Below are 72,089 nucleotides of genomic sequence, written 5' to 3'. Positions count from 1 at the left end.
AAATAAAAGTTTTCTCTCAATTTCTGAGGGCTTATATAACTTTTTCCCTTGTTTCTTTCTATAGGAAGGTTGTAGTCAAGTTAGGTAAATTACCTAAAACATGTTCTTATTAATCAACGCAGTAATGAGAAGTCCAGATATGTCAATGAGTACCTGAGATACTGTTACGTCAACCAAAAATGTCACGGGAGTTCTCAGATGGGTTCAACGTGGTAAAATTATGCAAAATCCAAAGGAAAAGAGAAGTTGTTTTCAGCTTTTGTGGCTGGAGAGGAAGCTGGAGCTTTTGTTACTTTAATTTTTCACATGAGTATTGGAATACCCCTCATTTACTTGAAGGTTCTATCACGTGTTGCAAAATGCAACAGAAATCACTCCTGTTGAAGGAATTAATTCATCACTTCAGCTCACCAATAAGGGGTGTGGCAAGGTGTGGCCCCACTCACGCTGGATCTTCTTCTCTTGGGGACAGGCAGCTGACCCTTTGTGGCAACACTGCCCAGTCCCTCTGGGTTTTCCATTCAGGAAGGCAGCTCCGGGAAGGGGAAAGGGCCTGTGCGTTGAAGTCAGAATGACTTTGAAGCTCAGCCTTATGATCTTGGCAGTTTGCTTAACCTTTCAGAGCCGTAGTTTGCTTAACAAAGCCACTTGTCCAAGGTGACCTTGTTAGTAGACGAAGGAGCTGGCATTTGAATTTAAGGCTGTCTGACCTTAGGCTTGTGCTAATTTGAACTTTATTTTCTTGGTGAAGATGCCTATCTCACAATGTACTCAGTATACAGACAGGTTTAAGCATATATGGGTTTCATTAGAAGGCTCTACTTCCTTCCTGAATGCTTTCTGGAATTCTGGCTGCTGCTCAAATCACAGCAAACGGCCACACCTCTGCGCTCTGATTGAGTGCTCTGTGGCTGTGCTCTCGTCTGACACCCCCACCCCTCACCTGCCCCGTGACCCACCTTCTGCTGTGTGCTGTGCCCTGGAGGAACAGTGTCGAGGTGGAGAACTTCCACATTTTAACGTGCATGCACATGTCAGAGTCAAGGCCAAGGTCTCTTAATTCCTGAAAAACAAGGCTACATTCTGTCAGTTCCTTTTACCTCCTTCTCTTGTTTTATTTAAATTATATCTTAATGATTGAAATTGCTTCTAAAAAATTGGATGCTTTCTTCTCCCTTTCCTCCCCGAGGTAAAATATTTGGGACTCAGAAAATATTTGGGCTGGACTTTGGCTCTCTTGGCTGTACACTGCTACTGTTGGAGCCAGGAGTAACCTCAGTGGGTATCTGCCTCAACTTGGTTGTCAAAAAGAATAGCTGAGTGTTGGCTAGACCGCATTTTCTGGGAAGGCAGTGATGGTATCTGGTTTTTCCCTATGATATACCAAATACCTAGCACGGTGCCTGGTCCATAGACAGCACTCCATAAATATTTGCTGAATGAATGAATGAGAAAAAAAAAATAACAGCAACAAAACACCAATAAGTTTAGTTTTACATTGGTTTGTATATTCATTTATTCATTCAGCAAATATTCAGTAACCTGAATGCAGGGGACACATCCATTTAGGAACTTAGGGATATAGGCACACCCAGAATATTCTGGTGGATTCACTAGGAAACTATATTTTTCAATACTTGAGCATGCTGGAATCATTTCTAAGGTTTTTCTAAGGTCACGAGACAATATGTACTTCTTTTAATACATTCAACTTTTTAGAATAATTTTAGATTTACTGAAAAATTGTGAAGATAGCACAGAGGATTCCTCTATACCCTACATCCAATTGTATTATCATTAACATCATATATTACTATAACACATTTGTTACAATTAATGAACCAATATTGATGCATGATTATTAACTAAAGCCCATACTTCACTGATATTTCCTTCATTTTTCTTGATGTCTGTAGGATCCTCTTAGCTGTGACCACTTCTCAGATTTTTCTTGTTTTTGGTGATCTTGACAGTTTTGAGGAGTACTGGGCAAGGTTTTTGCAGAATGTCCCTCAGTCAGAATTTCTCTGATTTATTTTCTCATGATTAGGTTGGGGTTATGGGTTTTGGGGGTCTAGGAAGACTATGGAAAATCATGTCAGGGTACTTGCTACCAAGATCAGTATCACTGTTGGTGTTGACCGTAATAACTTGAACCTAAAATTCATATACTGAAAACCTAATACTTAAGCTGATGGTATTAGGGGGTGGGGCCTTTGGGAGGTGACTAGCTCTTGGGGGCAGAGTCCACATGAATGCAATTAATGTCCTTATAAAAGAGCCATAATGCTAGCTCATCTCTTCTACCGTGTAAGGACACATTGAGAAGTTGGCCTCCACAACCCTTCATGGGGCCTTCACCAGAACCTGACCATCATGGCACCAGATCTTGTGCTTATAGCCTTCAGAACTGTAAGAATGAAATTTCTGTCATTTGTAAGTTACTCAGAATGGTGTTTTATTATAGTAGTCCAAATAGACTAAGACAGAATCCAAGATCTGGGTGTTAGCTCTGCTTATTGCTACTAGGGTATCATTGGTTCTAGGCCCTCTCAGCTGACAAAACATGGAAATATATGTGTGTATTGTCATCTCTGTGTGTGTGTGTGTGTGTGTGTGTATTTTTTCCCTCATGTAAATATCTGTATCTATCTTAATTTAAACATGAGTTTATAATGGCATCTCCAACTCTACCATTACCACATGGATCACCCTAGCCTCCTCGTCTCCTTGCTTATTGGTAAACTACCATTCCAACTCCCAGTCTTTCCATCTGCCATACATTTTATCTAAAGTACAATTCCAGTATACATGCAGAGCACTTAGCCCAGTGGGAAACAACTTTGTCAGCTGAACTACAGTGCTCATGTAGTTTCTTTTGCTCTTAATCTTACATTTTCAAAGTAACTTAGGTCAGCACTTCCCCCCCCTCCCAATTCCCTACAGTGGGACTGTTTCATACATTTGGAATACAATTAGATTCTCTGGTCAAAATCTGTGTTCCATTCTGGATTTCCTGACCTCTTAAATGATTTCTTAAAATTCACATGCGTTAATAAGGTATACTGGTGGAATACAACAAAGTAAAGATGAATAAGCAAAGTGATCAACTCACGTGCTTTAAAAAACAGAATAAAAGGAAAGAAAGAAGAAGGAAGCAAGAAATAGAGTTAACATTCGAAATTAAAATAAAACCCAGAGAAGGTGTTCCAAGATGGTGAGGTAGGAAGATACTGATCTCACCTGTCCCACAAACACACCTAGTCAACAGTTACATAGGAAATAATTCCCAGAAAAAGACTTGAAAACTAGCTGAATACTCCTTCACAACAAATGATAAAAGAGCCACATCAAGATGGTAAGAGAGGCAGAGAAGCTGTCTCACAAAAAAAAACCACCCCTCTGGGAAACAAACAAACAGCCCACCCCAGCGCTGTGACCTACAATCAGGAGGTATCTCACACATGTGGAACTTCCTGAGGAGTAAGGGGTTTGTGCCTTACCTGAGGCCCCCTTACCTTTGGGTCCTGCAAAGAAGAGACGAGAGCACCCAAAATGTCTGGCTCTGAGAACTAATAGGGCTCACATCCAGTAGACCCAAAGAGAACCAACGCGGTTGGGAACCAAAATCCTTCTCAGAGCCCGGAGAAGGGTGCTGGAGGGATGGCCAAAATGTGTAAAGAGTGTCAAGAGTTACAGACTTCCAGTTATAAAATAAATAAATTACAGGGATGTATATACCCAAAAGAATAATAATAAAGAAACATTTTAGAAAATTAGGATGATTAAAACATTTAGAAGTTTCTGCTTTCTTTGAGAAAAATTAAACAATAGATAAGTTCATGAGAAGATTTTAATAAGACACAAGTAATTTGAAAAATAATAAGATAAACTATAGAGAAAGAGAATATTTAACAACTACAACATAATACTGTGAACAACTTCAGAACAGGGCAGTTGAAAATTTAGTGACAAATTCTAAAGGAAAATATGAGTTAAAATTTTGATTGAAGAGGGAATAGGAAAGCTGAGTAGAATCGATTAGTAAATAAATAGAACAAGTAGTCATAAGGCTCCAAAGGATAACAGAACCAGATGGTTCCCAGGTGTGTTTTATCAAATATTCAAGAAACCAATAACTCCTAATATTATACAAATTGTTTCTGAGGATAAAGAGAAAAAGAAAGCTCCCCAATTAATTTTGTGAGGCAAAGATAACTTTTGTAAGAAAACCAGACAAAGGCAATAGGAGAAAGAAAAATTAGAATGCATTCTCATTCTGGGACATGAGAGTATAAATCCAAGACAAATATTTTATGGTTATTATATTCTATACATGCTTTTTGTAAATAACTTCATATCCTCTGTGTATTTACATAAAATACATGTAATTTTTTTGTAAATACATATAAATCAGATGTACAACAAACCAGATGTTGGCATAAACTGTATATTTTATCTTACCCAAAATGCAGATGTAGTAATAATTTTTATTATGCACTCTTTAAAAATACTTCTCAATTTTTAGTTTAGTCCAGTATAGATCCCTTGAGAGTAGTTTCCTTTTACTTTTTTATGGTTGCTTTGTTTAATCAGAATTTGGAATGAGCATGAAAAAGTAATATTAAAGCTATTTGCTCAAGCTCTTGTTAGAGAAGAGTGTGTTACCCTAAATAAGGAGGCAACTGAGGTAAGCTCGAATGACCAAAACTTGAGCTTACTTGGGAGCAGCCGAGGAACTGCAAATCAGGAAATGCAAAGTGCAGTAACCTGTAAGGAGGCTGTTGAAGATCTTGGGGTGGGTTGTACTTACTGGCAAGGAGTGCGGAGAGCCGGCAGTCCAGACAAGTTCCACTCAGTAAGTTCATTGGCTTGAGAATGGGAGAGACTCTTGTCAGGTGTTTGATGGTCAGGAGACAAGTTTTGGTTTTCTATGGGAAATCAGTCTCTCGGTTCTTGAGTTTTCTGAGGGTAGTGTGCGAGGTTCTCCATTTCGCATTCTCTGGTTCTGTTTTAGACTGAAATCCTTTCACAGGTGGCTTTACATTTAACTCCCTGGTGACAGAGATGCTGTTGGCTCTCTTTTGTGCCTGCCCTATCAGCCCTTCCCTGAATGCTCCAAGGGCAGCATACAGAGGAGAAAGCCTTAAGGTGACTGGATTACTGTTGTCATTTTCACTCAAGGCAGACTTGTTTGGGAGTATCTGCGGAAAGATAAGATACTTTCCTTCCTCGCTATTACTTCTCCAACTAGGAAATTGATTATAGCTCAAGACACCTGCAGAGTGAAGAATTCTTTGAAAGGACCCCTTCCCTTGCTCTTATTGGATTAAATGGTTGGGGGGTAGAGGTTTGTGAGGGCAATAGCCAAAGAGAAGCCAGGGGGTGACCTGTTTTTAAGCCAACATCTATGTTAATGGATTCAGGGACAATGTAGATCGTCAGCGGTACTTGCCAAATGTCAACCTGATTAGTGAGGAACAGAAACGTGGATCACCCCAAACAATGTTTCATAAAAGTGTTAACATAAAAATCCCTTCAACTGGGCTTCAGAAACGTTTCCTTAGAACTCAAACATTTGAGTATATTTCTCTGTTTCTTAGAATTGTGTGCATTACCCTAAGCAAAATTCCATATCGTGAGGGTGAATACTCCCACAAAGATGCTGACAAGGTGTAAGATGAAGACATGATCTGAAAGTGTTTTACTTATGTTAAAGAAAGTTATTCTGACATCTGTGAAAAGGGTAAGACAGACTTTATTCAAGACTGTTACGATAGGTCTAGAGACCGCTGCGATGGGATTTTGCAATAGAGGAGAGAGAGATCAAGCTGGAGTCCAGATACAACAAAGGGAAGTAGGGACTCACAGCCGAGTGGCAGGGTGAGGAAAGGGTCTGTGGATGGGAAAGGACTAGGAACGGCTGGTCATTCTGGCTGAACTGACCAAACAGGATTCTTGCTGCAGACAAGCCAGGACAGTAAGATATTATCTGGGGTGGTGAGGAATGAGGGGTTTGGTCAGATATCAAGAGTTATCAGATATCCTAACAAGAGTTATCAGATATCCTAACAAGAGTTATCAGATATCCGGGGGTGGGAGATTCTGGCAGGATTCCTGCTAAAACTGGCCTATGCGGGATCTACCAGGATGGACGCTGAAAGTCCAGGCCTTGAAGCTTAGATGATAAGCTTCCAGAGAGTCAGGTGAAAGAGAGTCATTGTCACTTGTTGGGAGAGGAAGCTCTCTCATTGGACGCAGAAGTGTTCGGTGCTGGTTCAGAGCACTGAGGATGGTTTTGTATGTAACTGAGGTAGGTCACCACCATGTGTTTATGCTGACACACACTTCACACATTTGAGGGCAACGTCTAGGAAGAAGCAATGTTTTGTGGCTCAGTCGTTAAACGTCTGCCTTCAGCTCAGGTCATGATCCCAGACTCCTGGGAGCGAGCCCCACATTGGGCTCCTTGCTCAGTGGGAGGCTTGCTTCTCTCTCTCCCACTCCCCCTGCTTGTGTTCCCTTTCTTGCTGTCTCTGTCTCTGTCAAATAAATAAATAAAATATTTTTTAAAAAGAATGAGATCAAGCTGACATGGAATGAAGGCCAAAGTATCAAGTTCAATGACAAAAGCTGGGTTACAAAACTGTGTATTTAGTATAATTCCATATTTGAGAAAAATGAATAATAATAAATATTAGTTTATGTACAGGGAAGGGAAAAAGCATTGGTATGTGAACAGAATTGTTAAAAGTAGTTTTCTTTGGGGAGTAAAATTAGAGTGACGATTCAAGTTCACCAGCTTTCTGTCTGGGACACAGGCAACAGCTATGTGAGCTTCTTAAATGTGAAATACATAGGAAGAATTTGTATGTAAGATAGCGTATCAGAAGAAGATTAATAGCAAGTACCCAATGCACCGACAAAGCAAATCCTTAGTAGAATGAACACAAGTCCAACACAGTTTAAAAGTAAATTTGTGCCAGTGGATTCCATAGAAACCAAAAGCAAGGAACAAAAGTCATCCCTTCCAGCACTGACTTTATCTATAACCTGGATTTGACACTGGGCTGTTCTCCTTCTTAGCCCTGTGATGTTGGGGAATCACCTTAACTTCTCTGACCTTTGGTTTGTTTCTTCATCAGTAAAATGGGGAAGATAATAGTATCCACCTCATAAGGCTGTCATGTGGATTACTGCCATATGCCTCAGTTCAGGGCTTCACATAGAATGAAGGCCCAGGAAGTTTCTGCTATTAAGAAAACTGTAATAAATGAAGGCAAATATGCATAAAGGCAAAATTGAAACAAATCTAAAAACAACCACAGACACTTGTTTATATGCTAAAACACAGAAGCATTAAATAAGGGTTTATTGGCATCGTGTTACTGACACACATTATATCACATGTAAGCATTACAGCAAATTCTGCATAATAAGGTCTATATGCAAGTACTGAGCCAGGTTGTTGTGGTATACTATAAGACATCATAAAAACGGAAAAATTCTGCTCAGTAAGAGGAATTTAGCAATATTTTGTGAATTATAATCCTCTGTCCTAGCTTTCAGTATTTATCTATGTCAAAGATAATTTGTTTCCAAATGTTCTGGTCAAGCTTTACATGTATTTTAACTTTTTCCCATTTTTATCAATCTACTCCTCATATATTCTAGTCTGATGAATTTCTGGTTCACTAATGAGCTCTAGAGCTGGCAACCACACAAGTGGAAGGAGAAAGATGCACCACTTTGGAGCCAGATGTATCCACTTTTGTCCACTTTGTGGCCTTGAGCATTAGGTTCCTTTGTTCTTTCGGTTACTTGTCTGTTTGGTGAGACTACAATGATGTCTTCATCTTAGAATTGTTAGGATTAAGTACTCTATTTCCCATGCCTGGCACTCCGTATGTGCTTAAACGTTGTTCGTTTCCCTGCTTTTCCAAAAGGAATCTTAGAGATCGTCAGTCTTATTTTACAAATAAGAAAGTGCAAGTCCACAAAAGTTTAAAAAAAACCCCAAAAACCCAATAACAATAACAACAACAACAAAAAACCCCCCACAGACCCACACACCCAAAATCCCATTTCTACTGCATTCCACTGCATCCTTTCTTCTAGAAGCTTGTTTAACTTCAGTCGAGAAAACTTAGTGGAATTAAAAAGTATTCTTTTCCTCTTTTTAATATAGGTAAGCCACCAAGAGATTTTTAAAGTAAGAGTATGTTTTATGAAAGGTAATAAGTAGTCCAAGAACTGTCTTAAATCCACAGAGACATTAAAAACAGAAGTTCTGTGCTTCCAAGATTTCCATAGCAGACCATAAGTATTCTGTATGCTTTGGCACCAGAACCCCGGGAACTGAGTATTTATCTGCACATTTCAACTCAGGCCTCCCGGAATGCTTGCCCATGGAATTGGCAAAGGGTGGGCATTCAGAATTCAGGGCAGTCAAGTTTGCTCAGCACACAGCTGTATTTGAAGCCCGGCTCTCTGCCATTAGTCCACGGAACTTGCACAAAACACAAGCAATTTAAATGTCAATGTTGTGATCTTACCCTGCTGGGTATCTTTGTATCTTTTCCCATACCTGAAGAGATCACCCCTGCGGATAACCCAAGGTAGCCCATTATCATGCACGTGGTGGAAAAAAGCAAAAATTCAGCAACCTCTCTTTTAGATCTTAGACTCTTTGAGAAAGAACAGCTCGCTTTCTTCAGCAGGATGAAGATACTCAATACCGCCATTTAAAAACAGCCAGCCAGAAGAGTCGTTATTTCTTTAAAAACTGTTCTGAAAGTGACATTTTACCATAATAAAACTGGTTACATTTTTATTTGGTTCTTTAAAAAGTATATGTGTAGGGACGCCTGGGTGGCTCAGTTCGTTAAGCAGCGGCCTTCCGCTCAGGTCATGATCCCGGCGTCCTGGGATCGAGTCCCACATTGGGCTCCTTGCTTGGCGGGGAGCCTGCTTCTCCCTCTGCCTCTGCGTACCACTCTGTCTGCCTGTGCTCACGCTCTCTCTCTCTAACAAATAAAATACATAAAATCTTTAAAAAAAAAAAAAAAGTATACGTGTACTTGTTTGTCTCTCTCACTTGTCTCATGTGCCTCTTGTCCCAGGTGTAAGTTCCTGCTCCATCCAGAAAGAGCAGGACACATGAAATGCTGCTGAGGCTACTTGGGGCTGCTACGATACACGGAAACTCAGCTGTTGGAAACGGGCCGTATTTGTCACTATACCAGTTGCTCTTAGCAAATTGCTCATATAGCGGACTAGATCTGTTGTTATAACCATTACATGGTTACGCCACAAGCTAGTTACTTTGCCATATGGAACCGCAGATGAGCATGAAACGGGTCAGACAAACACAGAGGACTATGTGATTTTTCTGTGGCTCTTGAGGGTAACATGCTGCTTCTAAAAACGGCTCTTGTTCTGGCTGTGTGGAACATTTCCAGCCTCAATGGTAAAAGCAGCTATTACATTAATCTTATTTAATAGGTCTGAGTTCACTTAACAGGAAGGGATGAGACTGAACAGCCTAACTCCTAACCCCACTGTGTATTAATGCACTTGGTTCTGTTTGTTACATAAACAGTTTTTCTCAGAAACAAAAACCTTTCAGAGTTATCACTAAGGATGGACATTTGGGGTTTTGTCAAGTAGATCCTAAAACAGTTGCATAGGGGGGCATCTGGGTGTCTCAGTTGGTTAAGCGTCTGACTCGTGGTTTTGGCTTAGGTCTATGATCTCAGGTTTGTGGGATCGAGCCCCGCACTGGGCTCTGAGCTCAGTGAAGTCTGCTTGAGGATTCTCTCTCTCCCTCTACCCCTCCCCCCACTTGCATGCTGTCTCTCTCTCTCTAAAATAACTAAAAATCTTTAAAAAATTGATTTAAAAACTTTTGTATATTATGCTGTGCTGCCTTATTTACACAGGTTGGAAGGATTATACCAAGAGCTAACTATAGACAAGAAATAGAGAGATTTGCTTATTTCCAAATTATGGCAACATTAATATTGGCAGGTATTTATACAAGAAGAGAGAGAACCGAAACGTTTAGAAATTGCTAATTAAAACTCAGTTTCTGACAATAATTTCGGACTCAAAAACAAATCAACACATTCATCACCTTTTTTATTATAAGATGATTATTTCTTTCCAGACTCTTCTGTCTGGATCTCATCACCCATACTGAAAACTGATGTGTTCCCACTTCTTGGTATTACACCTTTGTCTCAATTCAAATATTATTTCAAATTCTAAAGTCTTAGGACACATCTGTATCCTGGGAGGGTACTTGATGTGTCCTCAGATTGAAGTCTCTAAACTCTACATTTCTGACAGGTTTCAAGAAAACCTTATACTTACCTGAAAGTTCTCCCTTGTAGCCCAATGGGATGATGAGTTTCATTCATCCTGGTTTCTCTTTTTTAATGTTCCTCCTTGAACTACTTTCCTCCCCCTCTAACACTCATGGGGTAGCTGATGCCATATCTTCAGTAGTATCTGAATAATGACAAAATGGCAATATAACTGCGCCTAAGGCCATGCACTCAATCCTGGAGCCAATTATTTGCCTGTGATGGCAATCAATAGCCTTCTATTTATTTTACTTTGAAAACATATTTAAAAATATCTTTGAAAGAGCTTTAAGGGTGGATATGAAAAGCCATTCTAAGTAACTTTATCTCTAAATTTTGATTACTAAATTTGTTTCTCAAAGATTGAGAAGGAGGAATGTGAATGAACCGAACTGAAAATCTTATCCAAATAACATGATCGATCCTCCCTAGGAAATGAGAATATCAAGCAGCGGATATAATTTTAATAGAGTGGATGGTGATTAGGTCAGATTTTCCAGGGTAATTTTGCATATAAAAAACAGAATCTAAAATCTTAATAAAGTTAAGCTATAGGAGATCTCTCACTGCCCTTGTTCTCTCAGGCCCCTTAGAGAAAGAAATCAGAAAAAAACCCTACTTTTCTCCATGCTCCATTTCATCTCCCTGCCCTCCTCTCTCCCACTTTCCACCTTCAAAGTGACAACAAAGGTCTAAATCCCAAACCACTGTCTATTTTTCTGGCTAAAATGCTCTGGGAAAAAACACAATGATGAGTGTGCCCTGATGCCTCCCAGGTCCTGTGGACAGCTACAAACAGAAGACAGCTGAAGTCTAGCCTTGGTCACTTCTCCTGGTGCTGGTGAGAAAATCTGAAGTCAAGTTCCCAGAAAATTTTATCTCTATCACACCATATCAGAGTGGGGAAGGAAGTGGTTGTAGATGCTCCAAATGACCTTGTTTTTCAAGTTAGATGCTAACTTGTTTTTTTTGCTTTGAAACCAGCCACAGAAGAAAGACATAGAAGGATACTCTGGGTGAGTCACTGCATGCTTTCTGGAGTAAAGAAATACTTAAAATGAAGTTCAGGGTGAACGTTAAAATGGGAGTATAGGAATCTGGTTTCTAGTCTTGTTGGGCCTCAATTTCTTCATCTGTAAAATGAAGTAGTAGAAATAGATGATCTCTAAGAGGGGTTGGTAAAGTATTGGAAGAGATCCTGAATGGTTTCAGGTCCACCAAACCATTAAATCATATACAAAACCAAGTGTGTGTGTGTGTGTGTGTGTGTGTATGTGTGTGTGTGTTCGTTGAATGCACCTGGACCTCCCAATCTATTAAAAACCATTAAGCTGATTTCAAACTGTAAAGTTCACCTAAGTGATTTTTTTTTAAAATTTTTTATTTCTTTTCACCATAACAGTATTCATTGTTTTTGCACCACACCCAGTGCTCCATGCAATCCGTGCCCTCTCTAGTACCCACCACCTGGTTAAGTGATTTTTTTTTAATTGAAGTTACCTCATTTGGCTTTCTGAGATAATAAAATCTTAACTTTCTCAATGGTACTCTAACGAAAATAAGAAATAGATATATCCTTTCCAGCACATACTCTTTAATGCCTGCACATTTAAAAAATTAATCTAGACATTGACTGTGAAGTAATTTAACCAATAAAATAATCTGCTATAATTTTTTTTTATAGATTCTGGATAGTTTTAGATTTAAAAACTACAGGGCTTATCATTACAATTGATTAATGATCTTAAAGCCCTAGTTGTGTGTGTGCATGAAAACCTAAAGCCTCTGTGTTTTTGAAAATAACTAAACATAATTTTTTTTTCTTACAAGTTTGAAGTTCTCAGTTATAGGTTATGCATCCATTCTTAAGAAAATCTGAAATGGCCTTTAAGAGTAAGTTTGTTTGCAATAATAAATAAGACAAAAAAATTTATTTCCTTTAGGAAAGTGACCCACAAGTGACTCCGCCCCCCTGCCAAGAATTACTGATTTATATCCTGGTAAGTATTTTGGAATCTGGGCAATTCTACTCCTTATCTGTTTCCACTATGAGAACTTTATTTTTATTTCTCTGGTCTTCAGTTTCTTTTGCACCTGAAAAATAAAGATTGTGACCTTGAACTAAATGTCCTCAAAGATTTTCTTTCCTCCATGATACTGTGGCTATCCTTGGGATACTAAACGCTCTGTTCTCAAAACAGCTGTCCTAGGATTTTAACAAACACAAGGTGGTGCTTCCATATTAGCAACTTTCTGTTTCTTTGTTAAGAACAAGTTTCTCTTTCTTGTCTCCAGTTCACCTGAGTGCTCCTAAAAATCTAACACATTTGTAAATGAGATCTTTATTTTTAATAGGTTTTTTTCCTTTCTTTACTAGTGACAGAAGTTTCACAGTGTGTATTTAATTTTCCTGTAAGTTCTAAAAGGCAAATTTCACTGGGGCCATGAAAGAATTCTCAAATTTATCCAGACTACATAGAAACCACCATCACAGCGGGCTGAAAGGTAAGAGCTTGGTTAAATTGACTTGGCTGGGTTCCCAGGGGTCCATAGGCATTAAGCAATATCTGAGAGTAAGTCCATCCTCTTCAGAAGCTGCAATAACTCTTTGATCCTCTGTCGTTCCATTTAGCACACTGCTCTATAAAAACATATTTGCGAGTAACAGGAGAAAGTCAGTTCTCCTTTCAAATGCACCCCGTTTATAGCTTAGGATGTAGCATCTCTGGAATGTTGTCAATTTTAAGTTCTCCTTCCAGGTTGATTGGCTACATGGCCACTAGGCACGTGTCTTTTTTTTTTTTTTTTCCTTTTTTAACATTCTTTCGGGTACCGTTACTGTTTTATATGGATGTGATCAATTTTCTTTTGATATCATAACCCAGAGGAGTTGGATGATGGATTTTTAGGGGACATGTTTTATCCTCAGATTATCAGAGGACCTTTCAAAATGACCGCCATGTACACTACCTCAGCCATAGCGATCCTCCCTGCCAGAGGAATGCTATTGACACATGCCTGCCACATGGAGGCTGGTGCCAGTACGTGGGGGACAGTGGAGAGGTCAAGAGGTTGCATCTGTCCCTACCTGTAGTTACAGGAGCACTTTATAATTTCAGAATCATAGGATTCTACAAAAGACAATGTCTTATAATAATAGCAAGTATCTTCTAATGTCATCTTACCCAAATCTGTCACCACCCAATTTATAGATGGGCAAGAGGGACACTGGGAGTTAACAGATCTGCTAAAGTTATATAGCTCACGTGACCACAAATTCTACACTCTTCTGAATCCTGATCTAATGTTCTCATGACAGCTCATGTATAGAACTGTGGAGAATGAAATGATCTAAAGGTGCTCTTGGCACCATCTTTGCTAAATGGTTTCCATTATTATTTGCCTAAATTTTAATTATGCTGAAATTACTTTCTAAAAATTCGTGAAAAATCAAAGTATCGGACTGTTAATGTTATCAAAACAGTAGCTTCTGTTGTCTCTTCATTACCAAATAAAGTCCTAACTGGTGGTTGCTAGATTGCTTCAGATAGACATTAAAATCATTATCTTGCTAATATTCAAGCAGATGGAAAATACTTGGGATATCCCAATTTTGTACTTAAAATAGATGCTTATTTTTAAAATAAATGTAATATATTTTAGGCTGTTGAGAATGATCTGTTGAATCCTTGTTGAGCTACAGTGTTTGACTTTGTCTATTCTTTTTTTTTTTTTTTTTTTTGCTTATTCTTTTAAAACAAGTCTGTTGGAACTCTCTCAGCAATCATGACACCTGGCTCCAAATCAGTGTCCGAAAGCAAACTGTATCTCTAATGCCACAGTAACTTTGGAGAGATGCAGCATGCTATCTTAACTGTTACAACGAAGGTTGATTCTGGTGCCAAATTATATAAAGGCGCAGTTTTTGAACAGAATAGAAATTGAATACACCATGGTAGCTGCTTGGGAAAATGAACAGTATATAATCTAATATCTTTAATTTTATGTACATGAATATAATGTATGTCAACTTTGTACATGAGATACATACAGTATTTAAACATTTTACTCAACAGATAAGAATTTACAATAGCAATATAATTGACTAGAGGGCCGTCCACTTAATTATATACTTAGATTAGATCTGTACTTTAACAGGAAAAGAATTTAATAGTTTACAATCATAGAAACACTGACATTTAAAACAAGACTTTATAAAATAATTTATATATATCCTAGCATCTATAGAGAGGAATGATTTGCATTTGTGGATGTGTGCAATGAATGGCATATTTTAAATTTTCAGGTAATAAAATAATTTAGAAGCAGTTCATGCAGTGGTCAAAGCAAGGGATGTCATTTCCTTCCAGATGCCCTCTCTGACAGCAACGGGCAGCAGACACACACTAGGTACCACTGAGGCACACTAGAACAAGACTCCTCAACAGTTACTCCTATAAACACCAATATACACAAGTTGATATCCTTCCGTCCACAGTCCAAGGACTGGTCGTCTCTTCTCTCAGGCGTTGGAGTAGTCAGTTTATACTTAAAGTGATTCCATGTCTCTCCTGCAGGTCTATGTAATAGCATCTCGCCATACGAGGTAACTAACAGAACTTCCTGGTTTTCACGACTTTACTCTGGTACTTCACCGAGTGGCCCCCATGTCCTATGACATACACATCCAGCAGGTAAGACTTTCCGGGCAGAAGCCCCTTAATTGTTTCCGTGGTCACTGCTTTCTGTAGGTTTTGACTGTGGAAATATTTACAGAGGACTTTTTCCGATTTCTTCCTCGTGTCTGGTCCTAGGCATTGGTTTTGCTCTCTTCTCTTCTGGTCTTCATTGTAGCTATTGTCCACTTCCTTTTTGTAGATGCAGAACTTGTTCCTCTCCTGAGTGCCCAGCCACGCCACGGTGGCCGAGGAGCAGGTGCGGAGCTTGTCGAAGGCTTTGATTCTCGTGTCTTCAGGAAGAGAGGGGAACGGCTGCTTGCTCGGCCTCGTGGTGGCCAGGATCTTCAACATTGACGCCCCTTTCTTGTGTCCTTTCAGTCGGATGACATACTTCGCTTTGGGCTTTCCTCGAAGCTGAAACTGCCGAATGCCTTCCACATTCTGAGACAAGAGAAGTTTCCCATCCCTTCTCACTTGGATCTGAATAGCGTCCAGACAGGAGTGAATAAAGAAAGTGACTTTTTGGTGAGAAGAGACCGGCGCAAAGCGTAAAAACTTCGCTCCCTTCCGTTTGACGAATACATCCGACACTTTCCCGTCTTTTAGCTCAACTGTCTTCTGTTTCGCTTCCTCCTTGGTCCTGGCGAAGGTGCCCACGTACGCTGTACTTGTGTTGCTGTTGCTGTTGGCCACGAAGACATCGAAGTAGTATTGCGTGTCGGGCTTCAGATCCGAGACGGTGAAGATGTTCTTGTTCCCGATGCAGATTTTCTGAATGTCGACCTTGGGCCTCCAGTACACATGCCGCCCCAGTTTTGGAGTAGGCTTTGCAAGGAAGCTGCGTTCTTTACCCAGATTCTCTGAAGGAAACCCAAAATGGGCAAAGTCAAAGGGGCTGAAGTCCAGACCAGGTTTTGGAGCCATCATAAAAGCATCGTCTGCACTCAGTTTGGCTTCTACCGCACAGAGACTTTTGAAATTGTGCTCCTTGTTGATGACCACACAGTACTGAATAGATTGTTTCAGCAAGGAGGCTGTGGGGCTTGGTTTCCAGGCCAGAGTGACTGTGGTGCGTCCCAGGGAGGTCACATCCACCCTTGGATCATAAGGTAATTCAGGGTAGGGCTGATCAGACTCAGGGGTTGTGGTGGCATAGACTTTGAAATGCGTGTCTTTCTCTGTTGAAAGCAGCTCCAACTGGTATAAACCAGATGGGGAACTAGAAGATATGAAATACTCCACATCATTGCCTTTGTAGGAGAATAATTCCGTGCTTTCCTCATGAATGATCTGCTGCCTCTGCTGCTCCAGAGGCTCAGGCTCACCTAGAAGACAGGAGAGAAACACAAGCTACGGGTCAGGGTATGCACTGTGGCGTGCCGACCTTAGATTCTGTTTTTAAGATGATCTTTTTGCGCTGTTATAAAAATAATAATGTGGGGGTGTGCCTGTGTGGCTTGGTCAGTGAAGCGTCCCACTCTTGAGTTCTTCTCAGGTCATGATCTCAGGGTTGTGGGACTGAGTCCCAAGTCAGGCTCTGTGCTCAGCGGAGTCTGCTTGGGAGTCTCTCTTCCTCTCCCTCTGACCCTCTCCCCACTTGCTCTCTCTCTCTCTAAAATAAATACATCAATCAATCTTAAAAAAAATTATGATGCTCCCAGTAGGTAATTGGGAAATAGAGGAAAAGAACAAGATAAAAAAATCATCCATTAACTCATGATCCCAAGACAGTGCTTCATTAATATTTTGATTCATTGCCACTCAGTCCTTTACATGTTTTTATGCAATTGATATTATTCTTTTTCATCGTTCTTTATAGCTTAATAACACTTATTCTCATACATATATGTTCCCAAATGAGCCTCCATTTTGAATCCTGTCTTCTTCACTTAAAATTATTATTTTATAATAAATAAAATTATTATTTTATAATGTTTTATTTTATAAAATAAATTATTTTACAATAAAATTTATAATAAAATAATAATTTTGTAAAAAACAGTATTTTCATAAATTTATAAATAATACTGTTGGGCAATTTTTGACCATTTAAGGTAGTGCCATGTATATATGTGTGTATATATCTATCTATATATATGTATATGTATATATGTATATATCTATATCTATCTTTCTATATATACACACACACACATACATACATGTTGGCTTTTCTGAATTTAAATTTAGGCTTCAGAATTGACTGTAATTACTGAAAGTTTTAGGTCAAAGACTGTAAGCCTTTGAAAGATTAATCCCTACCATCAATCTGCTTATCAAAAGGATTTGATTGCAATTTGATTGCATTTTGATGGCCAGCTATTTCACTAGTTTTATTCTTGTTACCAGGACTGGACAATCTCTCATTAAAACATAGAATATGAAGTACCAGTAAGAGGACCTAATTTTCAGTGTAGAGAACATATGCCTAGGAATAATAGAAGGAAAGTATTGAAACCAAACTAATTTTTTCTATCTTTTTATTCTTAATATCAGATACCACATAGACACCAGATAAGCTTAGACACCAGGACCTGGTGGAGGATTGGGTAGCCAGTGTGGGAATGCACCCTGTTCACCTTATTACTGCAAATTGAGTGAGGGATGTAGAATTTCACAGTCCCAAACCAGGAGATGAACGATCTCATGCTGTTATTTATTCTCTATCTCCCATGATGACATACTTTCCTAGTTACAACTCTCTGTCATCTCATCGCTATGAGCAGCACATCTAGCTTGCATCCTTTGTGTGGCATCAGTCACAAAGACTTCACCTTTATGCTGTGATGCCTTCATCCCTTGAAGGAAGCAGGTCACCCCAGAGCCTCATATGGATTCTTCTCACTTCCCTGTATCTTGTTATTTGCTTTCCACAATCTGTAGCTTCTTTAAATGCCTAACATACCCCTCCTACTGACTTTCTTGTCATCCTGGCCTTTCAATGGCACTCAAAGCCTTTTTACTCCTCTTTTCGGTGCCACCATTTACTCCCCAGAGATCTTGGCTACATATCAGAATCACCTAGGGGGAGATTTTAATAGTCCCAATGTCCAGATCATACTCCAGGACAATTAAATAAAAACCTTTAAGGGTGGGATCCAGGCATCAGTAGTTTCTAAAGCACCCAGTGCTGATTCCAATCTTTGCATGAGATTGCAAACCACAGCTAGAGAGACTAGTCCAAACCTTTCCATTTTCCTCACCCCTTCAGGCTCCAAGTCTGTCTCTCTTAACTGTCAAGTGGTTTTGACAGTGTCAAGATCACTGTCATTCAGTGCCATCCCCCACTGCAAAATTTCCAGTGTCTTCCCCTATGCATACGCGCTGCTTTTTCTTACAGACAGAAGGCTGTCTATGTCATGGGTCTTTTAGTTATCCATTCAGGGATCCAGGGCCACACTTAACATGCTGCTTACCCGAGCCTTCCCCGCTTGTGTCTTCTGGCAGCTCTTGGAGACTCAGTTTCCATTCTAAAGGTGCATCACAGGGAGTCACTGTGACTGATAATGGAGTATTGTCTTCTTCAACCACAAAGAAATACCTGTGGGAAAGTGGACCAGTTGAGACTGAGATCATTGGTTCTAGGACTTATCAAAAGTCACTGGAAAAATCACTGGTTTTCTTTTTATTCACTTAACAGACCTACTCTGACCCCTTATGGAAAATACTACCTTCCTACCCATGAAGCTCTCTTTCACACTTCTTCATTTGTCTTCAAAGCACTTATCACTACCTGACATATTACATATTTCTTTGTTTACCTTTTTATTTTTCCATCTCCTCTAACTAGAATGAAAGATGTAAGAGGGATGGGCATTTGGTTCATTGATGAAGACTTAGAGACTAAAATAATTCCCAATAAATACTTGTTGAATGAATTGATGAGTAAATTTAGACTTCAGCTTTTTGGGGAAAAGTCCTTAATTGTTTGCAGAGTCTAAAACTTCCTCAGTGGTGGGGCCCCTGCCTACCTCACTGGCCTTTCATCTTCCTGAACCACATGGGGCTCTCCTAGTTTCCTAGAATCCGCCCTATGTTGGAACCTCTGGGATGTTGTTTCATGTGCCTGAAATGCACCCCTTTGCCCTTACTCATGTCACCTCTGAATTCAGGGCTGCCTTTTCTGACTCCTAATTCTGGGTCAGGTTCTCATGCACTCTCAGTGTCCTGTACTTTTCACCTGGGGTGCTTATTGAAATTTGTGACTATATATTTGTATTACTTGATTGTCATTTTCTCAACAAAGGCCCACTTAGGGTCCATTTGCCATGTCATTGTAGTCCCAGCATTTAGTACTGATTTCTACATGTATAAGTACTTGGTAAATATTTTTGAATGATCAATTACGAAATTAATGAATAGAACCCAAGAATCCTAACACCAACCCTATTGTTCCAGCTCCAGGAGCCTTACACCTCAAGTCTGTTCCTATGTAAAGACACCAAATCTGAATGGCACTATCAGTACTTTCTCCCCTCACCATTCAAATATGAATTAAAAGAAGAAGGGTGGGGGTCAGGCAGTAGAAGGACAAGACTCTATAAAAGTAAAAACAACTCGTTCAGAAAATAATAAAGTTAGATGTCATCTAGACAAAATAACTGTACTATTTACTGGGTGGGAAGGTATATGTATCATATGCATCTTTCAAGACAGATGTCAGATGGCTTAATTTTCCAATTCAGTCTACTTTTGGAGAATAGAATTTTGTTCCTTTGGCCAGGCTGCATTGGATATATTAACAATACACACACAACTGAACCCATATCTGTTACAAAGAAATAGGTACAACAAAATATTTTGTTTGGCATCATGTAAATAAAGAAGTGTTCAAAACTTCTAGGGTTTCATTTTTATGTTGGTAGCAGAGCCACCTGCTGAAGCAGAAATCAATGTGTCAGTTCATCTACTACCTTCTGTTCTCCTTTCAATCAAGGAAGTAGCTTATTTCCCAAAGTAACTGTGTCTTACTAACTTACATACAGGCCACAGGCAACCAATGACAAAACAATTCTTGCATTCCACAAGGTACTCATTATACATATAAAACAGCAGGGAGTCCCTCTAACTCAACGTTTTCATATGGAAGCACTTACGATTAGGGATAAAAGATAATCTGAATAAACTTTAACAATTTGACAAATATTTGTTGGCTACCATACCCAGAATTCGGAAGAGAACAGCAATCAGAGATAATAGGGCATGATCTATGTGCTCCAGATTATTTACTGGCTGGTGAGGCAGACAGAAATGCAATGAACAACTAAGAAAACATGGCCCCAAATTATAATGCCAAAGCTGAGGGATAAACATTCCATGAACCATTTAGCTTTTGGAATTTATGTGTAAACATAAGAATAATCAATGAAAAAAGCTATCCGCTGCTGCTAAATTTTATCTGGAATTTCACCATTAGTTGTAATATCAACAATGTCTATGAGTGCCTCCCACTGCGTATTTCACTCCTAGAAATGATGTTTCTATTGTTGCTGTAACTCTCAACTCAACGTGAGGTAACATTTCATCCCAATGTAGGTATCAAAGCCCCTGATCATTATTTATGGGGAGAAAAAAGTCAAGTCAAGAAAGAATAAACAAGTATGTATCATTTTTTAAGGTCAAATATTTAGAACCATTATGTGAGCCCAATTTGCTGATGGAGTAAAGGTAAATGAACTGTGATAGTGTTTACTATAGTTTGGTTTAATATTCTCAGAACCTAAGAATATTGTTCAAAGAAATATTATCTTTTTTTTTTTTTTTTTTTTTTTTTAATTTAAGTAGGCTCCACACCCAGCATGAAGTCCAGGGCTAGAGCCCACGACCTTGAGACCAAGACCTGAGCTGACATCAAGAGTCGGATGCTTAACCAACTGAGCCACTCAGGCACCCCAGAAATATTATCCTTATAATACAATGTAAACCCTTGAGGAATCATGTATTCATTTAATTTCATATTTTTTAGCTACTTAAGTTCTTTTTTATTGAGATACAACTGAAATATATTAATTTCAAATGAACAAAGTTATGATTTATGTATACACTGTGAAATGATCATCACAGTGAATCTACTTCCCCCTTGTAACTATAAAAAGTTACATAATATACAATATAATATTACTGACTGTAGTCACCATGCTGTACATTACATCCCCTCATTTTCTTTGGATTGATACTCAGAAGTGGAATTGCTGGATCATATGATAGTTCTATTTATAGATTTTTGAGGGACCTATTACTGTTTTCCATAATGGTTGTACCAATTTGCTTTTCCATCAACACTGCATGAGGATTCCTGTTTCTCCACATTCTTGCCAATATTTGTTATCTCTTGTCTTTTTGATAATAGTCATTCCGATGGGTATGAGGTGGCATCTCATTATGGTTTTGCTTTGCATTTGCCTGATGATGAGTGATGTTGAGCATCTTTTCATATACTTCTTGGCCATATGTGTGTCTTCTTTGGAAAAGGTCTATTCATATCCTCTGCCCATTTTTAAAGCAGGTTAGTTGTGTTTTTAAGTTGTATGTATTCTTTATATAATATGGATTTTAACCCCTTATTAGATGTATGATTTGCAAATATCTTCTCCCATTCAGTAGGTTGCATTTTATTTTGTTAATGATTTCGTTCACTATGCAAAACTTTTTGGCTTGATGTAGTCCCACTTGTTTATTTTTGCTTTTGTTGCCCTTGCCTTTGGAGACCGATTCAAAACCAACCAACCAACCAACCCACCCATCCAAACAAACCAAGAAAAAAAAAGAAGAACCCAGAACACTGCTAAGACCAATATCAAGGAGCTTACTGCCTGTGTTTGGTTTAATGGTCTGGTTTCATTCTTGGGCACATGGCTGTCCAGTTTTCCCAACAACATTGTTTTAAACAAACTGTCCTTTACCCATTGTATATTCTTGGATCCTTTGTCATGAATTAATTGACCATGTGTTCATGGTTTATTTCCAGGCTGTCTTTTCTGCTCCATGGATCCATGTATCTGCCTTTATGCCAATACCATACTGTTTTGATTACTATACCTTTGTAGTACAGTTCAAAATCAGGAAACATAGTATCTCTAGCTTTGTCCTTCTTTCTCAAGATTGCTTTGGTTTTCAGGGATTTTGTGGTTCCAGACAAATTTTAGAATTATTTGTTCTAGTTCTGTGAAAAACGTTGTTGGAGTTTTGATAGGGATTTCACTGAATCTATAGTTTGCTTTGGGTAGTATGGACATTTTGACGATATTAATTCTTCCAATTCATGAACACAGAGTATCTTTCCATTTATTTGTGTCTTCTTCACTTTCTTCCATCAATGTCAGTTTTCAGTATACAGGTCTTCTACTTCCTTGGTTATTAAATTTATTCCTAGGTATTCTGTTCTTTTTGATGCAACTGTAAACAGGATTGTTTTCATTAATTTCTCTTTCTGGTAGTTTATTATTGGTGTATTAAAAAAACAATAGATTTTTGTATATTGATTTCTGCATCCTGCAAATTTAATAAAATTTTTTATTAGTTACAACAGTTTTTTGGTGGGAGCTTCAGGGTTTTCTATATGTGAAATCATGTGGCCTGAAAACAGTGACAGTTTTACTTCTATCTTTCCAATATGAACGCCTTTTATATCATTTTCTTTCTAATTGGTTGGGCTAGGACTCCCAATACCATGACACTTATCAGTGGCAAGTGTGGGTATCCTTGTCTTGTCCTTGATCCTAGAGGATAAGCTTTTTTCTTTTCACCATTGAATGTCATATTAGCTATAGGCTTGTCATATATGGCCTTTATCAGGTGGGGATACATTCCCTCTATACCTGCTTTGTGGAAAGTTTTTATCATAAATAGATGTTGAGTTTACCAAATGCTTTTTCTGCATCTATTGAGATGATTGTATGATTTTTATCTTTTATTTGGTTAATGTGGTATCACAGTTATTGATTCGTGGATCTTGAATCATCTTGCATCCCTGGAATAAATCCAACTTGATGGTGGTGTATGATCTTTTTAATGTATTATTTGAATTTGGTCTGCTAATATTTTGTTGAGGGGTTTTGCATCTATGCTCATTAGGGATATTGGCCTGTAATTTTTGTTTGTTTGTGGTGTCCTTATATCTAGTTTCAGTGTCAGTGTAGTGTTGGGCTCATAAAATGAGGCCACAATTTTCTGAAATATTTTGAGGAGGATAGGTATTAGATCTTCTTTGAATATTTAGTAGAATTCACTAGTGAAGCCACTTGGTCCTGGACTTTTGTTTGTTGGGACTAGCAATCTTCTTGTTAGTAATTAGTTTATTCATATTTTCTATTTCCTCATGATTCAGTCTCAAAAAGTATATGTTTCTGGGGATTTATCCACTTTTTTCCTGGTTTGTCCAATTTACTGGCATATAGTTCTTCATAATAATCTCATAGTAGGTCCTTTGTATCTTTTTGGTATCAATTATAACTTATTCTCATTTATTCCTGATTTTGAGTCTTCTCTTTTTTTCTTAGTGAGTGGAGCTAAAAGTTTATCAATTCTGTTTATTTTTTCAAAGAAGAAGCTCTTAGTTTCATTGATTTTTTTCCCTATTGTCTCTTTAGTCTCTATCTTATTTATTTCCACTTTGATGTTTATTATTTTCTTCCTTCTTTTAACTTTGGGATTCATTTATTCCTATTTTCCTTTAGTCTCTATCTTATTTATTTCCACTTTGATGTTTATTATTTTCTTCCTTCTTTTAACTTTGGGATTCATTTATTCCTATTTTCCTAGTTCCTTTAGGTATAAAATTTTAATTATTTGAGATTTTTCTGATTTCTTGAGCCAGTCCTATATCACTAAAAACTTCCCTCTTACAACTGCTTTTGCTGTGTCCCATAAATTTTGGTGTGTGACTTTCACACTTTCATTTGCCTCAAGGTTTTTTTTTTTTTTTTTAATTTTTTCATTGACCTATTGGTTGTTCAATAGCATGTTTTTAAATCTCCACATATTTGTGATTGATTTCTGGTTTCATACAATTATGTTCTAAAAGATGTTTGGTGTAATTTCAATCTTCTTAAATTTATTGAGACTTTTTTTGTGTCCTAACATATGATCGATCCTGGAGAATGTTCTATGTGCACTTGAGAAAAATGTATATTCTGCTGCTTATGGGTGGCATGTTCTGTATATATCTAGTAAATGGGCTAATGTTTCATTTAAGGCCATGTTTCCACATTGATATTAATATTCTGTCTGGATGAAGCATCCATTGATGAATATGGGGTACTAAGTCCCCCTACTATAGTTGTACTGCTCTCAATTTCTTCCTTTAAGTCTGTTAATATTTGTTTATATGTTTAGGTGCTCCTAATCTATATTGGGTATATAAATACCTGCAAATGTTAACAAAATTTAAAAAAATATATTTACAAATGTTATATCTTCTCTCTGGATTGACCCCTGAATCATTATGTAATGCCTGTCTTTGTCTTTTATTATAGTCTTTTGTTTTAAAGTCTATTTTGTCTGATATAATAGCTACCTCAACTTTTTTTGGTTTCTATTTGCATGGAATATCTTTTCCCAGCCCTTTTACTTTCAATCTGTGTGTGTCCTTACATCTAAAGTGAATCTCTTGTCAGGGAGCATATGGAATTAAATCCATTCAGCCACTCCATGCCTTTTGATTGGAGAATTTAGTCCATTTATGTTTAAATTATAGGTAGGTGTATACTGCTGCTGCCATTTTGTTAATCATTTTATCATTCCCTTCTGTTCTTTCTCTTTCTATTGCTTTCTTCCCTTGTGGTTTGATGGCTTTCTTTAGTGTCATGTTTAGATTCCATTCTCATTATCTTTTTTGTATATGCCATAGGTTTTTGCTTTGTTGTCACCATGAGACTTACAAATATAAGCCTATATGTATATATACCAGTCTATTTTAATTTGGTAACAAGTTAAGTATGAACACATTCTGAAACCTTACATTTTTACTTCCTAGTTCCACATTTTATACTTCTGGTGTCACATTTTACATCACTTTGTGTATGTACTCCAACTAATTGTTGTAGTTTTAGTTATTTTTTTACTACTTTTGCCTTTTAATCTTCATGCTAACCTTTTAAGTGATTAGTTCACTACCTTTAATATATATTTACCTTTACCAGGGAAATTTTACTTTCATATGTTTTCTTGGTATTTGTTAGTCCCCTTTTCAACTTAAGACATCTTTTTAACATTTCTGACAAGGCTGGTTTAGTGGTGGTGAACTCCTTTAGTTTTTGCTTGTCAGGAAAACTCTTTATCTTTCTTTAATTCTGAAAATCTTGCTAGGTGAGTAGTCATGGTTGGAGGGTTTTTTGCTTTCAGCAATTTGAATATATCATGTCACTCTTTTCTGGCCTGCAAAATTTCTGCTGAAAAATCTGCTGATGATCTTGTGGAGGTTCCCTTATTTGTAACAAGTTTTCCTCTTGGTTTTAAGATTTTCTATTTATCTTTGAATTTTGACATTTCAATGTAATATATCTTAGTGTGGATCTCTTTAGGTTCATCTTATTTTGAACTCTAGGCTTCCTGAACATGGATAGTTTCATCTTGTTCTGGAATTTCATCTTGAAGTTTCAACATGGAGTTTCATCTTGTTCTTCATTTAGAATATATTCATTTGTTTGTTTGTTTTCATTTTGTTCAACTCTCTATGTTGGTTTCTATGCATTAGGTGAAAGAACTATCTCTCCCAGTCTTGAAGGATTGATTACAGGAAGCCTGGGGGTGTCTGAGTCTTAGTCTCTGCAGCATCCTGGTGGGGATAGCCTGCCAAGAACTGTGTCCCTGATTATTTCAATCCTGGGGGCTCAGAAATGTAACCACCCTGGTCATCAGAGCCAGGAATCCCTTGTGTGGCCTATGCATATATGCTGGCTTTGGTTGGGCTGTGGGGGTGTGCCAGGCTGGGGCAAGCCCACCTGTCAGGTTTAGCAGTGTGGGCCGTAGGAAAACCTAGATGTGGGCAAGCAGTGCTAATAAGGTGGAGGGAAAATGCAAAAATGATACTTGCTAGCACCTCCGTGCCTTGAAAGAGTTCTAAGAGACCCCTGCCCTTCCAGCAGACACTTTAAGATTAGCCAATGAATCTCTTTTGTATGTAGTCTAGGCATTTTTCAATTTTTTGTGTTTGCACTGGGTCCTGGGGTAAGGAAGTCTGTACATATGCCCTTTAAGAGCAGAGTCTTAAGGAGCACCTGGGTGGCTCAGTTGGTTGAGTGTCCAACTCTTGGTTTTGGCTCAGTTCATGATCTCAGGTTGTGAGACAGAGCCCCGTGTTGGGCTCACACTCAATGGGGAGTCTGTATGAGATTCTTTCCCTCTGTACCCCCCCCACTCTCTTGCTTTCTCTAAAATAATAAATAAACCTTTTAGAACAAAAAGAGTGGAGTCTTATTTTCTCATAGCCTTTTGGTTCTCCCAGGCATAAGCCAGATGTTTTGGGGGCTTGTCTCTTTGGTGTAGGTCCCAAGGGTTGGGGTGCCTGATGTGGAGATCAAACTCCTTTCTCCTCAGGGATGTGCTCTGTATTTGTCAGAGTCTTCCTGTTTGTGAATTGCCACACCAAGCGTAGGGTTTTTTGGCAAGATCATGCCTCTGCCTCTCCTATCCATCTCTATGTGGCCTTTTTATCCTTTGTGTGGAGAAACTGTTTAGTTTTCATATCTACTTCAGAGATAACTGTTCTATATGGAGCTGTAGTTTTGCTGTGTCAATGGGCAGAGGTGAGCTCAGGGTCTTCATATGCCCCTGTTTTGAACCCTGTTCTTGATTAATTTCATCTTAATCCTACAGAATCCTTCTTAGAAATTTCCTGCTATCCCAAAGATAAGAAAATAACCATTCTAAAATGTAAGAACTGCAAAAACTGCTCTCTCCATCCTAAAAGAGATCACAATCAGCAAGGATCAAACAACTTCTACTTAATGATTAGCAGTTGCATTTTCATTTTCTTTTCTTAGAGGAAAATAAGCAATACTATTCAGAGATTGATTGCAAATTATCTAATCTAAGTCCAAATGTTTACTTTGATTTTTAGCATTCTTTATGAATTTATTGATAAGGAAATTACTGCAGAGAGAATACCTTTTGGGTGTGTCTCTAAAGAGGTAACTGCTAATTTCAGCTCCATCTGGAATTACTGATGAATCATGAAAAAATGCTTTGTCCCGGATCTGCATCTGAAAAAGTTCCTCATCTCGAGTGGGTAACTTCTGCGTCCTTGAGCTGAGTGGTAATAGCAGCCACAGCAGACACCAGTGGAGAGGCACCATCCTGGGGCAACAGAAATGATTGCTTATATTAGTTCTGCAAGTAGACGGTTGGGCAAGTTGCAGACTTTCTAGAGGGTTAAGAATATTTTAGCTTTGACAGAAAGTTAGAGTTGTAGTATGTATTTTGGATACACACATGATCTTGAAGATAAATTTCCTGTTTTGTTTTGTTCCCAAAGTATTTCATGACATTGATAACAAATTCACTAACATTTCAGATATTAAAAAGATTTTGAAATGAATGGACTCTTGGTGCTTTAACTTCTCCAGATATTCAGAGAGAAAATCTCCACTTCAATATGGCAGAAACCAATATGGTTCTTGTAGAAATGTGTATACAAATGTCTCAAAAATTGAACCATAGCATAAAGAGACACACAGACTCACTGAGAGCCAGAAAATTACCATTGCACAATTACTTTTATGCTTCCTTGAGACTTGACTAAGGATTATACATGTATAGTATTATTTTTGTTTCTAAGATCAGATTTTCATAAATTAGGTTTTAGAGATCATAAAGTTAATTTTGTTATAGGTTAAGTAATTTGTCCAAAATCACAAGATAGATTATTTGTTTATATTTAGTTATCATTCATTACTAGACTCTTCAACACAACACTTAAATGTAAACCTTAGCCATATTAGAAGTGCGCTTGGATTCCCACTCTCTGATCAAGTGAGACCATTGGAAAGTTGTAGAATTAGGTTATTTGTCTTAACCTCCATCACAGATATATATTTACTACTCCAGCAGAGTATTTTCATTGAATTACATTTTGGCATTCAAACTGACTTTCATCAAAGATCCTATAGATAATTATGGATCACTCTCTACTGCACGTTGCTGTGGGAATATTGTCAAGGACACCATTTTCTACATGACTCAGTGTCCCTAACAGGAAGCCTCAGGTAGGCAAGTTCTTTTGATGTTAAGTACTGGTGAAAGGTCTTGCTTCCTCTGAGGGTTTTCCCTTATCTCTCTGGCAACGTACATCAGGGATTTCAAGCATTAAGGGAACAGTGTGTTTATACTTAAGTACTTTAAAGAGTGAGAAAGTCGAATGAAAATATCTGCAATAATTTGAAATGAAGTGAGAGCCAGTTTTATTTCTAAAGAGTCATTACTACAGCTCTGAGATCACCTCTACTTAAGCCATCATTTGACTTTGATTTTATCTTTCCTTGAGTGCTATCAAAAGTAGATTCATACAACTAAAAATATTTTTTGAAGGGAATAAACTTTTCTTTTTTATGATAATGTGAGAAGTAATTTTCTCACACTGAGCTTACCCAAAAAGTAAACATAACTTCCTTTTTCAAAAAGGTTTTTTTTTTTTTGCCATGTGTTTTGCAGTTTTCCATATAAGATATCTGCAGTAATTGAGAGTTACTATGTGCAAAACAAGGGGTTAAATTCACCAGCTGCATTATTGCATTTAATCTTCACAAAAACCTTTGTGAAGTAGGTACTATTCTCATGGAAGAGTAAACCTCCTTTTACATAAGCAGAGAAAGGTTATAAATCCAGGTGGATCTGACTGCAGAGGCCAAACATTTATCCTCTGTAATATCTCTCAAGAAAACCATCGTAATTTCTTACAAGAGGCTCTAATTCTCAATTGCATTGTAATTGAGTGTAAACTTGACTGAGAACTAAGAAATCTGACTTTTTTAGTTGCAGCACAAACTAGATCTGTATCTAAGGCAATGCACTTAACCAGTCCAGGTGGACCTCAGTTTTCTCAAGGGTTAAGGTGATAATCTCTAAAAACAAATGATGATTCTGAGACTGAATCCTCAATTCCTCCTCCCAACTAGCTAGCAGTTGAGGAATGAGACCAGGCCTTCTTCAGTTTCATTAAGTAATCTGAACCTCAGATATCCAGATAATAGTCAGAATAGAATCCAAGCAAAGTTGGGCATAGAAAGCAGGAGCTCATGTGAGTTACTAATAGCAGATGAAACTTCTAACTATGAAAGATGGTTGAGATGGATCAAAATCAAAACTCAGCAAACCCATTTGAAACAAACGCGGACATGGTAACTAAATGGAATGAAACCTCGACTCACAACCCTTAATCCCTTCCCTCCGATGCCCTTCCTCCTGTTGCTAACAGAAGTGAGTAATCTGATATGCTAGAATTTGCTCAGGTGTCCCTGTTAAGAAATAATTATTATTTCAGCGTAATGGAATATATCTAGTTAACTCTGTAGCAGCATCCCCAAAATTTACCTCCTGAGAGCAGAAGAAGCCAAACGGTAAAATCTGTCTCTTTAGAAATGGTTAGAATTTGCCCTTCCATGCTTATTAGGAACTTAGACCAAATATGCGACGGCAGCACTTGGGTATGATATAGTCAGATGTATTTGCCCTAGAACCACACTCAGGCAGCTTTACCTCATTAGACTCTATGTTTGCCCAGAAAGTGGTCAGCTGCATGGTACCACGGGATGACCAAGCAGGACAGGCTGCCCAATGCCCCAGGATATTTGGGATATTTAGGTCAGCTCTAGAGTTAGGGAGGTAGCTAGTTATGATCGGTGGGGATCTTTCCAGCTTCCTCTTTTCCAGCCATCCATGGGAAGGACTTTCTCTTTATTAAATCAGCAAGTGATAAGAAATGAATTTTGAGTTAAAAATAGTATTAATAAGTTTTATTTTGTAAATGCTGCACTCTTCTAAGTGCTTGATATATATTATCTCATATAATGTTAGCAACAACCCTATGATGTAGGCACTATGATTTTCTCATTTCAAAAATAATCAAACTGAGGCTTGGACAGGTAATATCACATAGTGAATATAATACAATGCAAGAAATACAAACTATTTTTCATGAGCAAGTTAAATATAGAAAATAGGATTATTGTATATTCTCCACATCAGCTATTTTTTAATTTATAAATAAATAAATAAATAATAGTGAACAGCTTCAGATGATAGGATTCTATAAAGTAGGTGTTGAAAGATAATTCTCCATGGGTCTCTGTGCTTGTTTTTGCCCATCTGGGAGCAGAGGAATTCATTGCCTTTGTTCTACATTATCTTCCCAAGGATGCCTATGTAATGAAAAGCCTTGGAAGATAAAGTTTCTGGAGCCAAGAGCATGCGTGATCACTATACCATAGAAGATCTGGGCTCCCCAAGTTCAGGGCTCATCTTGTAAAAAAAAAAAAAAACCCAAAAAACATTTTGGGGCTGGTGCTATCTGTCCCGCTTTTCATCTGTGGGAATTGGGGGTCAGGGAGTCAGTGGGGGAAAATGATAATACTGTGGATTCTGCTATGGATGGCTCTGAGTTGCTCTGAGTAGTGCTTTTGTCTCTGACCCAGGAGTCTCACGCCATCTAGCATCAATGAAACTATGTATGACAGGCTAACTTGTTAGCTTACAAACAGAGTAAAATCTCAAACTCTTCACAGTTCTTGACACAATGTTTTACTTACTAAATTATTTTACTGGCTTATCTACTTTATTTTATATAAATAATATAAGTTTTTATTTATATTACCACCAACAGGGAGGAGACTCAACCCAATCTTTTTGCTTTCTTTATTAAAAAAAAAATCGTTATTTCTCCAGCTAAAATTCTATCACATCAACTTTTTATTTCTGAAACAATTTTAACCATTTTAATTGCCATACATTATGGGCAAAACAGACACTTTTTGGAAAAATATTTAAAATTATTATTCCTTTTTTTTTTTTCCACTTTGTATCTATATGAGAAGATGAATGTTGGCTATCCCTATTGTGGTAATCATTTCATTAATATATACAAATCGAACTATCATGTGTGCACCTTAAATTTACATAGCAATATATAACAACTATTTTTCAATAAAACTAGAAAAAATTAGTATGGTCCCAAAGCACAGATCTTTTATATTCTTCAGGACTATCTTTTTCAAAATGTTATCTAATAACATTCATCTACTGTTGGGGAAAAGCATACTCAGTTATTATGGAAAGTTAATCATTTGATCAGGTTACAGGCAGAATTCTTCTAAATAAAATGTATTTAAAAGAAGCACTGAAGATAGCTAATCAAAAAACTATAATGCAGATAAAGTGTACATATTTTTACAACTTCTATTCAATGATTCAGGTTTAAAGGTTTACTTAGATATTAAGATTCTATAGATTTTTTTCCCCCACCAGTAAAATGTTCTCTCTCAGACACTCAGCTTAAGAATTAGTCATTTTAAATAAACAACTAAAAATACATTCCTCTTAAGAATAAGACTTGGGTAAGCCGGTCTATAAGAACTGACTTCTTCTAAGATTACAAAAGTGCCCTCTAATGGCATAACTTTTCCTTTCATTTATTTTTGTTACTTCTAGGTATCCAGAGCTTATCTAAATTTAAAATTTAAGTTAAATAACATTTCTCAGAATTTCTCTTTTGGTATTATTTCTTTTGTCATGGGTGTCTGGTAGTAATCTCAGCAATCTATGTATAGCAAGAAACCACACTATCTTTTTATAATCCATGGTCTATTTCCAACAGAAGTAGGAAGTTGCTAGGATGATGGCAAATATTTTTATTTTTCTAGGCAGATCAATCAACTTGGTCCCACAATTATTCACAGCCCAGAAAAACTAGACAGTGTTATCCTATTACTGAGAAGATTGACTTTGTTTCAGTTAAAAAGTTCTAATGAATCAAGTAATAGAGATGCTAATCTAAAACTGATGTTTTCATGTTGTCAGAAGCTTCTTCATATTTGGCACATACTTTCAGATCCTGCCAAGACCGAAGAGAAAAAACAAAAATGATCTAATGATTTGATAAACCTTAACCTTTAGTCTAGATTATGAGTAATCTAGATTATTGCATAATTATTGCCTTCTTTGGAAGGCCCAATTGTTTTTGAAATATAATTGTCCAAAGATTAGCCACGTGTTCTCTACTTACAAAGTTAGAGAGAGATCTGGGCACTATAAAGTAAATAACTTTAAATATAATTAACTTATATGGTGTGCAAGCACACACACACACACACACACACACACATTTGAGGTTAAACTATTTGGAAACATTTTATGAGTCCAGTTAGTTGATGTTAGAGTAAAGGTAAATGAGCAGCGGATCTAAATGAAGAACTTTTACAGATAATAAATTATTTTTATATTTGCTGGCGAGTGGGTAAAAGCTACAGGTCAAAAAGAGTGGAGAGTGGTTTTCTTTGGGATGTTTTAGGAATGAGGACCAAGCTTGCTTCTCTCACTCTTCTCCACCTTCTCTGCAGGGCTCTCTGCTCCCCCAGCCCACAAAGGGACAGGGGAACAGTAGAGTGTGCAGGGAATGAACTCAAGACCAGTTTTGAAGGAAACACCAAGGAGGAGATATGAAGCATTTATGTTGTTTCCCTAGGGGGTAGGGAGTAGAGCATCTGATGGGTAACTGAAAGCCTGACACTCATCCTAAGACTTTATTTTCAGCATTCATTTCAACTTTTTATTCTACGGAGCCTTTAGTGCAGTGAAAAATAAATAGTCAAACTGACCTGGCATATCTTTTTACCACAAACCTGTGGGAATGTTTCAGAACTGTAAAATAGTCTAGTGGTAAGCAGGAAAAAAAAAAGGAGCTCAAATAATTTATCAATGTATCAACTAAACACCCAGCATGACCTCTATCAGCACAAAAACTATGCATAAAAACAATAAAACTTGCCCTGGGGAGTGTCTGCAGCAATTTCACTCCTGTCATTTTGCAAGATTTATCTGTAATTACATAAGATGGGCTAGTCAATTTACCATCTTGGTTAATCCACTGGGTCATTTAGTGAACATAAAAATTTATTGCTTGAAATTGTGTAAACAATGATTATAAGTGAATAAATCTCGTTAATTTTTTACTTCTTTTAAAAAATATATTAGATGTACTTAACCACAATCTTAATTGGTAATCTTGTTTTAGGTAGAGAAATATTTCAGGCCACTAAAAAGCTTCCTTTTGTATTTATAGGCTACTGTTTAGCTATATTGTCTCACTAATGTAAGGAATTTACAAGTCTGCTAAATAAAAAGTTGTTTCAGGTTTTCACCAACTGTCCAAGACTCTCTGAACAGAAGGTATCATGTATATATTAAAGACACTGTGACCTTTCTCAGCACCATACATTCCTCAGACAGCAACGAATAGCTCAGTCTACCTGTGAAAGATATGCTCAAAGCAAATCCCTCCATCCCTCCACCACCAACCACCAAGGGCCTGTAAGTTCCTTGCAAAAACATGTGATTTATTTGTAAAAAATGTTGTCAAGCTCTTATAGTACTAAATGTTGCAAAACTCTAAACAGGTCACACCAAGCAAACAATTAAAAAAACTCCCCATAATGTCATTAAGATTCACTTACCCAGTCACATGTAGGCCACAAACATGAAATAAATTTACAATCATCAGAAAGAAAGATGGCATTCTGAATTTACTTGAGGCAAATGCATCTGGAGTAAATGAAATGTAATGTTTAGTTACAGGGAGTGGAAAGTGCAAATTATAATTGAGTGAGGATGACTTCAAGAAGTGGTTGGTGATGGTGATTTCTGTCCTTTTCCCTTCCTTTTTAAGTGCAAATATTTAGTCTCTCAACTTCTATTTCTAAACTCTAGGTCGTTTGTTTTCATTTGAATCATCCACGCCACATCTGATAATAAGTCTGCAGCATTTAATCTAGCTGTAAAGAAAAAAACGTAGCGTTCACTGGGGGACAGGCCCCCATGTCACAGAGCAGGCTGTGAGTGAGGGCGTCTGCCTCTTTAAGAGCAGGATGCCCAGCAAGGGCATACAGATGCCCTCCAGGCGGACATTTAGCAATGAAAAGTGCTGAATTCCCAGGAGTCCTCCTGTTGTCTGTTGTCTTTTGCAAACAATGAAAATGGCAAACATGAAAAATGTGAAAAACAGTAACAGAAACTAGTTGGTCATTCTTATCCGTACAGAAATATCCTCTGCTGTAGTTGAAAACTGGAGGGAAATAAGGCATCTTGTGGATTGGGGTGTTTCTATATCTGCGAAGGGTGAAATGAAGCCAGTGGGAGGAAAGGGCTCCCGCTGCTGAGCACTCTCTGGCAGGTGCTAGGTGAGCTCTTGTTCCGAGGACTGGGGCACAGCTGCAGTGTGCGAACCCCAACGGAGCAGAGCCAGAGTTAGGCACACGATCCACTGGCTAAAGCTCTCTAAATACAGGCTGTCATTACATAGTGGAATGATTATTAAGAGTTTAAGAGTTCATTATGTCAATAATCTATGGATTAGGGACCCTCACATGCATTTCAAGGGCAATGATTCCAACCTCCTCTACCACTTCTCTAAATGATTGCCAACTTTCATTCTGGAAGGAAATTAAATTAGTATGAAAAAGCAACGTAAAATTAAAACACGCCAAAGATCTGAATAAAGTTTCCATTCTCTCATCTCCTCCTCTCTGATCCTCATGGTGTGTAGTTCACAGTGGGGCCAAGATTAGGGCACTCGAATTTTAAAAGATGGTCATGCCTATGAAATAAACTTGAAAGAGGATCAGATTTTAGAGTAATCTAAATATAATAATCCTGTATTCTCACCATCACTAACGCCAATAAAAAGAATAATGAGCAAGAGAAATGGCCAAAATAAGTGTACTACAGATAAGAGTAGTCTTTGATCCAGGAAGCCAGACCCATTTTACTAAAGGAAGGAGTAGATCTCCTTAAAGGCATCTATCTGATAAGTGATTAGAAGATATGATAAATTCAACTGCAACAGAGTATAGATAATGCAAAATAAAACTGGAACAAAAGACTGAACATCTTCCTCCTATCAAACTTTTCTCTGCATGTGCAACTGAGATATCCAGGATAATTTCCACTATCTGAAGAGAAGCTAATGATTCCTGGAACAATGAAAGTCCCTAAGGGAGGAATAATATGCTTGGTTGCTTTTCTTACTTTAGTTTGGCAACTAAGCCTTATTTCCTGTTGATCTGCAACAAAATGAAAATGACTTCCTGTGCAATGTTCTCCAAAGCAGTTAACAAACTACACACCCCATCCTCTGCTGAAATTTAGCTAAGATGTAACATGGCAACATGCCAGGAGCATCTAGCAACAGCACCTATCAGCGCAGAAGATAAGACATGAACTCTCATGGGCAACAGACACTGAGTCCCTGCTCTGTGTAACACACTAAAAGTGCAAAGACATTTAATATAGATTCAGACTGTTCTGATGCTTACAATTAGGTTGAGTGGACATTAATTCCAGATAAGAGTACCCTGCAACGTAAGATGACAAAATACCAACAGAAAACTGGTGGCTCATAGAGTAAGTGCTTAACAGAGGTGGAGGGAAGACAGAGCAAGACTCAGAGAGATAGTAGGAAAAGGGGAGAAGAGCTAGATGTGGGGAAGGGAGAGAGACTGATTTGTCAAAAGTTCTGGTAAGAGGTGGGAGCTCAGGAGCTGACGCACAGAGAGAGAACTGTATCAGTAAGAGTTAATAAACAAATCTTAATTGAGTACTTCCTTTGTGCAAGACACTGAACAATGTGCCAGTTACATAAGACACCCTCTCTTCTTGAGGTCTTTATGGTCTAGAAAGAAGTGAGGAAGAAAATACTTTTAGAAGAGATAAAGAGAGATCAGTAGGGAACTAATTGTGAAGGTTCATAAAAGCAAGATATCCCTTTATAAAGGATGGGAAAACTTAGAAAGCTAAAAGGTAGTTTTCTAATGGTTTACCGTCTATGTTTCTTAGCAACTGCTGAGATTCCTGGGAAGAATTCTGAAAAGGGGCCCTACAGTTCCACATCATGTCCTAAGACCACAGGGAAAGGTGATGGAGACGAGAACAAGTATTTCCTCAAAACAGTCTACTTTTTCAAGGAATACAATTTGTAAAACTTCTCTTTTTCACACAGAATTTCCCTCTCCTAAACCCCCAAGGTTAGGAAGCATGGTTCAGTGGGAAAAATCACACACCGAGTCAGGATACTTCTGGTGCAGGCATGAGAACTGTTCACATTGGTGGCTTATTGGCCCAGATGTTCTCCTTGGTGCCCCGCAGTTGTGAACCCCTGAGAGGTGAGGTTAGCGCATCATATCTCTTAGGAAACCTGGCAACATAAGGCAGTAACGAAGTTTCACAAAGATGCAAACTATGACTTGGGCTCCCCTGTATTTAATTCTAAGACAAAAAAAAAAAAAAAAAAAGAACAGGTTAAAGACTGAAGTGAAGAAAAGGAATCTACTTTCATGGAAATCTGTCCATCCATGTCATGTACTGAATAGTTACTGCTGTAAGTTAGCCCTGGGAGAGGGTTTATCACAACTGTGGTAACAGCACACACCAGAGTATTAATGTGAATTTCTATTAGTGAGCAAACCCACTTCCAATTCCCTTGGAAATAATCTTTAGGACCATAGAGGTACGTTGCTGTAGACTCACTGGAGGTTAAGACTATAGTATGTCAATTTTGAATTTGATATTTTATAGTTATTTTAACCAGGAAGGGAACTCTTCAGTAAGACCCTCCACAGACTTCTTAGGATGCCCAAACTAAATAAGGTCAAAAAAGAGCTAAAGTCAAGAGAATAAGAATCTTCCAAGCACTGCCTCTATATCCCAAACCAAACTAGGTAACAAGAGGACTCAAAAGACATATCCTAGGAATGTACAACTTACTTATAAAAACAAAATGTATATATCCAAGCAGGGGAATCCAATAATGTCAGTATATTCACTCATTCACTATTTTTTTTACTCAACATGTCTGTCATGAGCCCTTGCTACATATCAGACACTATCTAGGGACACTGATAATCTCAGGAAACCACATTCTAGTGGGTGTGGCAGCACATACACAGAAACATCAATAACAAAATACGAGTGGCTAGCATTCACAGTTCCACAGAGAATTACAATAGGCCTGTGTGAAAGAAAGCGATGGCGGCTTTAGGTGGAAGATTTAGAGATGGTTTCTTGGAAGAAATGACCTTTCCTCCGAGATGTTATGAACCAGAGGAAGCCAGTGAAAGAGCTGTCAGAGGAAAGAGCATTCTGGGCAGATAGACAGCTGGTGCAAAGGCCCACAGTTGGCACTAGACGTGAGTATGGGCAAAGAAAAGGCTATCACTGTGGAACAAAGTGGCCAGAGGGGAGAGTGGAAGGCAAAGGGCAGATCACATACAGTTCTGCAAACCATATTAAGGAGTTTGGATTCTATTCTGAGTATGAGGGAGAAAGCCTTTAAGAAGTTCAGAATCAGGACGCCTGGGTGGCTCAGTTGATTAAATATCTGCCTTCAGCTCAGGTCATGATCCCAGGGTCCTGGGAGAGAGTCCCGCGTTGGGCTCCCTGCTCAGTGGGGAACCTGCTTCTCCCGTTGCCTGCTGCTCCCTTTGCTTGTGTGTGTGCACAAGCTCTCTCTCTCTCTCTCTCTGACAAATAAAACAAATAAAATCTTAAAAAAAAAAAAAAAAAAAAGCTCAGGATCATGACCCAATCCATGTTTTTTAGGAATAACTCTATTTTGTAGAAAACAGATGTTAGAGACATGATAACTAGAAATGCAAACACCAACCTCATTTTTGTAAAAGCAACAAGATCAGAAGTCCACTGCAGCTGTCCACGGCAGACACGGTGATGGCTTAAACTTGGTGGGGGAAATGGAGAGTAATGGAGAGATGCATTGCGTCTTACAGTTATCGTCCAGAATGTACAGGTGAGTTGGAGGCAGGAAGTGAGGAAATGAGAAGAATCAAAGATAACACCTTGATTATAGGAACACAGGGGCAATGAAATAACAGAGCATTTGGAAGAAATCAGAGAGAAATGAAATTAGTTGGGCAGAATTTCCAGTTGGCATCCAATAATACATGAATTGCTGATAATGTTAGATGCAGTTTTTAAAAGCTAATTCTTATACTGGTTAAGGTATCAGAAAAGACAAAAAAAGGAAGACACTCTCTTCTTGTTATGAGAAACATAAGCACTGGCCAAGGTGGAAAGTAGCAAGATGTGCAGTTTGAAAGCCAAAATTATTGATTTCAATTGTCAGGGTGGGAAAGGGGATCTGCTGGGTGCAGGGAAGGTGGGTGAGACATACTGGGGAAAGGCAACAAGTATATGTGTACACCCACACACACGTGCGCGTGCGCGCGCACAACCAGTAGCTGCTTCTTTGAATTTAGCTTTCCAATGAAGGGTGCGTAACAACCAAGGCTAACTGATTTGTCAAAAGTTCTGGTAAGAGGTTGTTTATGGTCAGTGAGGAGGAAGCTAAGAGAAACATATATGGAAGTTATGAAGAAAATTTGAAAAAACAAAAACAAAAACCACACTGAAATTTGGCATATAACCAGACCTCTTCATAAGCTGTGTCTAAATGGACAGGCTAAATAAAACTTAGGAATCTTCCAATGAGCTCACATCTGCCAATACCACTTAACTGATCCTTCTGAGCACTGTTCTGCAGAAAGCTGGCGGACCAGTGAGGAATCCTAAAGCCAGCGGGGTTGATAGGTGAATGAGGAACTGCGCAGGCGCGGTCCGGGAACCGACAGGTGGTGAGCTTAGTTATAGGCAGGAAAATGCCGGCTAGAGAAAGGAAAGAGGTCCTTGGGGGGCGGGGTCACCAAACTTTGAAGTGTAATACTCTGAAGGAGAAAAGTCAGCAATCTTTTCAGACATTCTGTAATATATCCAGTACGGTTTACTAAATAACCAATCGGTGGACCAAACTCAATAATCACTGTATCTTCTGAACGAAGATCATTACTAGTTTTGTGTGCCAGTTACAGACAACAAGGATAAAATAAATACTGTAGTGGGAACAAAGATTCTAAAAATAATCTATCTTCACTCATCCATCAGCAAATAACCTTACATTTTTATATATTTTCCATCTATCTCAGATAATACATACTATCTTCTCAAAGGAACTTAAAAATTTAAAAAGTTTTTTCATTCTACCTAACCATACTCACAAAAGCAGGTATTTTAATTATTCAGGCTCAAAGATATTCCTGTTCTGATGACAAACCTGGTTTCAAAAATTGCTTTGGTAATTCTGCCAGCTATGTCTGCTGAACACATGGGCCAAATCTTCCATAAAGTTTTGATCAAAGAAATCTTTATAACCCAGCTTCTAGTGATGTAATAAAAAAAGATACTCATCAACAAGGCAGTGACAACAGGAACTTTTTTTCCAAGAGCCAGCATGATGGAATTGCAGAATTCATCGGCTGATGCAACAAATGTTTACTGGGCACTTACTCTGTGCCAAGCACTGCTTGAGAAATATAGCCGTGGACAAGACGTATGATGTCCTTGTGCTTGTAAAGCTTAGAGTTCGGTAGGTAAGGGAGAGGATGAACAAGCTAACATCTACATATAACCATTCCAGAGAGCAGCAGCACCAGGCAGAAAGTGGAGTAGGTGAAATGGCTGGAGGGGTGCCATGGGAGAAAAGGTGGGGGAAAGGAGCCCTTCTAGGCTGAGTGGTCATGGAAGGTCTCTCTGAGGAAGTGACATTTCAGCAGGGACTTGAATGAAGAGGAATAAGTCAGGGAGACTGAGGGGAAGGACCTATTTGGTCTGCTGTGCTTTACATCCAGGAATCTGCCCCACCTGTGCCTTAACCACAACCCTCAGCCACTAAAGTGGACAGTCCCAATGCAGAGAGACCAAAAGACAGTCCTGACTCAACTGAGGCAGCCACAATCACATCTGGTGAGGAAGGCCTGGCCAGTGTTAAATCCAGGAATTCGAGGATGGGCTGTGACACCAGATGTTTTAAGGTCTATTATCAGATGAAAGAGGGATAAGAAGCACTGGCTGGCCCAGCTAGTCCCAGTGGCTGTCATGGGACTATAAGGAAGGAGTTTGGGACTCAGTAAAATACAGACTTCTCTGACAAAACTGGTAAACTGAACAGAGCAGTTTAAAAAGTAGAAGGTGTTCTGACAGAGGAAGGATGTTTCCTGACTTTCTGGAGTGAGATACCAAAAGAAAAAAAAGGGGGGGGGGCTACAAAATCTGCAGGAAGATTCTTAACAAGATTGCAGCCGTGTGGTACTTACTTAGACGGTTTGCTATCTGAGCTCCCTCTGTGCATTGGCAGTAAGTGAACTGGTGTTTGAGTGCCTACTGCAAGTTCCTTGCGGACATCAGGGGCAGATGAGGCAGAATCAAGGTCCTCCAGTAAAACCAAAGGCTTCGATCCTTATGGCCCTTTCTTATTTCACTTGAACTATAGATATTTTAATATTTTTTCTCATCCTTAAAAAAAAGCTCTTCATGACGCTTTCATGAGTTTACCCAAGTAAATGACCCTTAGGAAAGATTTTTTTTTACTCATTTTTCTATCTCTTCTACAGACTAATATGGTTCTTACACAAAGTAGGCACTAAATAAATATTTGCTTAATTATACTGATTTCAAGAAGTTTATTGCAAAGAGTAAGGGGGTCTGAAATCTCTCCCATCAGATTCTGGACTATGCAAGGAAGTTGGGGGTGGTGGTTTGCCGAGGCCTCAAGGCTGATTTACTTGGCTCCAGACTCACTTTTCCTTCGGATGCTCAGGATAGAACACTCTAAACTGTGACGTGGCTTAGCATTGGCCTCACCGAGCCAGATTCAGGCTGCATTGTGAATCTGGGCCCCATTCCTTCCTCTGTCAGAACACTTCTGTACCCTCGAGTCCAAGGGCAGATTGAGACCACTCCTGAACTGCCTTGGTTTCTTCCCGTGTTTGTTGACTGAAATGGAAGAGTAGTCCTTGGGAAGGCTGCTGGAGGGTCACCAGATGCCGCATGAAAACCAGCACATGCTAGTTTTACCTCAGGAGCACCGGCCTGCCAGGTGCCACACTAGGAACCTCACCATCGTCTGCTTGTTTTCAATCCCCATCCCCCGCTAACCAACAAATCCTGCCAATCCACCTGCTGCACATTCCCTCAGACTGGTTCTCTCTTCTCTATCCAGACTGCCAGTCCCTCAAATGAGCCACTCACTGCTTCTCACATCCATTTCCTGCATCTCTCCCTGATCATTTGCACAGCACCAACATCCTTATCTTAAAAACAAAAATGTTTTCTTCTTCTGCTGACAAAAATTTAAAAAGTCAGATGATTTCCCGTGAACTAGAGGACGAAGTCTGTGCCCATGAGGTCTCTGACCTCACAACTCATTCCACCAAACTTATTTCCTACAACTCCCCACATGGGGTTTCCCCTTCCCAGCATGTGCTGCCTGCCCTGGGCACTGGAGGCCTCCTTTGTCTCTGCCGCTTCTCTGGGTGTCAGAATCCTACTCTTTCTTCACAACTTAAGCATCTACAACCACAGGGCAATCTAGTTGTGTTTTCCAATGTGTGTACTTCTACTGCAGACCATTTTAACTTCTGTTTGTACATATTCTTGAGATGCCCATGTTCTGCAGAAAGGAAATGCAATGCTATCTTTACAACAGGTATAATGCTGATCACGGAACCTAAACACCAAGCCAGTGTTCGTGACATTTTGTGGGTAACAAATAAATAAAATCCAAAATAGGAAAATTGATTATTATTGCTGATTTACAGAATTTGTTTCTCAAGAGATATTATAAGCTAAATAGGAAATAAGTCATGGATGCTTTTGGCAATTTTATGGGTATAAAATAGGCTACTTTGTAAAACTCAAAAACTTGGGAAGTATTTCTTTAATCTTTAGAGGTGGACCTCATGGAAACCTGTTATCTGGTTGCTATTAGATGGGTGGTACATGCTGGATGGTCCAGGAGCCTAGTAGAAGGATGCATTTTCTTCTGTCCTTAAAAACACAGTCATGTCTTAGTAAGAATAACATAGTGCATTACTTGAGAGGACCTCTTTCCTCTGAAAACATGTAGAATATGGTTTGGTTGGGATACATTCTGATCAGAAAATAGGAACAAATGCTATGGACCAGTGCTTCTCAAACTTGAATGTACAATCACATGACCCAGCTTTCTTATTAAGCTGCAGATTCTAATTCAAAAGATGTGGGGTGGGCCCTTTCACTCGGCCTCTCTAACAAGCTCCGTGGAGATGTGGATGCTGATAGTTCGTGGGCTGCACTTCGAGTAGCTCTGTCTCTTCCAATCGTGTGACCGATTATCTGATAATGGTGGCACTATGATTTTCTTCTCCAGTATTTGCACCATTTATACTTTTAAAAAAATATATTTTTAAATAAACTCTACACCCAACGTTGGATTTGAATTTACAACTCTGAGATCAAGAGTCGCATGCTCTACTGACTGAACCAGCCAGGCACCCCTCCCCTCATTATTTGAACTTCCTGATTTCCAATTTTTCTCATGACCAAATGTTAATGTTTTAAACATCTATTCAGCATGGATGACATGCAGATTATACACATCCTTTCCTCCTTTTACTGTGAGCACTATTATTACATCCACACAGTTTCACGGCTTTCTTTTCTCTACCTTCTTTACATAGAGGAAGAGGAAGAGGAAGAGTAGGAGGAGGAAGAAGAGGGAGAAGAGAAAGAGGAAGAAGAAGGAGGAGGAGGAGGAGGACAAGGAGGAGGAAGAGGAGAAGGAGGAGGAGGAGGAGGAAGACGGCAGGTTTTTTGCTCTGGGGAATATGTCTGTGTTTATATTAAAGCCCAATAATGGCCTAGTGGAATTTTTAGGAGATTGTGACAAGATTCTAATTTATTCATCTACTTAATGGAGTTGGCAAATACTAAGAAATAAGATTCTATCAAGAAGAAATCATTATTACTATAGAAGAATAAATACCATAGACTAAGAATTGGCATTTGGTTCCACGGACCCAATCCTATATTTTCCCAGTTCGTGATGGTCCTGGAACTTTGCCTCTTCCCCTGCACCCACTGGAACTTATTTTGATAAGACAGCAGTAAAGCCTGTCTGCTGTCGGATTTTCTGTGGTGGCCTCCAGGGCCAACACACAGGACAAAATCAAGGTAGTGATTTAAAAATAACTATAATCAGGATAATATAATCCAAAGATAGAAGAGTGGGACAGATGTATCAGGAACCTTAAATAGTTAAAAAAGTTAAACCCTATATTATTCTTATTTCCAGAAAAAAAAGAAAAAAGGGGGGGGCACACAAGTATGCATTTGTCCTGTTCTTGTAAAAAGAAGTAAGTTAAAGTAACAGTTTTCAAATACGTATTTCTTCTGTGACCCCTTTTACAAAATCCTAGGCCAAAACCAAACTATAAACGTAGAGCCCTGTCTTTGGAGAGATGAGATAATACTCTCCAAGGACACTGGATCGTGACAATCTCACAGTTGAGAGAACCTTAAAGAAAGGGTAGTTAAAGTCTCCCCTCTCTTTTCTTTCTGCAGTTCACTCTCCGGTCTCATGTCTCCAAGTTTGGGAACAGTTAAAAGGTTGCCAAAGTAAAACCGAAAATGATCTGCTGGACTTCGAGTAAGAAGATCTGAGGGGAAGAAGTTCTGACTAAACCATTATTGCCTTTTGTACTGGGAGCAAGTCTCTTAATCTCTTTTCGTCTCCGTTTCCTCATCTACACGATGGAGACAATTATTCCCAGGGTTGTTTTGAGGTTTAAGATAGTGGATGTGAATGCTCTTTTGAAATAAGAGGTCCTGTTTATCTGCACATAGTATAAAACAGCTTCTCTAACTAGTTGCAACATTTTACTCAACAACAAAAGATACATGTTTTGGCCTGCTCTTTAAACAGGTGTCAGAAGGAATCTCAGCATCAGGTTATTCTATCTGAATTTACCTAATCTATCAGATAAAAAGTTCCTCTTTCCTCAAAGACTGACTAGAAACACAGAGGAGAGGCCAAGATGTTGAGTTTTTAAAAATAATCACACAAACAGTAGGAAATCCTTAATATTCTTTTTGTTAGCCTTGAGAGACCATATCTGAGGGCATCAATATTGTTTAACAAACAAAGATGGATTAAAGGGATTCAAAGGTGAGTGTGCTCTGGCTTTGCAGGCAGTAGATCTAGCAAAGGATTTCAGATGCACGTGTCGAGATTAGAGAGCTGAGGATCAGGCTCAGTTCCTGGGATGTTTTGCATTATTATTTATGGATTAAGAGATGATTAAAGAACAGGGCACTCAAAAGGCAGATAATGCGGGCAAACCCCACGGTCACTTTTAATGAAGAGTTTACAGTAAATTATGATGTTATAATACAAACACGTAGGTCTGCAACAATCAGAGAGAAGACAAACCACAGAATCCTGACCACAATTATTTCATCCCTTCCCCTCCTTCCCCCAAAAGTAAGATACGCAGTTAGGCGTGGTTTTTCTTCTTTAAAAAAATTTTTTAAGGGATGCACTAGGGAAAGGTTGTAGCTGGTGAGTGTAGGGGGTCAACTGTCATTAGCGGTCATTACACAACATAGAGCCTACTAAGAGAAAAAGATGTTTCAAAACTGCCTCTTTGTTGTCACTGCTTTGCAAGTATGAACAAAACCTTAAATATAGATATTTTTTTCAATTATAGGCTGAACTTGCTGGCTGAAGTGTTAATATGTGTGGGTGTATAAATATTTTCACTGTTGGAGCTCAATTATTCCTCATTATGTCTTAAAGGGCTTTAAGTATTTAGGGTATTTGGAATATCCTAGCCTATGCGTCTACAGCAACTCTCAGTATTCCATTGAAATGTAGAACTTCATCCAGTCTGGGGAAGAATCACTTATTTAAAAATTTTTTAAACAGATCTAACTTCAAATCTTACATCTCTTAAAAATGCCACATTATTAGAATACTGGAATGACTTTAGAGGTGAATTCTTAAGAATTACCACTAATTTAAGAAGGGAGTCTACAAATTACTAATTTTTCAGTGTTGTACCTTAACACCTATGAATTTAAAAGTGAAAAAGTGTACTCATCTTCTGCCACAAAATTACCTAGTAAGTTAACCATGACCCAAACCAGTAAACATTTAGCACATAAACTGTCTACGATTAAGGTCTTGTGAATTTAGATTAAATTAATGATTTTTTGAATCATTAAATTGTAACAAAAAAAAATTCCAAATAAATTGTGTCCTTGCAAATTAATTTGGAAACTAATCTCAATTTTAAAGTTTTAGACATTTCCATCAATTTTGCTTCTGGAACCAAGGAGTCCCCACTTTATTTTAAAAGTTGTGAGTGTAGTTTATTCTCTTAGCTGAAATGGAGTTTCAGACTTCTCAGCAGTAGGGGATTAATATCTTCCTCACTGGGTTCCCGTGAGGATTAAAGAAAATGATGGATGTGGAAGTACCTTGTGAACAACTGAGGGTTTTAAGAAGTTTTAATACTGTTAATAAGTAGCATAATTTCCATTCACGTTGTGAAATTCAAAGCACAGAAACAACTTTGGTGTAAATTAATAACTGGCAACTTTACTGAGAGACAATAAAATTTTAAATATAAATTTCAAAATATAACACAATATTTTTTTTACAAGAGCATTAAGGTTAGGTAACTTTTTTTAACTCTTAGAATACTGAATTTTTCAGAACATAATGGAGTGTATTATCTATTTACTGGTAACAGAGGAATTATCAAATGCTTATACATATAACTAAGAATACTTGAAGATAATGGTGACTGATTTATTTGAGGGCTCTTTCAGCTTTCTATTGAAAACCTCTGGCCCTGTAATGTGGTGTCTCCAAATCTTTTAGAATTGGGATTTTATATATATATATCAGTCTATATATACACATATATATCTTACATATATATGTGTGTGTGTATATACACATATATATATTAAATAAAAATACATATTTATTTATATAAGTAAATATGTATATAATAAAATAAAATATATATATGTACACACACACACATATACACACACACATATATGACTTGAGACATTCTATACTGTGATGAGTATCATAGTTGATTACATTGGAAAAACCCCTATACTCCACATCTTTTTTCTGGTTAACTTTTGGGTAGGGCTGACTTCTCCTCAGAGCTGATTAGAATGTCATTATTTTCACCTGTTATTATTTTTACTTCACAGAAGCTGTCACCTCTATGATTACTGATTTTTCAGTGATCATCCGATATGCTGAGTAAGAGTGCCTTTGCCAATAAATATATTACATAATGTTAACAAAACTCTTTTCCTTCTTTATACATAAAAGTAAGTTTAAATAGAGTTTTGATATTTTCTCCTTTCATCTTAAGGAGACGTCTTGTAAGGCAAAGATGCCACTCCCTTTTAGAGACCTCTGCTTTACAAGATCAGCACTATCAAAAGCTAGATACCTGTTCAGTATCTCAATTGTTTAAAAGAGTATTGTTCTTTCATTTTACTGAAATATTAGTTTTTTGATACAAATATTCACTCGACCTAACCTTGCAAAGATAACCTCAAATATCCTTACCAGTTCTTCAACATCAAGATTCCATATCTTAAATTCACATTAAGGTAGAAAGAAGATGAGTTACATATTTTGTAGTCCCAGTATAAAATGAAAAACTGTGGGGCCAAGTGCAAGACCTCTTGTTCAAGAATTATAAATTTCAGGATGGTGACAGAAGAGCATTCAACGAAGCAAGGGGGCCATTCCAGCTGTGGCCCACAAACCTGGCCCGGGCATAACTTCTAGAGTATAAGAAACTGAGAAGCAACTATCAGAGGAAGAGGAAAAAAGAACACGTGTATTCTAACGGGAGGCTGTCCAAAGAAGAAGAGGCCAAGAGATCCAAATGTCAGTATCTCCCGTCTCTAAAATTTTGTCTTAAACTAGCCTTCTTCTAGTCTGGCTTTGTCCAGCTATTAACATCTTGGGAGGATGTTAGCTGACAGCAGCTTACCCTGTTTCCTATCCTAGTGGCATTTTCATATTTACAGTGGACACTCAAAAACAAAGTTATTTTAAAAACGAAAAATCAGTTGGCGGCTAGGTGGCTCAGTGCGTTAAGACTCTGCCTTCCGCTCAGGTCATGATCCCAAGGTCGTGGGATCAAGCCCTGCATTGTCTTCTCTGCTCGGCGGGGAGCCTGCTTCTCCCTCTCTCTCTGCCTGCCTCTCTGCCTGCTTGTAATCTCGCTCTCTCTCTGTCAAATAAATAAATAAAATCTTAAAGAAAAAAACCCACGAAAAATCATCTTTTTGCAGATAGCATTTTAGTACCACAAGAGGCCTTGGTAGCATTTGGGGGCAGGGTGGCTTCCCCAGGACCTCAGGCCATTTCCCATAAGACCTGCCTGCTTGTCCACCTACTAATACAGTTATGCCTGCCACTGGGATCATCAGAGGGTCAAATCCGTATCTTCTATTTAGGGAGCAGTTTCATTTTCCATAAAAAAAAAAGTAACATATTTTCATAGCACATTTTAGCAAACTTCGAAGGATCACCTGAGAACTAAAATATCTGAGACTTGGGGAGACCCAAAGCTAAATGATTGCTGTTTTTTCTGTTTCCCAGGTGTTTTAGCTACCACTGCTGTTTCTGATCTCCGTCACCACTGCTGGCAACAAATCTCTCTCCAATTACAGGATCCAGTTACTTCTGAACCAATCCCAATTTGAAGCTTTTGATAATATCACTGAATTTCAGTGAATGCTGGGTTTTAATATGAATTACAACATTTATTGAGTGCTATCAACATATGAATAATATTTAGATTTCAACCAGGACATATCTACTAGTGTATTCTTATGGGTAAAGTGTATTTATTATCTGTATGTATTTTAAACAAGATAACTAAAAAGGATCAAGTACATTTATGCTTATGTGAGTTGATTTTTTTTTTGGTATGACTGATAATTTAATCAGAAACATATTTTATTACAGAAATAAAATGCATAATGTTACATTTGGCAATGCCGGTGAGCTTTGAGTACACATGACCTGAATAAAAGAGAGTAATCAAAGCCATCTCCTAAGTTCATAAGGATTGCTGAGGTTTATTTTTCACTACGATGTGCTGTAAATTGTAACCATCTATACTCCAGGAGGCACCAAACACTTGTAGCACCTAAGTCAGAGAAACTAACCCTAAATAGATTAATCCCTTTCACACTAGCTTTCCCCTTTTAAATACAATATTTTCAGGTAAGCATCACAATGTTGCCCCTCATTTTGTTTGTCAACTATCCAGACACAGTATTCTCAATCTTCATAAATAAACACTTGCTCATAGTTTCTATATTATAACTTTAACTACAGTCATAGTGATTTCAAAAACAAGATATCACTCTTCACAGATCTTTCTAATTATGGGTTCAGGTTTTACTATTTCTTTTAGAAAAAGGATAAAATTCCGTCTCATTTTATTTAGATCTGTATGCTTATGGACAATTGCCTCAGAGAACAAGATCTATGTACTTCTGATTTTTAGTTATGGATAAAACACGCATTTGAATATAGTCCATATTTTTTGGCTATGTCTTTAGATTGTGGAATATATGTCCTCCAAGCACACAACTGGAAGAAGACAGTGTGTACCTCGCTTTCATGTTGGGGAGAAGACAGAAACTTGCACAGTTACCATACACTACAGTCAGTGACCTCTATTTGTGATATTGGCTGTAATCATTCCAATTAGAAAATGAGTGCATATTGCTAACTCAATTTTGTTATTTGGTTATTATATTTAAAATCTCCACACTGCAGAGGCAGTGTCTAAGAGGTTTGTTCAAATGAGTTGATTTCTAATCGTGTAATTATGTTTTTATTGAGTTCCTTCCAAACTCTATATAACCCACTGTTTCCAAAAATGTTTTTTTTCTTTTCTCGTAACTATATAGAAGCAATTCTTTCAAAAGAATAGCAGCAATTTCTTTCAAAAGAACAATTAAGGGACATTGGAAAAGTTAACTATATACATTCTTCCACATTTTTCTTTTTTAAAGATTCATTCAGAGTTTTCACAAGTGAACTAAAAATAAATACTTCAGAGAAATATATAAAATATTAAATATGTGTCATTTTCAAATTTGAAACATGGAAAAATTAACAACTCAAAACCAAAAGCAACTCACCAACTTACTAAAATAAATCAGTTTCCAAGGGATCCGGAAATTGTTGAAGGAATAATGACATGTAATCTTGGAAGTTTCTAGATTTAAAAACTTGAGGTCTGTGGACTTTAAAGTTTAAATCACATTTAGTTTAGTGAGTTCTTAAAAAAAAATTGACATTGTAACAGGACCCAATATCCAGCTGTTCTGTGGTCAAATCTGTCTCTATCCCAAAGGGTAAAATTTGCAGAAACATATTGCCAATTTGCTTTTTATTCCATACTGATCAAATACCTTTACTCTCAATTTTTTAAATGTAAAACTAGAAATGTTTTTTAAAATCTTGGGTCAATTAATATTATATATTTTATAATTTCTAAATATTTCAAAATATTAAAATGCATGGATTAGTTGGTTTGCAGTTTTTAGTAACATACCAAAAGAAAGGGGGAAGGTGTGACTATAGCATCTTTGGCTTTAGGAAATGTGTTCAAGAAGTAAGCAGCCAGGAATATACCTGCATTTGTCATTGGCTTGGGCGCTGGTGGGCTATAGAAAGCAAATGCCAGGTGTCCTCTCAGAAGAGGCAAGAGATTTATATACATATCCCAACATATTCATCCTAAAATGGTGTGGTTCTTCTCAGAAATATTAACTAAATTTAGGATCAGCATATCACCATATGATACAATAAAATATCAGCAGTTTTGTTTTTCTATGTCATGCTATGTGATTCTTTTTAACAGTAACAGCAAAGTATTTACATTTCTTCTTAGTTGAAAATTAACACGTGGAAGTGGAAGCATGAGTGTGTGTAACATAGGTGTCAATTTGCATTGTAATATAATGTTAAAATAAGGCAGAATTTAGCCTAACCTCAGGGTTAAATTGCAAAGCATTTTTAAATGGAGTATTTAAATACTAGAGTGCTTTAATTTTAAAGTCAGTCTGAAAGTAAAGATTTAGTGTGATTTACTGTTTACTACTCAACTCTAACTTGTTTAGTTTCTTCTACTGAATGATTGTGAATCAACTGGAAATGAATAAATTATATTCTTTGGAATAATTGTTCCAAAGTAGATATTTAGAGGTTCTAGACATTGTTTTGGGGTCAAGTGAATAACGTGAACGACTTTTGTGGATTACACTTGCTTTTCACCCAATAGGGATGGCTATGGGATATGCTTTCTTCCTGGTGACTAAGATGATGGCAGCTGACACTGGCTGCCAAGGTCCACTCATTAACTTGGATGTTAGGATGAGTGCAGGGCTCCCCAAAATGAGACCTGACACAGAAATAGGGAGCAGAAAAAGCGTGAGAGCACTGCTTGGTCACTAGACTCAATCACCCTGTCACTGGAATAACTAAGGGAAGAAAGACTAAAATAATTTTAGTGCATATCCTGTGGAATTCACACTACTCCTTGCTATCTGTTAACTCAGGCATAGTCCTTACATTTCCAGATCTACTCATTCATCATTGCAAAATGAAGGACAAGTTCTGTCCTAACAAAAACAACAAAAACACCATCAGTTTGAAAATAAAAATTCTGGCCTCTTGGTACACTGAATAGAAATACTATAGAAACGAATACAGGAAGAGAACAACTGACAGGTATATTTTATTTCTATCTTCCCACCTTCATTCCAAATATTTAGAGTTCTACAACACAAATTTTCCCTTATCACATGGAGAGTCTGGTCAATAAATCCCAGTGAGAAAACTAATACCTGAATCACCAGGTTCATGAAGCCAGCTGAAGAAGTTGCTACATCTGCAGACTGATCCACGATGGCTACATTGAATGTAAGCATTCCCTCAGCATGGTATTGCCAAGGTTATGACATCACTCTTTGCTTACTATTCATGTTACCACATGAATGTTCAATAGGTCCAGGACAAATAAAATGAGGGTCAGGGCTTCCCTCATTCTTAGAAGGATATTTTTCAATTATATATTTTGTTACATCTTAAGAGATAAAAGCTGTGTCTGCAAGTGATTAAAAGATGTTTTGTATTAATGGTTTCATTTCTGCTGAAATAAATGCATAATTTAAACCACACATAATTCCTAGCAATTTAGGCCCATTACAGAGTTCTAGCTTCTTTTTTATGATAGTTACTAATTAAAACAGAGTGTTGCTGCCACGTGGAGCCTGTGACTTCTACATACAGGTTTAATGAATAAAACGTCCTGACATAAAAATGAAAACAATACAGACAAAGCTTCAAGCTGTTGTGTTTCTAATGTATGGTAAAGATTAAGGACATTCACTGAAGTTCAGAATTACGCAGAGAAAACACTTGTTAATATCATTCCTTAAAGGAGGAATTAAAGGATTTTTTAGTGAAATCTGAAATAGTCACTAATTTTTCTAACTTCTGGACCTCTCATTCCCAGCTGACTCCCCTTCCCCAAGAATTTAAACTCATCAGAGTCACTTTTAAAGGATAAATGATGGGATATTTTAATGTAATCCTGCATATAGGTTTAGATTGAAAATGGGAATTGGGACCATAATTAATTATGTTACCAAGTTTTTGAACTTTAAGGAGACAGACTGAGGCAAAAGAGGGCATTTCATAAGAATGCAACCTTCTAAAAGTTCATGGGTTAAAACTTTGGTAAAATGACAGTATCTTTTTGACATTTAATTAATTCCATATGCAGAATGGGTGTGAGAAATTAATATCCTTTTGGTGTATTCACTTTCTGAAACCACTGTAATAAGAGACTGACACAAAATCAAAACCAAATATAAACATGGTCTTCAGCTAGGGTATGGTCTTCTTATTACCCTTAATAAACAATAATTAATAATAATAAATACTGAGAGCCCTCAGTACACTCTGATCTGTACCCGTATTGCTCTAGCATCCATCCATCACATCTTTCAGGATAATAAAACAATTCATTCCGATCAAATCCTCAAAACCGCTCCCTCTGGAGGGATGTTTTATCTCTACTTCTGCCAGCCCAGGGAGGATTTTACTTGTTTAAAAGGGGCGGAGAATGGAGCGGGGGTCCTATTTATTTCCATTGACGACTCCCCTGGTTCTCAAAGGCGCTCAGGGACCGGGTGGGGGGGGGAAAGGGAGGAGGTGCGGAGATTCCCTCCTTCAGAAAAGAAAAAGGGTTCAGGAAGCGAGGCAAAAGAAGGGGTGGGCGAGGGCGGTGGGGGAAAGAGGGTAGTGTGGTTGGAGAGGTTAGCGACTGAATGAAAAAATAAATTGTTTTTTTGATATAGCAGGATCGAATGATGATGAAAACTAGACAAATTAACCAGCGCAACTAAGTTGCTAAAAGGAACTATGTTTAAAAAAAAAAAAAATTAAACCCAGACAGTTTCTCAGGTTCATTTCTCGCTCAAGGTCTTGGTTTCAGGGAGCTCCTTGTACCCAGAGCAGGAGATGGACAGCGCCCCGAAGGGGACCGGGAGGGGAACCGCGACCTGGCCCGAAGAACAGCTCAGCGCCCCTGCAGAGGTGCCCACGGCAAACTCCAAGGGCCTCCGCGACCCGCCTGGACCTGGTGCGGGGGCAGCGGCGAATTCTCCAGCCCCCGGCGGGCGTACGGGGTGGGTGGGGGCAGGAAGGGCGCACAATGAAACGAAACCGCACCCTAAAGTCTGCAGTTTGCGAAGTGTCCCGGGAGAACAGCTGGGACCTGGAACCACTCGTTCGGATTCCCGAGTGTCGGGGCCGCCCCAACTCTCAGCTCCGTGGAACAGAAGGTAGCGCCGACTTAGAGCGAACACCGACTGGTGCACAGACAGGGCTGGGGCATGACGCTCTGTCGCTGGGTCTGGGGCGAGAGGGAAAGTCCCCTCGGTGGCTGCTCTAGTACCCCGGCAAAAGCAGTTTCAGGTCCCAGGCCTCCTTGCTTAGCTCGAGGAAGTTTCTCTAACGATGCTCGCCTAGCGGGCAGAGGACTAACGAGGAGCCAGAGCGGTGGGGGTTCGGCTGGCCGAAGGGGACCGAGATCCCAGAGTCCCCGCTGCGGGGATGGGGGCCGCCGGCCAGGAACCCGCTCCTGTCCTGCCCCATGCGCAGCCCAGACCCCTCTTCGTCCCACACTCACGCGCCTCTATCACCCAGTCCCTCAGACTTTCTCTAGCGAAGGGAGAGGGCATGAAGCAGAGGGGGAGGCAGCAGCCCTCCAGGCAGGCAGGCAAAGTAAGTGTCCAGGCCAAGTCCGGGATAAAGGTTCTGTGGCTCCCCGGACTCCGCCGCACCCTGGGTACCGGGAACCTAGTGTCCCCGGCCTGTGCAACTGTCTCTCCACCTCCTAACACCGTTTGCGCCGCCCAGCCACGAAGCCAGCGTGGAAAACCGAGGGAGACCTGCTCTACGCCCCTAAAGCCCTCTGCTCCTCTGGATCTGGCGCCCTCGTCCAGCGGTGACGGAGAACCTCGCTGGGCCCCTCTGACTTAGGGGACGCGCGCCTCCACCCCCCCACCCCGGATGAAACCTTGGGTGTGAACACTCCCTGTGCCAGGTCTTGGGGTGGCGGGCTAAGGCGTCGAGGCGTCACAAGTTTGCTTTCCTCTCGCTACTTACCTTACAAAAATCTGTTTGATTTTCCTGGGAGGGCGAGAGGAAAAATCCCTCCCCGAGGTGTGGTGTGCGAAACAGTTCACGTCCCCGGCACCGGCCAAGATGCTAAGCACCAGTACTCAGGAACCGAAGGGGCTGGGAGGCGGAGGAGGAGGCAGATAAAAGAGAAAAATTAAATCGGCCGAAGTGTCCCAACTTTGCGGTGGGCGCTGCAAACTTCAAAGGCGGGCGAGGCTGGCGGCGCGCGGGCCGCCGAAGTTGCTGCGGAGTGGAGCGGGGAGAAGCCCGGGGCTGGGGGATCCCGGGACAGAGCGGGGAAGTGGCGGGAGGTCCTTTTAAAAGGCGAGGAGGGTGCGGGGGCTGGGCGGCGGGAGGATGCTGCCGAGGCCAGAGGGGCTGTCGCGCGCTCCGCGGGCGGCCGCTCGGGGCACCGGCGCCTGGCTGGAGGGCGACGCAAGGAGAGCCCGGCGCGCGGCGGCGGCGGGTACGCTGCGCGGTAAGCTCCGCTCTCTCGCGGCTCCGAGCGGGGAGTGTGTGTGTTCGCTCCCGAGTGTCACTGCTGAAGCCCAGAGCCGCTCCCCCTCCCGCCCCACCGCTGCCCGCCCGCCCCCTCCCTCCTCTGCCCGATGCCTCCCCCCTCAGTTCCTCCCTCCCTCCCGCTGCGCGCCACCGCGCGCGCGCGCAAACACACACTCACACACACACACAAACACACACACTCCACGACCCAGGACTCCCCAAACAAGGACCCTCGCAGGCGGCATCGCAGGGGACACACCAATGTCCTTACCGCCCCGCGGGTCGCGGGGAAGGAGAGGGAGGCCCACCGAGACCCCCCCCCCCCCAAAGCCACAAAACCTAGGGAGAGGCGTACACGGGGCCATCGCACTGTCAGGGAGACCCGGGTGCACAACAAGGGGGAACTCTGGGGTTGATGGGGAGGAGGGAGTGGAGAGACGAGCTAAATCCAGAAGGTTGGAGGCGGAAAGCAGAGTGTGCAAACTGTGCATTCATGTCCCACTTTTTCACCCGACCGCCTGCCTACCACAGCCGTCACTCAGGGAGCGCTTTCCCCTCGGCGCACACCGAGCCTCCTCCGGCTTGAAACTCAGCAGCTGTTTTAACAATTGAAAAGCGGCCCTACAGGACCAGTGAGAGACGGAGCAGAGTGTGTGAAGCCATTAAGGCTGACTAGGTAATTATGATAAGAAGTTACCTAATTAGCAACCTGGCCAGGGCATCGAAAAAAGGCTGGGAAGGGGAGGGGAGTACTGAGTGATTTAGTGATCTCATTTTCCCAAATGCGAACCTAGTTTCCAGCAAACCTGGTTTTTATACTCTCGAATTTTAAGTTCTCCGAGTGTCAGTATTGAAAGCATGAAAAATACTTGCCCTCTTGTGATTACCGCACAGAAATGAAGATAAAGAAGATGAAAATCAGCCCTACGGAGGTCCTATGAACAACTATGGTTTTTTTGTTAAATACCTGGTCACAGAGGGCGGTGCAATGAGGCTCCTAGGTCAGAATACTGCTGTAGATGGATTTATGAACCTATTTATAGTCCACAAAGTAGTTTTGTAAAACCCATAGAATATTTAAGCTAAAAGAGATGTTGATATCACTGTGCAAACTTGTTTATTTATTTATTTAGGATGTGAGACAATGAGATGGGAAAAGGGGATCTCTTGGTCTCTGCTCAGATCAGGAGAAATGACTGCAGCATTTAATGACCCAGAGCTGGTCATTGGGCATTCATTAGCAAACATTTATTAAGTGTCTACTGTGCACTATGTATATCTTTGTGCTGTGATTTCAAGGAAAAACACAGTGCCTGCTGACTTTAAGGAGCTCACAGCCTGGTGGGAAGACAGAGGCATACATGGAAGTGGAATTATCACTATAATAAATGTACCTGTTGGGTACATTTCTGTGTAGGAGCATTGGAAAGGGAACAGCTAATTATTCTTTGGAAGGTACTCTTTTTTTTTTTTTAATTTCTTTTCAGCGTAACAGAATTCATTGTTTTTTGCACCACACCCAGTGCTCCATGCAAAGCGTGCCCTCCATAATACCCACCACCTGGCTCTTGATAGAGATTTTAGTGTAGAGTTTTCTGAAGGACGAAGAAGAGAATGCCAGGCTGATAAGGATGGGGGAGGGAAGGGCATTCCACAGAGAAAAGCAAGTGAGGAGGTTAGGTGTTAAAGTACTTGGTGTGTCCTGGGAGCTGGGAGAAGGTAGGTGTGATGGATTGGGGCTCCAAGTAAGCATGGCCAGAACACACCAGGCTCTACAGGCCCCCAAAGCCAAAACTCTCCTGAAGGTGCTGCATGGCTGGGAAACTACTAAGGACTTTATGCAAGGACAGCTTTTAAGGTTTCTAACTGTCATGCAGTAAGAGTTTTAAAAAAGTTATGGCTACTATTGTTGTGGAAGACAAATAGAAGAGAGATGGCAGTGAGGAGGTTATTTCTAGAGAAAAATTTAGGGCTCAACTAAAGCAATGGAAGTGCCAATTGGAGGTTGGGACAGCTCTAGAGATATTTAGGAAATAGGACAGACAGGACGTAATGGTTTATATTGAGGATAATGGGGAATAGGAGTAGTCTAGACTGACATGGAGATTTCTGGTTGGGGCAAGAAGGCAGGAGATGATGCTATTTGCCAAGAGAAAAGACATATAGAAAGGAGCAGTTTTGGTAGGAATGTAAGGAGGTCTGTTTGAATCTTCTTGAGTTGGGTGCAAATGTGGGATATCTGAGCTCAGCACTGTGTAAGCTGTTGGAAGGAGTGTTCCGGAGAGAGAAATCCAAAATGGATGATCCATCAGGAATCATCAGCCTTCAGGTATTTCTTAAAGCCAGGGAGAAGACGAACACAGCCAGGAAGAGACAGGATGGAACATGGCAGAGTACCAATGTTCCATTCACGTAGGGATAGATGGAAGAAGAGGAACCTGCAAAAGAAAGAGTTGAAGACCAGAGAAAGAAGAGGAAACTAGGAGAGAGCAAGGCTGATGAAGCCAAGAGAGTAAGGGACTGTTGACCAGTGCAGAATGTGGCAGAATGATCAAGACAGCCAGCCTGAGAAGCAACTGCTACTCCTTACAAATGTCTCAGTGATCTTCACCTAAACAACTGTAGTTTATAATTTATGTATATGAAGGATCCAGATCATAGCAGGTAGAGAAGGTGGGATCATGGGGACAGAGAACACCAGCTCTTTTACCTAACAGTTTGGCCTTGAGGGAAAGGAGAAAAAATTAAAAGAAAACCACTTGTGTAGAAGTTGTATTTTTGTTTGCTTTCTTACGCGAGACACTTGGTCTTAATTGGATGATACTGAGGGAAAAACAGGTGGAAAGGGAAAGGCTGAGAAGTCTATGAAGTTCTTTGAGGGTCAGTTCCCTCCTCAGTATGCCCAGGGCACCCTACCTGGCCCATGAATTTCACAGAATTAGTGGGGAGTTTGAATAAACCAGAGATTGAGATAAAGCTTTAAAATTGCCATTAGAAAGAAACGGAGTCCAAAGGGTGTGAAAGTGACTTATCATTAACACAGACAATTCATGGCAGACCAAATCTATGTGACAAGTTCTAGAAGAACTCTGTGAAGGTTGTTTTTATGAAAGTCCCTAAAAATATTTCTGTTTTGAACATCAGGATTTGCATGTATGAATATACCTGTCTTCTAAAAATATATATATGTATTAAATACCCTCAGACTTGAGTGATAGGTCATATTAGAAGGCATTATTTAGTCAGACAGACTTGTATTTAATTCTAGACTCAGGTAATATTTGCTATGGGGTAAATAGGTTAGCCTCACTGAGCTTCAGTATTTTGTTTTGTTTTTCAAGTATAAAAATGGAACAAATTATAACTGACTTACAGATGTTTTGTGAGGATGAGGTTGTATGCCATATTCAAGTGTCCGGCAGAGATTTATTTATTTATGAGGTTACTTTTAGATTATGACATTTATTTTTATTTAATTGGAGGGGAAAGCCCAAAATGATTATAAAACTAAGAATATAAATAAAGTCTGTGTAAGAGAACTCCTTGTACAAGCCTGTGTCTTAAAGCAGCAGTCCTCAAAGTATGGTCCATAGATCCCTTGGGGGTTCCTGAAACCTTTCAGGGAGTTCTGCAAGGCCAAAGCTATTATCGTATTAGTTCTAAGATGTTATTATTATTTTTTTTACTTTGTTGACATTACTAATAGTACAAAAGCAGTGATGGGTAAAACTGCTATCACCTTAGCGTGGATCAGGACAGTGGAACCAAGCAAACTTCCTAGTAGTTGTAGTCTCCACCGCCACAAATGTCACTTTCACTTAAGAATGTCTTTGATGAAGCAGTAAAACTTATTCATTTTATTAAATTTCAACCCTTCACTCTGTCCTTTTAATATTCTGTGTGGCAAAATGGGAGGCACACATAAAATTCTTCTGTGGCATCCTAAAGCACAGTGTTAGTCATGAATTAAAACCCTTGGGTAATTGGGTTGTAAACTGAACTAGCTGCTTTTTTCCATGAGACATATTTTTACTTGAAAGAACAACTGACAGACAAGCTATGGTTATTTACACTTGGATGTTTTGCAATTTTTTTTTTCAAAACAAATTAAGTGAGCCTGTCACTTCAAGGTTAACAACTGGAAGTATTTATTTTCAATGAAAAATATGGGCTTTCAAGTAAAAAATAAAGAATTTAGAAAACTTGTCTCTGTCACCATGAGCTTGGTAGCTTTCCTATATTCAAAGCCTTTTGTACTAAGATTGTGATCATTTTAATTAATATGTTTTTGATATTGTACAATGAAATATATTGACATTTGTAAGCTCTACAAGACTCAGTGAACCAGTATTTTCCAAATGACCAATGACGGATGATGTTATAAAATCATTCATGAAGTTAAAGAACCATTCAAAGTACAAGATGGTTTGAAGAATTTTAATATAATGGAGTATGAAAAATTAAGTGACACAGTTTCGTATTCCAAACTGCAATTAGAAGATTTAAGAAACTACCACTTGTAGAATTTTGGTGTAGCATCAAAGAAGAATATCCAGAATTATTAAAAGTGTTATTAAAATGCTGCTTCATTTTCCAACTACTTGTCTGTGTGAAATGGAATATTCTTCATCTACTTCAAATAAAACAACATATTGCAATACAGATTGAATATAGAAGTGATATGAGAATCCAGCTGTCTTCTACTAAGCCAGACATTAAAGAGACTTGCAAAAATGTAAAACAATGCCACTTTTCTCACTAAATTATTTTCTTTGGAATATATAGTTATTTTCAGAAAGAAATGTTATGGTAACATGTAGCAGATATACCACAGTTATTTTAAAATAAATCTATGAGTATTTTTAAAATTTATGTTTTAATTTCTAACGTAATGAATACTGATAGCAATAACCCACATAAACCAAAGCTCCTTGGGATCCTCAATAATTTTAAGACTATAAAGTGTTCCTGAGAACCCCTGTCATATGGAATAGGCTCGATCATGAAAATAGATTTTGAAACATTAGCAATAGACTGAAAGATGACTGTTGGAAAGATCAAATAGACTGAAAGTCATTGATACTATTAGAGTATTCTGCCTACCGATTGGCCACCGCTTAATTGCATCTGTACAACATATTTCTTATTTTACACATACCCAGACAATTTCTATACATATATGTAACTTTGCAGAGTATTGTGATTAACATCTCCACTCTGGGGACTGGGACAAAAGAACTGGTGGAAACCATCGTACAGATCCTGGAGCTTGGACAGAACAGTATCCTAGTCCTGCCCATACCACTGAATCAGTACTGGGCATTCTTTTGTCTGTTGTCTCAGTTTCAATCCCTTTCCCACCCCACCCTGCCCTCTCCATGGCAAAGGTTTTTACGCAATTCTTGAATTGGTTCTCTAAAGTTCCTTGGAAATTAATGATTACTTCTAATTTCATGACTCTTACACACTGAACCAATGTAAAGTTGAAACGTTAAGCCCAAGTCACCTTTCATTCTTCCCGAGGGCATTCATTCTTGTAATAAATATTTGTAAAGCACCTACTATATGCCATTATGCTAGCTGCTGGAATAAAAGAATAGACAGGGCCCTTGTTCTCCAGAAGCTGTAGTCTAGTGGAGAATTAGGTAATTACCATGTGATATAATAAGGGGAGCGGGGGCGGTATTCTGTGCATGCCCATGAGGAAGGTGGGAATGGGACCTCAGGAAAATATTCTCGAAGAAAGTAACATCTAAGTAGATACCCAAAAGATAGATCAGTTATCTTGGGCTACAGAACAGGGCTATGAAGTCAATGAAGGTTTGAAGGAAGAAAGAACAGAAAGAACGTATCGAGGGAATGTTACCTATTGGGGACTGAAGTTACTTTAAGAAGTGACATATATAGGGAATGTTACAAAGAAGCCATTACTAGAGAAAATTGCCTTAATTAAATCACTTTAATTATAAAGGTGTAGATATGATCAACATAATTTCCTTGTGTTTTAGTTTGTTTGAGAAGTAAAATGGTATATTTAAAAATTGCTATAATACATTTAAATGCATTAACTTAAATCAGAATCACCATTATCTTATAAAAGCATCACTGGACTAAAAAAAAATTTGAAATTTTGTTAAAAACCTCAAACATAGTTTTGCATGGATTTTCAAAGATTAATTTAGTACATGGAAAAGAAAATTTATTCTTCGTTCAAGGCACTGTGGTCACCACTGAAAGAGATACTAAAAAATACATAGAATAATATTTGCCCAGGACAACTCTGTAAGAAGAGTTCAGACTTTTTTCTTTCCTTTCCTTAGACATTCAATAAATATTTATCTGCCAGATCCTGAGGATATGTTATTAAAAAGACAGAAGTGAGCCCTGCCCTTAGAGCTTATAGCACAATAATGCCAAATAAGTTAGTTTTCAAATTTCGGTCACAACATCAGACACCAAGGGATAATTGCCAAGGGAGTAATAAACATCATAAAATAGAACTTACTCACCTTGGGAAAGGTTTGGATTGATGGAGAAGAGAGTGAGAGTATCGAAGTCACAGAATGTCGTCAGCAAAGGATCAGAGGAAGGAAATACCAAGAGGCATTAAGAGGCGGGGAAGAGGACAGTTTGGTTAGGATGGATTTGGCTAATGGAATTAATACAGAAAAATTAGATACATAGGTTGGACAGATTGGAGTGGCCATGTTAGAAGAGGTTCGGACTTGATCCTCTTGGCAATGAGGAAGACTTAAATAAATAAAACATTAAAGCAAGCACCGTTTGCTACACTTAAAAACACTCCTGGTTTGTAAAAGACACATTCTTTTGATCATAGTAAATGACTTCCTCTTACAAAAAATCCCCTATTTGTCTCACTTCAAAGTGTATATCTGTTCATTCATTGCTCTTCAATATACCCTTGCATTTTAATATATATTTTAATATATCAATTAGTAAAAGGAACATTTCTGATATATTTACTAGTTATGTACTGGAAAAACTAAAATATTTTTTTAATGTCAATCCAGAAAACATTTCCTGAGAACCTCCTATGTTCTAGAAGAAAGAATCTACTCATGACATTGAGTCTCAGCCTGTGGTATCCTATCACTGTTCTTTGGTCCAGGCTGTTTGACCAAATCAGCACGGATAGCTGTTTTCAGCACCCTGCACCAGATCAATTATATAGCGGTGACAAACAGCTCAAGCCTCGGCTCACAGCAACATTGTAAGGATACTAAAGGTCTATGCACACAAAAATAGATGAGAAAATCTGGAGTATAAAAAGGGCTGAAAGAAATGGGTACCTTCTGTCTTTTTAATAACATATCCTCAGGATCTGGCAGATAATATTTATAACAGCTATAACAGGGAGTCAGGGGTATGTGATTAATATGTTCCTATAATGTGGGATCGTTTAAAAATTGTTTTATTTTCTATACCTCATGGCTTGTTTAGGCACAGCTAAAAAGAAGACTCTTTCGTGCGGGCAGTTTGACCCAACAACCATATAGTTCCATGCCAGTGATATCATACTGCCTTAAGGCCACATAAACACAAAGCCTGGTTATTTTTTAAATGGCATGAGATAGAGTGGAAAAAACAGAGGCTTCTGAGTCAGAGGTCTTGGGTATGATTTCCTACATTGCCTCTTAATAACTCTGTCACTGTGTGAACTTGGAAAATTATTTGATCCCTCTGAGGTTCTGTTTTCTTATCTGTAAAATGGGGATAATAAAATTTCTCTGATAGGGTTGTTGTCAGAATTAGACTGTTCTAAATACGTAAAGTACCTGATACAAGAATACATACTAAATAATTGGCAGTTCTTACTCCTTGGATTAAATTCACCTTATATTTAAATTCAATTTACATAAATCATTTGCCTCTACCTAATCAGAAGGCCATTTTTTAAGTGAAAAAAAAAAATAACATGAAAGGAACATTCAGAACCTGCTCATTAGGATGACCAAAATGAGTGATTTGTGTTTGATAAAATGTACTCTATCTAGTACCCTTCGCTTTATAAATTTTTTCTAGTCTATTCTTTAAAATAGCCAGTGAAAAGGACATAATTTTCCATATTTCTCAGCTGAGGAAGAAGAGTTAGAGGCACAAGTGGCCAGGCTGGGGGCTGGTCCAAAGCTTCTGCACTTAACCAACTCTCCAGGCTGATATATTATTTGGAGCCTTTTGTGGCAACTATTTTTGGATTCCTTTTTCTCCTTTTGGTGCTGTCAGGTTAATGGGCAGTTTTTAGAAGAGGGTCTCACCACAGCATTTGATCTGGCGGCTCCTTGTTGGCACTCCATAAGAGCAAATGTAACCACACATACTCATCACAAAAGTTTCCCAGTTTATCAGTTCTGGTGTCAGACTTCTCAGGTCCCAAGTCTAGAAGATTAAACCAGACGGAGGTGGAGTAGTCCAGACTGAGTTAGCCACCTGAGCCTTTCACTAGACAACCATTTAAACTCCATCCAACTGACCCAGTGTAGGACCTTCCCTCAGGGTACTTAGCAAATGAGCTTGTCTATGAAAAATGGGATGGATAGGAGGCCTAATAAAATTTTAAAAATTTTAACATGTGCAGCTCATAAGAAAAAATAGACATATGATTTACATACCTTTGATTCAACCAGTTTTCATTACTAGTGATTTGTTAACCCTAGAGCTCAATTACTTAAAAAGAAAAAAAAGAAAAGGTCTCTCCTCATTAACCCTTTGACTGTCTAAACCTTGTATTAACTGAGTGGTGTCTACATGCCTCTACTGTTACTGCTCACTAGTCTCCCAAGAGCCATCTTCCAGAGGTATTATCATGATGCCTATTTTAGAGAAGTGGCTACTGAGGCTGTCAGAATTTGTTGTATTTCTTGCCAAGAAGAAATTGGAACCCAGTCAGCAGTTTCTTCTATGACACTGTCCTCTCCCTTTTTGGAATAGATTCAAGGTGGTGCCTCCCAAATGTGGGGAATGAACTAAATAATTAAAGAATAAGTCAACTCCAGTTATATCTACATCCATTTTCAGCTATTTCTTATAAATATGTTCCCTTTGAGAAAATAAAACTTTTCTTGAATAGGATAGCATTATTTAAAAATTCCATTAAGCTTCTTTGTGTGTGTTATCAGACTCAGATACACTAAATTCCTTATTGGATTAGAGCAGTTAAGGCTGGATTTTGTCACATTTCTCGTTTTAAACACCACGTCTAGGAAAGAAATGTATTAATATTTCCTTCAGTGTGCCAAATCAGATTCTGTTGTAAAACTAGATCAAATATGAATCACTACTCTGTAAAATTGAAAATCTGTATGTTCAAGGTAATGAGAAACAGAGGCGGTTCTCATTTTCTGAGCATAACTTCTCAACTCTCATTATGCTCTATTGAAGAAAAAGATTGAATTATTTCGGGTCATGTAAAAGGAGTTAAGCCATTTTTTCTGGATAATAAATTGTAATTGAATCACTGGAATTATTTTGGGAAAACAGCTTTCATTCCAATGGACTCCCGATATGACTCTGAAAACTCCTGGTGTTCTAAAGGAAAATTCTGATTTTTGCTTATGTAAGCTTAGGTAATTTAACCTAAATAATCTTCATTCTTCAGATTAATCCTTATATGACATTTTCCCCCATAGAATATAAACAATATAGAATCTTGAATTTTTCTCTTTTGTCTTCCTAGCCTTTTGTCAGTAGCTGTCTGTATTCTAAGTACATATATCTCTCTTAACGTGATAATCATAATGGCGCTGTATCCGTTTCAGTTCTTAAACCTGACAGTGCTCAGTCAAAATCGGAGGGAATTCCTATTGTGAAGAAAATGCAGCTGAAGGGTTGAGCATTTTTCTGCAATTAGAAGAAAATAACATCATGAACATTCAAATAGGTTGGAAATTCAGAGGTCACTTGAAATTCTAAACTCCAAAAAACTCATTTGTGCATCTGTCAAAACATAGGAATATCATTCTGATTTTGAAAGAACTTCTCAATGACCTTATCTATGTGGGAAATTGCACACTGACCTATGAGGAATATGTAATTTGTGTTAAACACTGAGTCTCATTCAAAAACTAAACATAATCTTATATCCAATCAATTCTAGACCAGAATGTTCGTAATTTGACTGAGAAAGTTCTTAAGGGAATAAGTGATACAAATCCAGCAGGATCCAAGTGCAGAAAGACCTTCAAAAGTGCTAAAATGTCTGACTCTATCTTTGCATGAACAAACACATTTATGAGCCTCCTACTTGCTCTTCCTCTCTATTTTGAGGCAAGTCCAGCAGGACACATGTAGGAGAAGAAAGGAGAAGGAATGCAGTGGGGAAATAGGGATAGAACAGAGGGAGCAGTGAAGAGAAGAAGAGGTAGTGGTTAAGAGTTTAAAATAGAGAGTCAGGAGAAAGTAAAGTCAGGTAGCAAAATGGTTAAGGTGAAGGATAGTAGTAGAGGGCTCAGAGGCAGAAGATTTAATAGGTAAAGAAGGCAAGAAAATAAAGAGCGAATGTATCAGAGGAGTGGAGAAATCCAAGAAGAAAAAAATCGAGCACCAAATCTAGAGTAACTGAGAACCAAATCTAGAGTGACATCATAGTGCCAATATTTATACAATGGAAAACAAAGTGAAGTAGGGACAATGACATTTACTGGTGGTGGGTGTGGGCAAGGTACCATACTTCAAGAATTTCTATCTCCTTACCAGTTAGGAAAGCTTCAAAGAAGAGCTTGATTTCCATCTGAGTGAAAGGGAAAAGGATGGAAAGCTGAAGCAGGCAAGATCTTGAAGGTAGAGGAGTCCTCTTAGGAAAAGGAGAGAAAGTAATTTAGATTGTATATTTGCAACAAGTGGGATTTGAGCCAATATGCCTTAAAGCAGAATTTCCCCAAAGTTTTCTGTATTTAAACATAACTTCTACTATTACTTGATTTGTTTAAACTGCAGACCTTCTTTTTTACTAAATAGCTTATTTAAAAGGGAAATTAGCAACCTAAACAGTAATATCTGTTTCATATACTGGTTATGTTCTTCTTTTCTCATACACATTAAAAAAATAAAATATTTGTCATAGAACCAGTCTAAAGTAATATCTCATGCCATTGCTGCTTTGCATGCACGTGAAATGAGATAGTCCTAGGCTGAGAAGAAAGCAGGAGGAAATCTTGTCTAATCCACAGTGTTGGGAAGTTCCTGAAAGATCCTAAGGAGACAGGAAATATAGGAAAACAATAGACAGTGAACCCCAAGGCCTGGAAGAAAAGGGGCAGAAGTGAGGAAAAGGCCCCTTGACATCTGGAATGGAGGTCTCTCTCACACTGTCACTTCTGCCTCATTCTGTTGATAAAAGCACCTCACAAAGCCAGCGTGGAGTGAAGAAATGAGGAAGTAGACTCCATTCCTTGGTGGGATGAACGGTAAAGAATTTGTGGCCATTTCTAATCCATCTTGACTCAATCACAGGCTCAAAAAACAGAGTTATCAACATAATTCAAAAGAGGTGATATGAATCTGGAAATTCATTTTCATGTTTTTGGGGATATGTTTTGGGCTGACTTTTACAGGATTAGGTCAAGTAGGAGAGGAATGGATGGACAGTTTTTTGTTTGTTTTTGTTTTTATGGATGGACAGTTTTATTCTAATTCTTGCTCTTATTTTGGGATGCCAAGTCTCATAAATCCTGTTTGACATAAATACACACACTCACGTAAACACGCACCCCTCCAGGTGTATTGCAGATTTCTTGCACTATCTTTGTTCCACCGAATTAGAAAATCATTTTTCTAATATGAATGGGAAGAACCAAATTAAAGGCTAACTTAATTTATTTTAATCTAAAGGAAAAACAAAGTGGTTTGTTTTTATATGACATCTTTCTGTGGGTGAAACACCTAATTCAAGCATTTAAAGAAACAAACATTCATTTAAGGTAGAAGAATAGTTCCACTTCGGAGTGGAGATGGAGAAAGGATTTACATTCCACTTAATTCTTAACTACGAGTAATATTGTAGTGTTTTATTGAACACCTCTAGAATATTATTGTTACCTCAAAAGTGGAGAAGAGAGTAATTTACACATTCGATTGATCAATATTTAAGAAGCAGCGGAAAGTTCACAAATCTTCCTAAAACAATGAGAGAACTTTCATTTTTTTACCTTATTGCTAGGGCTTGGAAATGATGCTTTTCCTGAAGTCTAAACATAGATGAGGCTCCCTTTCAAATATATGTGTGTATGTTGCATATGTATCATTTTGTGTCTGGTATTAAATTCTTTTCACTCCATTTTGTACACACACACACACACACACACCCGCGTTTTGTGGTGTCGAGGCTGGGACCCTGCAAACCCACTTCTGCTTTGCCAGCGGCTTAGTGATGGGGGCGGGATCATGCAAAGCTGAAAGGGAGAGAAGGAGCACATTCCTTCCTCAATGCTTCCTGTTTTACTCCCCTGCTGCTTTCCTTCCTGTGCCTCCCTGCCTCACCCAGACCACTTCCTGCCTGCGCAACACCCCCTATCCCCCCGACCCCCGTCCTGGCTTGGCAGTGGCCAGATTTTGCAGTAGCAACCCTTGGTCCTAGGTAGCGGTGTTCCTAGCCCATAGAGGCAGACTTGTGACACCCCCTCAGGGACACCAGCGCCGCGGGTCCTCAGGGACTGGGGGTCCGGGTTCAGTGGGGTTCGCAGGCCGGGGGCGGGGGGGGGGGCGTTCTCTCCCATCTGTCAATGACGGCAGCATGAGCCTGATTGGGCCTCGCCCTCAGAGTGGGCATTTCCGTAGCTTGGCGTGCCTCCCCCCTTCAACTCCAGGCTCTTGGCTTTGAGAATTCCACCTCTTCCCTTTGTGTCCATAGGAGCCCACTGCTTTCTCTTTTGCTACCTCTCTGAGTCCTAGGTGTCCCCCCCCACTTTTTTTTTTGCCCTTAGTGTGCCCTTTCCAATTCTTTCATACTTGGCTATATTAAATTCTCTCAGATCCGATTTCTGTTTTCTGATGGACCTTGACTGACACATATTATTATTACTTGGTTGAAAAGAAATTCAAATTTTTATATTGGCTCCATTCTTATTGAAGAAATTTTGTCAGTAATGTGACTGAAGGGTAATGACTGAAGGGTAACATAGATGATAAAATAACAATATAACAGTAATCTTGATCATTTGAGGCATGATCTTTGCAGTTCAGGATGTACCTCCCAGAAGGCTTTAAAGAATACAATCTTGAAGAAGTTTCAGGGTTTACCACCTTTGGAGTAGGTTAAGATTAGGGAGACCCTCTGATATGAAAACTACATAACATAATGCAGACCTCTCACCTCAAGGTTTGGAAGCGCTCTGTAATAGGGACACTTAAACCAGCTCATCAGCACAATAATCTTGTAAATATGGTAGGAGGTATATCACATACGTGTCCGCCAAAGACTGGGATGGTTTCAGGTATACTTGTTTCAAGCAAATAGAGGGGATAATCCAAATAAATCATTTCACATACATCTAAGTTAAGCAAGGGCATGTAGAAGAGAAGTAAAAAAATTGATTTCCAGTGGATTGCATCTTCGGTTGGAATGTGTGAGAATAGGGACCATTTAAGTTGTTACCTTTCTGAACAGAAGAGGTAGCAACTTTGGGCTTCACTGGGCCCTGTGTTCCCTGGGGGATTGTGTGCCAAGAATTGATGGTCTTTTCAGACTTGTGACAGAATTTTTCTCAGTGACTGAGTGACTCTTAGTAGTAAATACAGTTAACAGAGCAAGTTGGCCAATTGTAGGTGTCAGTCCTGGGTGTTGCTGACTTTAAAGGTGTTAAGTGGAACCTTAGGTTGGAGGAAGGTGTGGGGGGCAGTTGAAGAGTTTATTAAAAGGTACATAATAAATTTCATATAAATATAATATCTGTGGGAGTATAAATTAAAAACTGAAGACGTCTCTTATCCTGAATGAGATATCCTAGTGACTGGAAACAAGACTGGGAGAGACTTGCCTGTCACTGTGAATTTGTATTTTTATGCAAGGTTTACATTACCTATTCAAAATAAAAAAAAATGTTTAATTCATATTTGTATTGCTCTCTACAGTTTTCAAATGGCTCCAACTTCCTTAATTCTCTCTGCTCTTTGCAAAAAGCCTGTGAAGTAAATATGGCAGGATTCTCCTCATCTTAACTAATGCAAATGTCTGACTTCCTCAGCATCATGCAGTCAGTTAAAGCTTAGGTTAAAAGCAAGGGTTTCTTGCTCTAAATTGTTCTTTCCATCATATTGCACTGACTTAGGTGTGCAAAGGATTAAAAAAACAGATTGGATAGAAAAAAAAAATCTGCCTTTATAAACCAGAGTTTATAGGCCAATCTCTGGGCCACGTATCCATCGATGCCTGGAGGGAAGACTGTTACTGCAACCACAGTAACCTAAAGGCCAGAAAGGAGACCAAAGCTCCATACTAAGTGAGTTAAACCAATGATGTAGTAAATAATGATATGCCTTACATGTATTATTTGCTGTCTTAGCCAAAGTATTATAAATAGCTCTTCTCCCCATTTTGTAGTTGGGGAAATTGAGATACAGAAAAGTTATATCACCAACAGATGAGGTTTAAAAAATATATAAGGCTAGGATTTGTTTTTAGGCTAGGATTTTGTCTTTCCTAAAGCCCATTCTGTTTTCAAAGCACTGGGCTAGTTGCTCTGGTGGATGCATAGGTAAGTGACACCACAACTGTCTTAGAAGTGTGCAGGCCACCTGGGTGGCTCAGTTGGTTTGAGCCTCTGCCTTCCACTAGCCACAGATCCCTGGGTCCCGGTATCCAGTCCCACATCGGGCTCGCTGTTCAGTGGGGCGTCTGCTTCTCTCTCTCCCCTTGCTCCTCCCCTCCGCTCTTCATGCTCTCTCTCTCTCTGTCAAATAAATAAATAAATCTTAAAAAAAAATAGAAGTGAGCATTGTGGAGAGGAGTGGATGGCAGAGCAGAGAGAAGACAAGTACTGGGAAAGCTGTGTGATGAACCCAAATATGATAAAAGGAGTCTGAGCAAAATGCCATGGGGTAAAAAGGATGAAGCGATCTCAGCCTCCTTTGGGTGTGTTGGACATGGCTTCATGAGAGAGCTAGGAATGCAAAATAAGCCTTGAAGAATGACTGAGAAATTGAAATATGGAGTGGACTTGGAGTCATGAATAGGAGGAAAGTGACCCATTGCCGATGACATTTGTGAATGTTTTTATGGCTGGCCAGTGCCTGAAACATAAACTATGTTAATAAAAAGAAAAATTTGTCTGTTGGTTCAACAAAGTCAGGTCTCTAAGTGGCAGGAGTAATAGCCGAGATGCTGGGAACCAAGCCCCCTCAGGGGAAAAGACTACCAAACAAACAAACAAACAAATAATTTTAAAAATGTTGAATGACTGCACGTAAGGCTACAAAGAAAGAAAAGAAAGCATGAGAGCCCCTCTCCCCCAAATTTCTATTATTTTGTCTTGGATGAGCTCTGAGTTGTATTAATATTTTATTGTGGTAATTATTTAGTGCTTGCTTGTGATAAAAACAAAACAAAACACAACAACCCTCAACACTATTAAGGACATAAGAATGCCAAATTGCTATGTTAGCGGGTTCTCTTCAAGTTCAAGGAGAATGGCAGAATTCAGAACTCCTGTTGCCAAATATCCACTTCCCTCAGGCCAGAATAGTTTTCCAACTCTGCTCTCTAGATATTTTCAGACCTTTGAAAAGGCTTCAGGGATTCCACAATGAAGATTTAAATTGCACAGTGTGAAGATTTAAATGGAAAACTTATTCATTGATCTTATCTGTGTTTTTTTTTTCATTGTGGTTTCAGATAAGATTTTATTGTTAGTAGCAATAGTATTTCTTTACAAACCCAGCTAGACAACATATGTCATTGCAATACATATCTCAATGTTGCAAGACTTAGAAATTCTGAGCCAGGAGGAGGGCATTCACATGAGGTGCAAATGAAGGGAAATGAGGGAGGTCAGCAATTGCACAGTGTGATGGAAAGAGCCTGTGTAGGAAGGTGTGACAGTGGTTTCCACTGTGATCCTACTAACAGGATGGGGATTTGTTCCTATGTGGTGGTGTGACCTGGATGATGATATCTGACCTCTTGGGACTCCTTTCTCCTCATCTATACAGTGAGAGAATTGAGAAAGATGACCCTTTCTTGTTCAGCTATTGCAAATTAAGTATTGAATACTTTCTGGGATTAAAACACAGCGTTACTTATTTACTTCTTTTATACAGTTAGCTATTTTAGATAGTTAAAAATGTTAGATTTCATGTGAATCTATGCACTGAAGAATTCACTTTTAATTTGTAAATGGTTAGAATCGTCCAGCACAAAGTAAAGTGATTTCTCCAGTAATTCAGTATAACCTGTACAAATTGCTTCTTTAATACAAATCTTACTATATATAAATGCATACACAGGCTGGGTTTGAATTTATGGGGTGTACAGACTGTCTCATAGCCAATTCATTTATTTTGATCCTCTTAGAGGTCATTGTTGATTATGATAGTATGACCCACATATTATGATGTGGCAACCTGTGTAGGAGCTGCCCATCTATGTACTTGTCAAAGTATAGGTTGATAGAATTGCCCTACTATTCTGTGATGGAGCTTATGTGTATGACCATGTAGTTGACCTCTTAGATGAAATCACCATTGTTTTCCTAGTGATAGTCATAAGGCAAACAACAACAACAGCAACAACAACAAATAACGCAACACACACACACACAAACTATTAACCAATCACGGATGGCCTTTTTCTCCCCAGAGTGGTAGGTTTGATTACTTTTCAGAATTCGTACATATGTACATTATTGAGCACCTACAATCGCTTCAATATATATTATTCACTGCCTGTTCCAGGTACCATATCAGGCACTATGGTTAGGACAGTACAAAAAATAAGACACCGTCCCTACATACCAATTTCTGAGCATACCAGTGTTTGTAAATAGGCAAGAACAATTAAGTATAATCTATAAAGTGTAAGATGCTGTTGGAGGTACGACCCAGGTGTGGTAGGTAAATGGAGATGTTCTGGGGGAAGAGATGTATAAGGTGAAAGTCTTGATAGATGGGAAGGAATTAGCCTTTTGAAGAGGATAAGAGGTAAGAATAAGGGTGATCTAGACATAAGGAACAGAACGTGTAAAGGGCCCAAGGTGAGAAAGCATGGTATATTGAGGGAACTTGGAGACCTTAGAAGAGTTGGAGTGTTGAGTTTGAAGGAGTATGGCGACAGATGAGGCCAGAGAAGTGAGCAGTGCTCAGGTTATGGACACTATTATAAACGATTTTGAGGAAGTTGGATTTTGTTCTAAGAGTCATTAGAGTGATTGATGTGTTTAACCAGGGGAGATAATCAGATTTGTATTTGTCAGGTTTACTGAACCTTCAGTGTGGAAAATGCATTGTCGGAAACTAAGATTAGAGGCAGAGTGAGTTAGAAGACATGGCAAAAATCCAGGTGAGAAATTATGGTTGTCTTAACCAGGGTAATGGGAGAGAGATTGGAGAAGCGGGGCCATATTCAAAAGTTTTATACTTGGTAGAATTAGTATTGCTTAGTGTTTGGTAGAGTTTTTGGAATAAAAGAGGAAGAATCCAGGGAAGATACTCTGGTTTCTGGCTTGAGAAGCTTGATAACTGGTACTG

The 72,089-nt window shown here is 38.9% G+C and overlaps 1 protein-coding gene across 1 annotated transcript; it reads right to left on the bottom strand.

Annotated features, from left to right (window-relative positions):
• Positions 1–14,327: 14,327 nt before the first annotated feature.
• Positions 14,328–54,399, bottom strand: NDNF (neuron derived neurotrophic factor). The gene is made up of 4 exons (XM_032858573.1): positions 53,880–54,399; positions 27,152–27,340; positions 18,463–18,587; positions 14,328–16,371 (listed from the first exon to the last, which is right to left on the bottom strand). The coding sequence occupies exons 2-4, from the start codon at positions 27,337–27,339 to the stop codon at positions 14,978–14,980; spliced, it is 1,707 nt and encodes a 568-aa protein (XP_032714464.1). The 5' UTR covers position 27,340; positions 53,880–54,399; the 3' UTR covers positions 14,328–14,977.
• Between the last annotated feature and the right edge of the window lie 17,690 nt (positions 54,400–72,089).

This window comes from Lontra canadensis, unplaced genomic scaffold (genome assembly GCF_010015895.1).
Source record: "Lontra canadensis isolate GAN:19392208 unplaced genomic scaffold, GSC_riverotter_1.0 scaffold1, whole genome shotgun sequence".
Classification (NCBI taxonomy): domain Eukaryota; kingdom Metazoa; phylum Chordata; class Mammalia; order Carnivora; family Mustelidae; genus Lontra; species Lontra canadensis.
Note: the sequence above shows the minus strand (reverse complement) of the source record. Positions and strands in the feature narration are given on the sequence as shown.

Bases quoted from the DNA above. Each gene is read 5' to 3' on its own strand.
- NDNF (XM_032858573.1), bottom strand. From the start codon at position 27,339: ATGGTGCCTCTCCACTGGTGTCTGCTGTGGCTGCTATTACCACTCAGC. The intron at 18,588-27,151 runs GTATTCTCTCTG...ACTTTCCCACAG, and splicing joins TTTAGAGACACACCCAAAAG to GTATTTCTTTGTGGTTGAAG. The intron at 16,372-18,462 runs GTAAGCAGCATG...CCTGTCTTCTAG, and splicing joins CACAAGCGGGGAAGGCTCGG to GTGAGCCTGAGCCTCTGGAG.